We start from the raw sequence: 72,089 nt of genomic DNA on the forward strand, positions 1-72,089 counted from the left end.
AACTGACGCCAAGTCAATAGTAAGTAGTAGATACTTATTAAGAACTTGGAATTGAACGATGATAAAAAAAAAAGTACAGAATTGCAAAGGCACAGGCTCAGAGGTCCGTGACGTCACTAGTGAAATACGTATTTCTTGTTTGTAAAGTCTGAACTAACAGACAAAATTGCCACCAGCATGGAAAAACGCCAGCAACGATTAGCTATATTTTTTATGTCACAATGCAAAGGGTCCCACTAAAAAGTTCACATGGTCATTACCTAATAATTATTTAAATGGCCACCAACATTGAAAAACGGCCCCAAACAGCAACAATTAGCTATTTTTGTTTATGTCACAATGCCAATGGTCCCACTTAACAGTTAATTTACATGGGCATTACCTCATAATTATTAAAATACAACATTTTTACAAGGCCAAAGAGCATGTCCTGGAACTGTAACATGTATCAATAAAACAAATTTGTTCTCATTATGTCAAAGTGGAACATAACTTTAAGTGAGCTTCTGAGCTAATGTTTGAGCAGCTAACTGGTTAGCTCACTTACCTTTCTTTGTGCTTTTTATTTATTTATTGAAAACCGTTGTGATGTGTTGATGAGGTTCAACTGCAAATATTCCCCATGCCGCCGTTTTCTCATTCACCACCGTTGCAAACGAAATCAGAAAAAGCGGAATAAGTCCTGAAGTCCAGAAAGTTCGTCACAGTCACCTGTGCGCGGGCATCTCCTCGTCCGCTGGTAGGTTGCCAGGTTTGCAGGTATCACACTTAAAATCACCCAATCACAACATGAAAACATAACAAAAATGTACATTTCCATTTCATTTGTGTTGTGTAATCCCATAGTTGATCATCTAAGCACTTTGAGTGCTTTTTCTCTGAGTTGGAGCCCTAAATTGTTAATTGTTAATGACAAATTAATGACATTTTATTTGATGCATATTATTTCAACACTTAAAGTAAAATAAATTTAAACCTGAACATATTTCCCAAGCCAAATCTTCTTCCCGACTTAGTCTTTGGAAAAACTCCAAACTCAGGCATCCAACCTTCAGAATGGAAGATGACCTGCTCTATCACAGAGCCACAGTTCTTCTATACAAAAGTAGTGACATTTATTAACCAATTCATAATTATTAACATTCTAATTTGTTTCTAACAATGTGTTAAATGCAATATCAGGTAAAGGTTGACCCATGTAGTTGCAAGTAAAATGCCTGTAGGGGGCGCATATTCTCTTGCAGGAGGATGGCAACAGGAGGTAAAACAGTGCTGTCTATCCAGTAGGTGATGCAAGAGACACTCATCTTGATCCAATTGGCACAATTGCACTGTGCAACCAAACTCTAATCAGAACCAGATACTTTATTTGAAACGTTTGGATTGTTTTCAAAAATGCAAATAACTTGGTGTCAGTGAGAATTCCAATTAACCTTATATCAAATGATGTATTCACATGATGAAGCAACACCCTGAACATTTGGAACAAGCAGAACAATTAGATTTTTGCTTAGATAATTTTGAAGGAAAGTTTATTTTCCTACAAGTTAAATAAGCTCCTGTTTAGGTTTGGATGTAACTACATATTTTAAACAAAAAAGCTGAGGCCTTCCCCAGTTATTGGTCTAAATAGTGTCTAAGGGTTGTTTAAGAGCTGCAGCAATTAACAGAGATTTTATAGGAACAAAGTCATTTCTTCCTCGTTGAGTCCAGACTGAGTCATTCTTGTTTTAATATTTTCTGGCACTTCCACACGGAGGCCGCCCCTTGTTTCATACAATCTCCACATGAAAGGAAAGACAGACGAGCCTTTGTTCATTTCATGCACTTAGTTAATGATACAAACACAAACATCCAGAACTCACAGCACAGCACAGTTTACTTGCTAGTCATTTTATACAAAGAGTAGAAAGAGGGTTTGTATCTGAAGGAGACAAACTGCATCACATTTGCCAGATAGATGTCGATACACAGAGACAGATTTTTCAGAAAGGTTTTTGAAAAGAGAATCACAGAGTCCAATGTTTCAAACATCCCATTAAAAAAGCTTTCACTAACCTGTTGGTGTAAATAAAAAAAGTTGACAGAGCTGTTTTCAGTAATCACGTACAGTTATAGAAAGATATCTAGGGGGTAGGTAAAGTTGAAGTAAACATAAAATAAACAACTTAAAAACATTCCAATAATTAGGTGGCATCTAGTGGAAGGCATTTATTTTTTTCGGTCTCCACAAGCCATTTAACAGAAAGTCCCAAAAGAACCACAAAATATTTTTTATTCTCATTTTATGTATTTTTTTGTTTGTTTGTTTGTTTTGTACACATCAAAACCTGAAGACTTTTTTAGGTTGACCGGTTGTCCGTCAAGTCTCTGGGCTATCATCGCACTCGTCATCATCAATCACTATCATCCCTTTTGTATCATCTAAAAATAAAGCACAGACCCCTTCAACATGCTGCAACACCCCCTCGACAAAGCAATCACAACCCCTTTAATGGTTACACATCAACTCTGTGGTTTTTAATTTTCGCACTCTTACGGTGCCGTTCAAGAAAGGGGAGGGGGGGGGGGGAGGGGCATCAATCGCCGCGCCCTCCTACTAAAAGATTTCTACGTATTTTGAACGTCCGCGTTCAAAGTCCCACACCGAGCAGACTGCTGAAGGGCCATGTCGGGTTTACAGAATGGCACAGAAGAACTTCTTCTCCCTGAACGGGTTCTCTGACGCTGGGACCGGCGATAGCAGAGGGTCCTCTTTGGCATGAGCTTCGCAGTATGACATTAAGTCCGCTGCTGCTTTTGACACCTGGGTTTAAACCAAAAACACATTTATATGCACAAGGTTAAAGACACATTTTACATTTAAGAAAATATGCTTTTGCAAAATGGGGGAAAATAATGAAATAAACTGTAAAGTGTCAAATTACTGTCTCATGGGTGAGATTTTTTTGAAGATCGTCTGATTTTAGTCGGACTAAGACTAATAATTTGGTTTTCATGTAAACACGTTAGTCCGACTAAAATCGAGCTAGTCTTAGTCGGACTAACATACCTGGATAATGTGATTCATAGCTCAATACACTTAGTTCGGACTCTGTGTTCTGCGCATGTACCAAAATCTTAGCTCAATTACTACTACTACTGTGCATGTAAACGTACTGACTAGTGGAATTAGTGGCTAGCATTGTTGCCTCACAGCAGGAAGGGTTGCCGGCTCCGGAGTTTGCATGTTCTTTGTGGGTTTTCTCCGGGTAGTGAATGGTTGTTCATCTCAGTGTGTTTTCATTTAAATTTCACCCCATGTCAGCTGTGACCCTCACGTGGAGGATGAAGTGGGGCAGGTATTTTTGAAAACATGCACACACAAACTGTGGGTTACTGGTGTGTGTTTCTACGTAGATTGATATGTCTTTGAGAACTAAGTGTATAAGTGTAAACCAAATTTTTGAAAACCAGAATCGTAGTAGAAGGTAACGCTATGAGTGGAATTGGTTGGGAAATTGGGGTTCTTATATTAAAAACCAATTAAAGACAACAGCATGTGAACAATTTCATATTATAAGTTGGGTATTTGTCAGGCTTGAGATTCAGATCCCAGTCGGATATGTTCAATATTCCCACCCTTAAAAAGAAATGTGTCAACTCACCTTTATCCTGTCAATGTTGGCCTCCATCTTCAGCTGCTCCACCAGCTTCCTGGCTTGTGCAATACTGGCTGTGTTATTGCTCGCCATGGGCGCGATCAGTCAGTCAGCTCTCGTGTGTTCTCTCTACACGGAGGAGAAGAAGGAGGGTTACCCATCCAAAAACACTGTAATTCACACACAGTGTGTCGCTGATGAAGTCAAGCCCTATAATACTGCGGGCGTGCAAAAGCAGAGAGGAGTGCGACGAACAAGATACTCTGTTTATTATCACATGCCTGTGAACACACACACACACACACACACACACTGCACACACATGCGTACACACTCAGGCATATTATTTATGGTGTCAGTTGCTAGGGAGCCCATGACAGTGAGGGGAGGGGGCAGAGAAGGTGGGAGGAGAGCGAGGAGGCAGAGCTTTGTCAAGCACTATATTTACAACAGATAAACGGATAAGTTACATTACCGGTGTCAGAGATATAAACTCTTCATTTGCTCTCACAGTGTAACTAAACCTCAAACCACTTTTTGTTCCGGTGATATATATATGGGCATCTATTGATGTTATTGGTTGATCCAGTTTAGTATTTAGTAGTATTGGACTTAAAAATCAGTGCATCTACTGCCTCTCTGGTCAAACACCAGCTACTGCATTCAAATGTTGCCATTGGCTTCCTTCATCCACTCTTTATTACTGGTAAAAGGTTCCTATGCCACCTTGGATCCAAAGGAAAAAAGGAAGTCATCTTTTGGGAAGCAGATGTAAACACAAGTGCGGAGCCTTCTATGCCAGTAAAGGTTTCTCTGTGGTTGTTATGACTGCCGTCATCTTTGTTTGTGTGGGTCTGAATGAATGGATTGGTGTGACATGTGTGTAAATAGGTGACAAAATAATTGGTCGTTTTTATTACGGCTATTTTTCAGACAACTTTATTTAAACTGTATTGGGAACAAATGGCAGATTACGTCTCATTAGCAATCAGCATATTCCAGGGACAGCTCAGGTTGAACGGTTTGGAGACAAAGCAAGAGAGTCATGGTTGACATGGTTCGGTCACGTGCAGAGGATAGAGAAAGAGATTATATTGGACGAAGGATGATGAAGATGGAGCAAGAAAAAGAGAGGAAGACCACAGAGAAGGTTCATGGATGTTGTGAAGAGGACACTAGGACAGTTGACGTAACACAAGAGGACAAGATGGAGGGAGATGGCCTGCTGTGGCGACGCCTAAAGGGAGAAGCTGAATGAAGAATAATTGACTTTTGATGATTGACAACCTTGTGTCATCTGGATTTTTTTTGTGCTCTATAAATGAAATTAGTAATGAATTAATTAGTAATTTTTGTGGATTGAAGCATCATCCTTCATCTGTTGTTTGTCAAATTCGTCACCTGTCTGTTTTGGTAAGCAGTTTCAGTTTCATGTCCTCACTTGCTTCTCCGCCTCACTGACAGAATGGATGGAGCTGCGGGCGCTCTAACACACACCATCATCCTTGGCGTGTGATCCATCTTGCCTGTGCCACCCTTCTCCCTCCCGCATGCACTGTGGTACGACTCAGTGTGAGGTCAACACTGATCTCAGCAAGGTGCTGGAGCTGAGTATGAATATTGATGCTCCACGATGGCACATCTGCTCATCAGGCTTGCTAAACCGCCGCAAGGAATCTCTGGTGTCGCACGACCTGAACCCCGATGACCTGGTGCGCTTCATTAATCAAAAGCTCAGCGCAGGGTCGCCGGTTACAGTTTGTCTTTTTCACATGATACCTCGATTAATCAACGTTTGCCTACGAGCCTACCATTTCTTACTAAACTCAGAAAACCAAATGTGATTTGGACAGAGATGTTATTGTTTCCTTTAAAATCAAGTCATCTAAATATTTATTTTTTAAGCTGTATAAAACAAAAATGAACAAGTCGTCCTCCATCCATCATCTTTAGCAGTGGTCACAGCTGACATATGGAGAACGGGACGGTCCGTCCTGAACTAGTTTCCAATGAACCTAACCTTTATCTGCATGTCTTTGGACTGTGACAGGAGGTCGTAGAGAACGAAAACCTTCCCGAGAACCTTCTCGCACAATTGCTAACATCACACCACTACACCCCGAAGACAAACACACTCATTCTAAACAAGAAAAGCTGTAAAAATGTCACATTCACGAAGCTAGAACCAGTTGTTAATCTCAACAATGTGCTGGCTGACTAACAACTGCACGTCTGAACGTCTTCAGGTTTGAAGTTGACACAGTGGGTGGCACTGTAGTGTTTCTACACTCAGTATGAACATAAACAGACGTACATTTTAAGCCCTATCGCTCTGAAATAACTGGAAATAGTTTTGAAACACAAGATAAGGTGAACATTTACAGTATTTACAAGGCCGAAACCTCCTCCGAAACTGAACTGGAGTATCTCGAACTGATGTCAGGGTAAACCGAGTGACAGGGTGAGGAAGATTCATGAGCATAACCTGAAGCAGACTGAGCAGTTTGAATAAACACTGTTTCACATTCGGCGCGGCCGAGGGATCCTGTTTGCTCTCGCTCACAGGAGAGTTTCACCTTTTATGGTGATTGTGCCTAAATTCAAACTGAGGTCGGTGTCACGATCTCAATTCTAAATCTACTTTGCTCTCATTAAGGTGTTGGGTCAGTCACAGCTGGGTTAAATGAATTAAGTCATAAGTCAGAAGACATATTAAAGGAAGGACCATAAAATGGGATTTTTTTACGACTTCCTGTCAACAACCTCCATGTTGGTAGGGTTCAGATGCATTAATCTGGGCTCCCTGTGTGGAAGCCATATGCCTGTTTTCCTGCTTTACCTGACAAATGGCGTACCGTGTATCTCATGAAATCCGATTTTAGGTCGTTTTAAAGGAACTTTTAGGAAAAGTTTTGCACTCTTATCTTGTGACTCCCGCCTGAAAACCTTGGATTTGTCCCTCACCAAAAACAAAAATAGGCTGGTGACTTTTTCCAAGGGCATGACTGAGAACTCTGAGTAGAAATTAGTCTTTGTCGAGGTTTCGAGGCCATAATATTGTTTCAACACACAGGGGAGATGTCAAAACAGGCCAGCGTATCACCAGACTATTGATAGGGAGAGATGTCACGCTTTAAGGTTTCTGGGATGTCGACAAAAAAACTAGGTCTTTGGTTTTTACGGAACATGATCAGACCTAAGGACAATAGCCTATTTTTCTTTTTGTAAAACTGACACAGAGGCGTGATGAGTTTAGTAAACACTATAAAAGAAAATGTAAAGCATGTCTTCGGGGGCTGGACTACAAAGTAAAGAAACCCTTCTGCAGTTTATCCAATATTCAGAAACAAAAATAAACTGTCACCGCTGCTTAGGCTGAAGATTTATAATCAAAGTTCTAACCTGGAAAATATTAAAGAATATATCTAACTATAAGCTATTTAACAGAGCTGTCACTACATCCCAAACACATATTTTCCTGCTGATTATCGGTGGAGCATGCAAAAATGCCACTGTGACATTTGTACATCAAGAGAGGGAGGTTTGGCAAGCAGAGGAAGTAGCTGATGCCTGGGAGGCAAATTCAAGGGTTAAAAACGAAGAATAAACTGAATAAATATCGTGGCTTGTCCTTTTAGCTTCAGACGATGGCTTTTTAATTCTTTTAGGAGAGAATTCTTTTCCTGCTGTTACGCTTTATCACAAAACCTAATGCACTTCCTTCCTTCCTAATTTCCTATCCGCTGGCTACTCAAAATACCACTCCGAGATGTTACACAAGGTGTCAACATGCCGATAAGCGTTGGCATCCAAACAGGCGCTGATAAATAGTGGGTTCAGATGGACACAGGCCTCAGCTGCGTCAACTGTCAACAACTGTGTGGAAGCCATTGTGATTCATTCAACTGTTGTACAGTTTGTACCAGTTTCCGAGCAGAAAGAAGACACCGCCGTCGCCGTGTCCACTCGTACTATTCTGAAACAGGTCTCTGCGCGGCCTTTTCCCTCCCCCCCTCGCCTGGACTTCGTTTACCTTGTCTGCTCACTCCTCCGCGCTCAGCCCCGGTGTCTGCCTGCCCTTCAGTCAGCAGTTGGTGTCCGCCTCGCTCTCTGCAAACGGAGACACAGAGATAAAGACAGGGGGACAGTGACATTTAGAGGCCGATCAGAGAAAGAAGACGTCCACACTCTTAGTACCACATTCCAGGTAAATTATACAGTGTGTGTGTAGCCTCTGAGCACAGCTCACAAACACTGACGGAGAACCAAAAACAAACTACAGTCATAATCAATGGTTATAAACATTTAGGTAACATTGTTTGGTGAATTATTGACATCATTTAGTGTCTAAAATCCCATAAGAAGAGTCACATGTCAGTGGATTTGGTTTAGGTTAGTATATAAAGACAAGAAATGGCTTAACAGCTATAAAGAGACAGGTGATGTGTGTTCTTGCGTTGTGTTTTTTTGTTAATAGCAAGAATAATGACATAGTACATTCAACACAATCGAAAACGAGACTATGAAATACATCGCATTCAACACTCTCGAGACTCTTACACACTCACAAAATAAAAACAGTAAAATAGGAAACAGTCAAAAGAACAACGACGAAGATGCGACAGCTAGCTTTGCTAACTAGCAAGCTAATCTGGTCCACCTGTCAAAAACATTACACTGTATGTATTTATGTATATATATATATATATATATATATATATATGTATATATATAAAGCAACATGTTCACACACACCAGTAGGACAGTACTGAGTGTATAACTTATTTCACAAAACGACAAAAAATAAATGTATATCAGATCTAAACATGCTACATGGCATGGATGCTAAAGGTAGCCATCTTGAACTGTGAACATGAGGCATGAGGAGCTCAAATGAGTTAATGGCCTGAAATTACAACTTCAAAGGGCGCTTCATATTGAAATTCCCCTCTCATAAATAGGAAATGATGACTTCCACGTAAAGCTGCAGTGCAGTACAAGTCCAGCATTTAAATAATCCAAAATGTAGCTCTGAGCCTTGTTACCTTTGACCTTTTTTTTTTTTTAATCCCTTTACAATGCTAAGATAAGCTAAGCTATCTGGTAGCACTCTCTAGTCACTGAATGCACTGTACAGAGTAGTATCACTCGTCTCATCTTACTCTATGCAAGAAAGCGAATAATTGCATTTCCCAAAATGTCAAACGAATTGTGCTTCTGTTGACGCCGACCTCTTCACCTCTCTTCCTCTTCCTCCTCTCTATCTGTCCCCGTGTCTGTCTTCCTCTGGTTCAACAGATCCATTCTCGGTGCATCTGTGACTCTGTGAGCTCGGTTTTTCTGCTGCTTCTGACAAATGGGCCAATTACCCTGCATGAGCAGATCTGCCGAGGAAGGGAATTCCAGCCCTCGTAAATCACGGCGGCACGAAACATTAAAGCGACGTTACATTGAAGCATCCATTAACAAAACCTCGCCAACAGCGGCCAAACCTCTGAGCTTCCAGTATTTTAGAGACAGCGAAACTGCTTAGAGACTAAAAAGTAAATAAAAGAGAAGGCAACGGCTCTTACTGCAGTGCACTGTCACCAGTCCTGATCCAGTGCGGAGTCGTTAATCTCCACTTTGACACTGTGTTATGCAAGATGTATAATAATTTTAATCATTGCAAGGATTCTTGAAATATTTGCTGTTGCAGTTGTTTTAGTGTGGGGCAGGGTTGTCTTGCTGGGATGAAAACTACAGAGGTACCAATAACAAAACAATACTTTACTTTCAAACTGATATCTTAGCTTTTTCTATTCAATTTAACAAAAGTTTGTTTTTATCAATTTTTCAAATAATTTTTGTCTTTAAAATATCAAAAAATAAAAAAAGTGCCCAAAGTGACGAAAAAAAGCAGCTACAGTTTTATACACTGCACTTGGGCAAGTCATTTAACATGTCATTTCTGTTGAATCCATCATTTACAGTATTAAATGTTGACCTTTCCAGAAGGAAAACAAAGGCAATAATGATGTTAGTTACTCACAAGTGTTCCCCAGAGTCCTATATATGGAAAATACAGTATATTAAAGTAACGTGACTCATTTACAACTAATCACCATTGCTGACATTATCTTCCCTGCTGAAAGACAGGCTCAGATGACAAACAGTCACATGGGCCTGTCACTTGTTGCCAAGTTTTTATTTGCTCAGAGTATGTTCTCACCCAGAGACATCCTGCTCATCACTCAGCAGACTCACATTTGCAACCAGGAGATTTTAAATGAAAAGAAATATCCTACAGGATTTCTTGGTTCTTTGACAATTTGTACAGTATGTTTGACATCGGAAACATCATATTCTGAAGCAGCATATGAGCCACCGTCAGACTAACACAGTTATCGTGTTAGTCTGACTGGAACCAGACTTGTAAAAATACATGTAAACATGTTAAGTCTGAATAAAATTGTACTTAATTGGATTTCTCCGACTAACACACACAGATAATGTGATTGGGAGTTGAGCCATTACTGCATGTATACCTTCAGTCGGACTCAGGCTGGCCGAGGCGCCCCGGCTAATACCCGCAAATAACACAGAAGAATAAAAACAGCAACAAAAATGAGGCAAAATTCAAATTTTTTTTTTTAAATAAAAGATATTCTTTAGTCAATAAATGGTAATAAGACTTGGAAGTGGAGCGGAGGTGGCACACACTTCTTGAATACTGGACCACCTGAATGGCGTAGTCGAGCTATGACCACGACTCAACTTGACTGTGTATGGAAAAATACTGTGTGATAGGGAAACAATCCTGACTGCAATTTCCCATCTTTCTTTGTTTTTTTTTCTTTCCACTGTCGATTTCTGAGTGTTGTGGGAATAAGACAAAGAAAGCAAAGCAAAAAAAAAAATGCTGCTGAATCTGACCGTCTTCATACAGTGTTTGTGTCATCATATTTATGTTGCAGAGCATGCAAGATGCAGAAACAAGCTTTGGCAATATTGTTCTCTTCTTTATACCGGAGGAGAAAGAGGACACGAATATCCATTATGTGATGTGCCTGGTGATCCATTTCCATCCTGTGCCTTCTGCTTCCCATCCCTCCCTCTGTGGTCGACAGGTGTTCAATGATGGGACTAAAACACCCCCAACAAGCTCCGTCCTCCTGCCAACACCACCAAATCAATCCGACCCCCTCTGCCATCCGTACCCTGCCATTTGGAGCTGTTTTGAACCCCTTCCTCCTGACTTTTCAGGGGGCCTGTTTTCATGACGAGGCTCTCCACAGATGTGATTATAGCTGCTGCTCAGCTCGGGGTGTTGCTGACTTAAAGGGTGATTATGCGCAACAGGAAACATCCTGGTGAGGAAAATATAATTCCTGGCCTGTCGAGAGTGACGATCTCTCACGTACTCCCACGCACGCTGACTCTCAGCTTGGCTCACCCCTCCCTCTTTCACCCCCTTTCTCTTCCTGTAGCGCGCACCTTATTATCCTGTCCTTTTTTTCTTTTACACCATACAAAGAAAGAAATTACGGCAGCCAGGCAGGGAGTGTTTCGTCCTATGTGATGCCCAGAGTGTGGTAATTAAAAATCGGTCCCTGGCTCAGCCATCTGGACCCTGGAGAGTCATCCATTAACCTGTGAGGGTGTGCAGGGACGGAGAGGAGGCAGATTGGGCTAAGTTTGAAATATTCTATTTTGCTGACCATTTGCTAAACCCTCCCCTGTGGTTTATTGTTGCTGCATTTGCTAATCTTACCATTCATTCACAACACAAGACGGAGCTAGCTAGATATGCCGGTTTTCCACTACGTCTCAGCACAGATAATGCTACTAGAGAGTATTTGCCCCAAATCTATACAAAGCAGCAAAGATCTGATAATGTTTACTCACCAGTTCCCACACAGTACCACATAGGACACAGTTGGTGTGCTAACTGCTAATGACGTGCTATGTTGGCAAGCTAGACAGCATTTTGAATGATAGAAATTCACTGCATGTGTGATGGAATTATATATCATTTCATCCATACAGCCTGCTTTTCTATGTTTGAATACTCACTGTTCAAATTAGAGGTTAAATGAAAGGTCAGTGCAGTGAAATGAGAAACATCTCTTTTGGGTTGTGGGTTTTTCTAACTAATTCCTAAAAAGCTTCATCACAGCACTAGAAAAAACCCTGCTACTTTATTTATCACACAAATAAACCTCCTGACTCTAATGTTGTTGCCATTCAAGCTGAAGCTGAACTTTTCTGTGCTGAGTGAGTCTTTCTGTTTTGAACTCAAGTGTTTTCACTCCAAAACCCACAAAATAAATCCAGACCCTCCCTGTGGATTTTCAGAAATTCATTACTTAAAAGACAATTTTGCAGTTGAGCATGAGCAAGTAGCAGCGCTCGCACGCACGCATCCGAGCCCTCGCAGTGTGACCACACCATCCTCATCATGTCACGGGACAATGAACTACACTCTGCGATGTCACTGTGAAACAAGAGGCAGCGGAGGGCACGCTCGGCTGGACAAAGATTTACAGAGTCGTAAACTGATAGGAGAGTGCACAGAACGAGATAAAAAATGAAGAAAAACCGGAAAGTTTAGCAGGGAAGATAAAAGAGGTGGTAATATCCTCTTCCTGAGTCTTTTATGGCGACCGCAGCTAAGGAGAAGTAATATAAAACTGACCTCTGGTTTTATTAATGAGCACTATCGTGAGGATATTGACTATTGACTGTAATATAGCACGGATCCTTGCCCTTGAATAAGAGAAAGGACGCTGCTCCCTCTGTGCACGCAAACACAAAGTGAATGCGATGGGGGACACGCGGCGAGCAGAGCTGTCAGGCAATCATCGTCTGGGGACAATGACTTTAAATGTGACAGCTGAGCCTCTTTTTCCATCACTGTTTCTGAATGTAACGGGCACAGGACTCACATCAGCGCCCACTCCATGGGAATGTGGAACATTTAGAAAAGTTCTAATCACCTTATATTTATCATCTACAGCCTGTGAGGAAGAGTAGGGTGTATCTACTATGCTGACGGCAACTATAACAGCGTCACAGTGGTTTGGATCCACACCGTGTGTGGGAGGAAAGCTTTTGTCTCATTCATGATTTCACTTGAACATCATATTTATGAAATTATTGCCCATTATATAGCATCAAACCTCAGCATTTTCACATTACAGGTTACATATTGATGCCGACTTCAATATAATTTAATGGTAACATTTCAGCACACATGATGATCTGGTGACCTGTCAATCCTGCCTTTCCCCCTCTGCCAGCTGAGACCGGCCCCTGCTGACCTCCATGACCCTGAACAGGATAAATGGTATGTGCATAACGTCAATCAAGTCATCTGAGAGACAAAATTGACTGTGGCACCTCCCCGAAGACTCAGTTTACAGCCTTGGGGAATCTGGCCTGTGATGGGAGAATTCCACCAATCACAGGACAATCCAGAGAGAAATGAGGAAGCCTCTTGGGTGAGAGGTGAAGCCTCCTAGCTCAGGGAGAGACCACTCCTACTTTCTATTCTACGATATTTTCCACCTCTGCATTTATGTCGAGGCCCACTAGGGTCTGCATGATGTACATTTTGTAATCTGTCCAACACTTTCTAGTCCAGTTTCCTCTTGTTTTGGTCAAAGACAAAATGAAGAAGACGGGTGACAATGAGAACGTGCTTGAGATTATATGAGGAAGTCCATTGGTACCCACATGTACAACTTGGCCCTAAAAAGAATACACAATGTGGACCCTGATTTAAGAATGAATTTACACACGTGGAAAATACCCCATTGTGGAAAGATTATTATTCCAGCATTGTTAACAGCTGGCCACACGGCAAAGAAACCTAAAAAAGGTTCAATCTATCCGTGCTTAGGGGCCCAGATACAGTGTTTAGGCCCCGCCTACTACAGTTTTAAAGTCCTAAACATAAATTGTGGTTTAAACTGAATCAAAAGCTACATTCATGCCTTTAACTTGTCATACCGAATTTTAGAGATACTGGGAATTTCTGCCAGCTAACATGCATGAAGAGAGCTTCATTCTATGCAAATATTGTTGTTAAAATAACAGAAAAATGCACCATCACTGGTGCTTAAATCCAGAAAAAATCTAGTATTAACACCAATATAGTCAGTTCTTTTTCACAGAGCTATTTACAGTTTCTATTTGGTCTCACCTCGTGCTGCTGCTTCTCGGTCAGACCGCCGCCACCCGCAATCATTTGATTAGCCCGGACATCTGTGCCACCCCCAGCATGCCCTGCCCATCCTGTAGTGTCAGTGGTTGTGTTGTACGTGAGTGTGTATGCATATGAAATGTGTGTGTTTGCGTGCTGAGGGTTAATTTAGGTCCCAGAGGGGGGGGAGGGGAGAAGGCAGTGGCCCAGGAAATGATGCATCTCCTGGGAGTCAAGGAGGCAGCAGGGAGGATGCTGATTGCTCCAGGGAGGGCAAATGTCGTCTATTATGTTTATTAAATCAAACGATCAAGGATCAGCATGTTTCTTCTTTGTTGGATTAAAGCAAGTGACCAAGTGCGTTTTCTTTTCCTCAAACGTTTAAAGACTCGCGCTTGTGACCTTTGATATGTGTGTTATGTAACAGCAGTGGAGTCAGTGGGGTAGAAACAATGCATAGCAATGCTACCACAGGAGCAGCTATAGAGCTTTGGATGCACCCATAAAAAGCACAGGGTGGAAAAATTAACACCAGCTCAAGGCCAGATAATACTAGTGATGGTTGTTTTGAATTCCCCTGGCCACTTCGGCAAGAAATCAGCCACTGTGTGCAGCTTCCTTTCCACTGAGGAAATCAAATCTGGAAGTGGTCCATGTGGTCGTCAAATTAAAAAAGCTCGCTTCCTGCTCCACGTCACAAACGATGAGTTTGGCCATATTTGCATGCATTAATCGCACCTCTGTGAGCCATCGTGATGAGGAATCAGCAGGATTTTTCATTTGCATTTGAGTCAGGACCCATAAATGTACTCTTTCCTCTGGATTCAATCAGCATGCCAAGAATAACATAGTCAGAGTCCTGGGCTGTTAATAATATTACAAACATCCGGGCTTGTTTAGATTCTACCCAAGTGTGAGTGTGCCTCTGTGAGAGTTTCAGATCCGGATTTGCTTTAACTGGTTGACAAGAATTGAAAGTGGATCTGGTTTAGCCAGAATACAACAGATAGAGATCTGCATTAACAGACTTGCATTCAATGGAGTTTCTCACTCATCACTTATTTGTTGTCAATGACCTTTCTTGGGAATTGTTTGGACAGGACGTTAGACTTGGATAAGCATGAACAATAACACATTTTTGCATTTGGTCCTTGTGAGACTGACTTAAAGCTTATTTGGACAAAGACTCAGTACTTCGTTTGTATTTGTTGCAAAAGACATAAAACAGGTCAAGTGGACTTGAGTGTTGGACCACAGTTGTTCAGACTTAAGTCAGAAAAAAAGAGCTCTCCAGACCTCGCTTGGATTTCACAACTGATTCTTTAAAGACTTGGCTCAAAGGCTCCAAAGTAAAAATATTGAAGTGTCACATTTTGCCCTCACGGACTTCAGCCAAGAGACCCAGTTGGGTTAATGCCAAAAACAAACCAAAAAACAGATGAGGTACTTAAATTGGATTTAAATTAGAATTAGGACACAAAAATGAGGACTTGGAACTGACTGCTGTGAGACCAGACTTTCTGTGGTCTACATATGAGCAAGATCTTGGATAGTATTTGGTTTGGGGACTTGAGACGAGGACTCGAGGCACATTTGAGTCTCAAAAATCAGGATTTCAGACTTAATGTTGGCTTCTGTGTCAATTAACCTACTTGAGAGTTGGCTCACAAAGGATCAAATTCAGCTTTGAGATTATTGATTCATGTCTGACCAGAATAAAAATATGGCCATTGTAGACCTGAAATTTGTTATGATTGTACTTGTCTTTATTGCACACGACTTGAGGTTTGACTTGGACTTAAGATGTTTGGATTGAAGTCAGAAAAAAATATACATTTCTTTGGCACTTGACTACCTAGGAAAAGAGAATAGCTGAGACCTGATGGTTGTATCCTAAGATTTGACTTGAACTTGAGGCCTGTAAGACATGAATTGACATTTAACTTCCAAAACTTGAGGAGCATGCAAACATATCTCGGACAGAACATCCCAAAGAGTAGCTCTGGATGAATCTATCTTGACAAAACAAAAGCATGCTTGACTACATAACTAAACCCAAAAACAACACTGCTGGAAGCTAACAGGTGCATTAAGTACCAAGGGTGAGGCCAAAGAGCAACGACATCCTTCCTACCTCATCACTCAGCACTCCACTGTACATCTCTGTGACACACATTAGTTGTTTTAAAGGTCATGGAGACTTCACACAGAGAAGACTTCCGCCAAAAGATGCTTTTGGGAAGCCCAGCCCTGTGAAGAACTTCTTACAATTTGGCCTGAAATCGAATAACTCTTTCGGTTGAAGGCTGTGAAGGGAGTGGAGATGTCATGTGGTCAATAAAAACCTGGATGGATACGCGACAATTCCTCCCTTTCCCTCTCTCTGTTTTCCATCTGTAACACAAAATACTTTCTACTGTGCTCCAGAAAACTCTCAGGATTTCTGTCTCAAGGATGTTCCTTGTGCAACACTGGACACGTTGTAACCTCTCTTACAGTCTAAACACGGGCGTATACGAAACAATCCGTGGCCTTGGTGAAGCTCGTCTTCAAGATACAGTTCGAGCGGCCAGGACATGAGTTCTTGCGTAATTCTGACTTGCGGTGTGCATTTGTGCATGCACATAACCGCACACACACACACACACACACGATTGGATGATTTACTGTGAAGTGTGCATGACGATGCTTTTCACATGACGAGGTAAGAGTGGGGAACAACAGCACATCTTGTTCCTTCTCAGTTTTCTTGTGAATGCAACGCACAGTCAGGGACAGTATCTGTCTATCTGTGTCTGTCTGACATAACAACTACAACCTACCCTCCTCCACCACCTCTTCTACCTCCTTCACCTCCTCTCCTGGCCATCTGCCTGTTACAGCCAATACATGGAGCTTGTGTGTGGTCAACTGCTTTCTCCTCATGGTATTGGGGGGGGGGGGGGGGGTGAGAGGGTCGAGAATGGCTAGAACACCTCATAAGAGGCGTGTAGGTTTCCTCTCTGGTTCCTTTCTTTTGCATCCCTTCTGTATATGCCACATCCCCCCTTTTTTTTCATCCGTCTCTTTCTCATTCTCCTGCTTGTGCAAATATCCCTCTGAAACAGATGCCCTTAATTCCTCTGGCTCCACATTATAAGATCTGCCCAATCCTGAGGGAAGAAGAGGGAGGGTGGAAGAAGAAGAAGGAGAGAATGGAGCAAGGCAGCCCATTCTCTTATTCCCCTCACATGGACACATGAAGAGGGGCGAGGAAAATAAAGCAGCAGGCAGTTTTTAAAAGGTTTTTAGAGGTAGGAGGGGATTCCATGATGCAAAACCAGCCAGCGGCATCAATTTCGCCCCTCAAATAATGACAAAATGACAGTGTGGATATAAACCCCCACCCCTCCTCTTCTGGAACACACCCTGTTTTGGATGCAATTAACCCAGATGTCACAAAACCGGAAAATCATAAATAATATCTGAGTGCAAAAATGAAAAATTAAATATCTTACCTTTATTTGATTTTGTGTGTGTGTGTGCCTCTTTGACTCCTGGGATGCCGAGCGTATCCAGTCCTGCAGAGTAGTATCCACGCAATTTCCTCTCTATCTGTCACACACAAACACACACACACAGTCTGTCAGTCAGTCAGCAAAGCAAGCGCATACATCCAGCACACACTCCTCTCTCTGTGTGCCTCTACGTCTCTCTCTCTCTCAGCTGAGGTCCTCCCTGCCTCCCTCCTTACTGCTGCTCTGAGTCTCCACCCTTCAGCCAAATGCTCTGGCTGCTAGAAACTACCCACCCCCTCCTCTCCTTTTTTTTTCCCTCCTCCCTCTTGCTTTCTGTCTTCTTTTTTCTGTTATAAGGACACACTCCCTCCATCTCCCAAAGGTCCACAGCAAAAGCCTCAACTGTCTCTTAAACACCTACAGTAAACAAATGCATACCAGGACAGCTGACAGTGTGGATGAGCTGGATTTCCCACTTGATAAATATTCATACTGGCTTCCGCGTCGCCTTCAGCTGCTCGTTCTCCTCTTTCTTGACTCACGTTTTTGCTTCTGTATATGGTTCCAGACATTGCACGAAAAAGGGGGGGGGGAAGCACTCAACCCTAAACCAGAACAGCAGCGACCTCCTGCATCGCACTCCCAGCATTTGCTCCTGCTGTTTACTGTGAACCTTCAAAGATTAAAACAGGAAAAAAACAAAACCCGCAGTGTCCCAGCAACTTCACATCAAAGCTGCAACAACAACAACACACAAAGCAGGTCGCTATTTCACATTTGAGTCATAACAAAGAAGGTTTTCTGCATGTCCAGGATCAATCAGTTTTGGTGCGATCAATTATATGGGCATGAGAATGAATATCACTCTGAACAGAATGAAATAAAACCTTATTAAAAAAAAAAAGATCTATACAGGCAATGACCCTTTTTTGCCCCTCGTCCATTTTGAATCTATTACTTAATTCCAGTGGTGGAACCACCAGAATCTCAACAACTATCAGACATTTACACAAGTGGACCCCAGAGAATAAAGTATACTGGTGATTTTAGGTGGAGTATTACCATATTACAGTGTGCGTGTTGATCATGTCACTGTATGTAATTTGGTCCACATGTTAATAAAAAAATGCAAACAAAGTCCTTTATACTCCTCTACTACAAAGCCCGTAGAGAAAATCTGCTACCTCAATCGCTAAGTTAAAATGTTGTTTTGTAACTTGTAAGTGTTTGAAATCCTTTATTAAGATTTACCCATAATGACACAAACTTGCCAACGAAAGCAGCAGTAAAACAGCAACTCCCTTGATCCTGCACGTAAAAATCATAAATTTTCTCAAAGGAATTTGTGAGGGGGGGAGTGAGTAAACTTTTCTCGTGGCTGCCTCGTGGTAAGATGAAACAGTAAACATATTCATAAGATTGCATACACGTAAACTGGTGCAATTAAAATAAGCTTTTGTTCAGTGACAAAAACTTTTCACCTGCAGGTAAACGGAGCTCATGCTACGTGTCTTCACCCAGCTGCCTGAACCAAAACATCACTTTTTCTATGAATCACACTTTCCCCGGCTCCATTCATGCAGATGTAATTCTCCATGAGCCAGTACTGTAACAGTAACAGTCGACTCCAGGGAGCGATGGAGCGATGAGGAGGAGGAGGAGGATGAACATGGAGAAATTAGTGAGTCACGGTTCCTGCGGAGGTGGACGTGAAGCCGCTGTCACTAGGACACCGCGGTGATGTTTCCTGTTTCCACTATTCAAGTGTTTCCCAACCTATGTTGCCTTGCCGTCTCCTCAGCAGCCTGATCGGCTCAAATACTGTTCATTTGGCAACAAAACTCATGTTTCACATGTTTAAAAGAATGTAATGCTCTTACTGTTGGTATATTTAACATTAAAACGTGTTCCACTTCAAACTCAGAGGTGGAAAGAGGAATGGAATATTGAACTCTATCATATCTATCAGTCAAAATGGGTCAAAGGTCACAAATGCTTTAACTTTCTCACTCAGTCAGGGACTTTAATTAGCGCCAATTTACCTGTCCTCATCATTAAATTCAGATCAACATTTTTTTACTCCGTAATGGCTGTGATTTTAATACAAAGATAATTGCATTAGTGTTTATATCTATAACCATTTACTTGAGCTAAATATTTGTAGGATTGGCCAGCATGTTTGGCCTGGTCCTGCTCACTGTGACTGCACAGTGCCAACTGTGAAACACGGAGGAGGGAGTGTAGGAGCAGGAGAGCCAAAGGATGCAGGGGAGGTGACGTTTAAGGACGCGGCTATGAATTCACTTCACACTAACGCACTAAACTATGAAATCTGTGTTCCCAAACATGGAACGAAAAGATGACTCCCAGTCTGAAGAAGCTTGGCACGGGGAGGAACTTTCCAAAACTATGAACATGAATTCAAGAAATGGCAAAAAAAAAAAAAAAAAAAAAAAAGCTTGTATAGCAGGAGGGAAAAAAAGTGACCTGGCCATGTCCACTGACAGGGATTTAAAAGAAAACCTGGAAGTATTTTAACCTCCTGAGACCCGAGCGCTTGTTTGTTATGCATTTCTCATTGCTATTTATCCTTATTGGGATCTGAAAAGTATAAAAACTATTTGACATGATGTAGTTTTTGAGGAAAAATTATGTTTTTTAGTTTAATGCATATACATTGTTTACATATATTAACATTATTATATTCCTGTTTTGGCCTTGTTGCTCAGTAGTGACAGTTAACAGTGAGATCACTCCCTCCCTCCATCACTGGAGAGGAAATAAACCCAGAGATTTGTAATCTGATTATTGTGTTTTATTATCGGCTCTGGGGATCATCTCTGACCCTTGTGGTTGTCAGTGCAGCTGTTTTGGTTAATAGGCTGGTTTATTAAGGGCTCTTAATCCACCTCTAAGAGGACATGTGGTGACTTCAGACTTGCACTATGACTTAAATTGCCTCCTTTGTTGCAGATTTGGCTCTTAGATGCGGTCAGTTTTTTTTCCGGTAATGGGTATAAACTACCTTGGATTCCGATTAGCAGCATTTTTTTAGGGGCAGTGAAGAGTGTAAATCATTAGTGGAGGTCAATACATGACCATGAGGTCAATACATGACCACATTAAACACGGTTTTCGCACAAGTGTTGGTGATTCTGGCTGAGGATGAGGAGGAAGGATGCTTGAATGATCCTGTGCTCTCATTGTTTCTATGTGTGTGTGTGTGTGTGCACCAGGGGTGGTGTTATCACGACGACGGGCGGGGGGAAGGGCCAGGATTTCATTTCTGATTTGTGACCATCTGGCTCCTCCAGGCTGCTGCTGGCCCGAGCCGAGCAGAGCAGAGCCGCCCCGCCTGTCCTGCCCCAATGCCCCACGGGATTTACAGAGAGGTCATCACTGCTGCTGGCACCTAACACTCAAATGATCATGGATACACATACATTATGCTACATGAACGCATAAGAAAAGACACAATGGAAGACACTTGTAGAGACAGGACTGTATGATGACAAAGAATAAACACATCTTCCTAAATGAGTAGATTAACTCATATTTTTTCAGTATTTAAAACCTAGAAGTGCCACTGAGGTTATCAGGAAAATATTTTAAAATAAGTAGCAGTGAAAAATAGTCTAAGGAGAGCTAAGACGGGAGAGGGAGGAGGGGGGTGGTGACAGAAAGAGAGAATGGATTTCCCCTTCTGTGTTACCATGGCGACAGCAGTGGATGGTGGATGACTGATTTCCTGTACAGCTGTGGAGCTCGGAGGGAGAAGAGAGAGAGGGAGAGAGACGTTATCTGTGTCGCAGGAAGGAGGTGGAGCTCGCTGAGAGAAGCGTCCATGTTTTCTATTGGATTCCACACAATCAGTATATTCTGTGTCATTTTGACTGTTTTATTTGGAATTGACGCAAGAAACTAAAAGAACAACAGGGCTTTCACAACAGGAGACTTAATACAGTAGATCAGAGTATTGTTGTTTCTTCAGTAATTATCAACAGCTGCCCAACTCCATTTCCCATAAGGCCTAGATGTTTGGAGGTCTTTGATAAAGGTGGGAGTCTATAAGCAACTCAGAGAGGGGAATTAATTATTTAGATGGTTAGGGGAATGTTAACATGTTGTGATAACATTCAGATATTTAATGCTCAAGAAATGTATTGTTTATTTTTTTTTAATTTGGTAAAATTGTTAAGGATTCAGTTATTAATAGCACCAATAAAGGATGCTCCCCCTTTCTTGGCAAAATAAAGGATAAACAGTTTATCCTGTTTATCCTTCCGGTCCTCCAGGAATAAACTATTCCTGGAGAGAAAACCTGTTTGAGCTAACTGCACAGGCAAGTTAAGAGTTGAGACATTGACAAAGTAAAATAATATGCTCTCAATTTAAGACTGGGTCTGTTTAAGGACATGAACACGTGTACAAAATAAAAATTCAATTATACAGAAATCTCACCTTTGAGCCCAGGTATTTGTTGGTCCAACTTGTGTTTTCAACCATTCATTCTTCATTAGACACAGCTGATGATTTACTCTGAAAGAGTAAAACACGTTTTTTTTCATTATTATTTTAAATGTAAGATTGCCACCTTAAAATACAGGATATAGAATAGTTTATGTTTTATGTAACACACACTTTCCTTATGAATGTGTCTCTGCAATTCTTCTGTATGTTTGATAATGTTATATCTGAATACAACTATCACCAACTAAACTAAGTTTCTCAATAAATGGAAAGTAGGAAAAGATTGTTGGGGTAAAAATGCTCAGAATCACGTCCAAGCACACATGATGACCGCAGCTAATCTTAGTAGGCTATGGCTAACCAAAACAATCAAACAATTGTCAATTAAATTGACAAAGATGAATTGTTGCAACCTTTAATCTGTGATAATCTAATATGTATATTTATGTGTTAATTAATAAATGTGAAATACAAACACAAATCATAATGTACTTACTTTGGAGTTAGCATGCTAACATCAGCAGCCAGGGTAGAAGCAAGCTAGTTAGCTTTAGTAGCATTTTCACTTTCATTATTGACTCCATCATGACTGCATTTAAACAACTACCTCATTTAGTATCACGAAACATATAAGTAAGTTAAAAAGATGTGCGTTCTCCAAAATGGACTCTGTTTAGTGCCCCGAAGTAATAATAGAAAATGAAGTTAGCATTAGCTATGGATAACTCTTAGCTCTTTTCCTCTTGGTATTCAAACTTACAACTACAAAGTAGTCGCCGTTCACTATGTTGTATGGACTTCATAACAACAAAAACTAACAAAAAACATTAAATCCCATTGATTCGAAGGCAAGTTTGTTTGCTTTTATGTGTCAGTGTGTTCATTCATACCTTATATGAAATAAATTCACATTCATTATTACAAGCGGTAAAGTGACTTTTACCGTGACTACTGATGTACTTTTACACCATGTTTAAATGAAAACGTATGGAAACACTTTCAAATAACTCCTCAATATTTAACAAAAAAAAAACGTATTTAACGCTATTTATTCATTATTTAAGTCAATAAAATTTGAATGCACAAATTTAGTCAGTTGTATATGAAGTGCACTGCAGGTGTCTCATATGAGAGACAATACTGCCGCCTTCAGGTTAAAAATGATAAACACATGAAGGTAAAACAAAAATCATGTTCCACTAGAGGGAAGCAAAAGCTCAAAATTCAAAGAATTATTTTGTCTAATAATTATATGAATCATATATTCATGGTGGTTTTACTATGGTTTGTATGTAAACATAAACTACATTCATTTTAAAGAGTGAAATAGTGACAGATAAAGAGAAAATAAATACATTTATTGTGAAATGTGTGTTTTTCATTACCGCAACTTCACCAACAAATACACTGTACATTTAACTGGTCATTTTCCCTTAATGTAAGGATGTTTTTGCTTGCGTATTGTGCATATTTTAACGTTATCCTAATCATACTGTATATTGTTATTCTTAGTTACCCGCCTGTGGACTGCTGATGTAAATTATCATTCCTGCTATACTGTGTTTACATCTTGTACTCACTCGAGATGATTATCGACATGCTCTGCCCCTTTGAAATAAAGTCAGTTAGTCGGCAAACTAACAGTAAACACACAACCTACAACTTGGCACAGTTTGGAAATCAGCACAAAACCAACAAAACTCCGGTAGATAAATGTACCTTTTTATTGGATATTGAGGGTGTTAGTACCAGGAAGGCACGGACCAGACTTCATTATAACAAATCTTTTTTTTTCTTTTCAAACTTTAGCGTGACAAATAAACTTTCGTTTTTTTTTTTTCCCCCGGAAGGAGATCCTTTCACAGAAAGGATTATGGACACAGACATACAGCCTCGTACTGTACAAAGTGTAAGTATGATGACCATACATTAAAGTCAATGAAGAGAGAGTTAAGCGTTAGAACAAATTATGAAGACCGTGGGTTATGAATGCACTGTATGTATGGCTGTGTACCTCAACACAAACTGCTCCGTTTCAATATAAGAAATATCATTGTCCATCGAAAAATATGACTTAAGACATTTTGCCATTAATGAGTAGAAATACATATAACATCTAAAACAGTGAAAGAAACAAACTGTAAGAAATATAGTTGCTTTTAATTACATAGCAGTATCAAATTCATGTGTTTGTTATGTAATACATATGACGTCTTTAAAAAAAGAAAAGGAAAAAAATTGTTCGGATGCTGTATTGCTGACCTGTGATGACAGAAAGACAATATTAAATACATCGTACATGACTTTGGAAACTCACAGCCACCAGCTTTTAGGCTGTGACACATACGGTTCACCTCTGTGTAGGGCTGCAACGATTCTTTTCAATACTAAACTAATCGCAACTATTTGACTGTTTTTGCAATAATTAAAACAAGCTTCCTGAATGTTTTTGAGCTTCTTAAAGGTGGTTTCTTTGCTCCATATAACAAAGAAATCTTTGAAAATTTTGGTTTCATTTCCAGGTTTGGATCAACATTTTCTGACATTTTACAGAGCAAATACGTAAAAAAATAATGGAATATGAAAATAACTGTTGCAGCCCTACAGCTGCTACGTTAGTGACACGAACACTTTTTTTTTTGTGGGCTTAATAACACTTTCAAGAAATGATTTGAAGTGTTTTGTGAAATGCACTCACTTGCTTCTCTGTCTGTAAATTCATGTGACGATACTCGTCAAAAGAACCGGATATCGGTCGAAAATAACTTAAAAGCATCATATTGTCGACAATCAATCTTTAAAGTTATTCTGTTTTCGTGATGTTATGGTGCAAATTCAACAGTTTTTTAAAACAAATCTTTAGTGTCTTCACCCCAGAGAAGGTTAAAAAAAAACATTATGGCTGCATTTTAAAGCTATAATTGTGGCACGTTGAGCCAGAGCTGCATAATTTATGAGTTAAAAACAGTTTGTTTGCTGTTTTAACCTCCAACAACCTCAGTCACACCAGCTGAGTGGTGAAATTTGAGCTGGGATTTATGAGCAAATAGGAGTTTGAAACAGCCTGTGAGGGACCACAGGCTACTGTACTCCCTTTTTAATCTCACTGTAAGATAAAAAACATAATGAAACCAGTCTGTCTTGTTCAGAGCCACGAACCTCGTAATACTGTCACGTGGATTTGAATGTAATACTGAATGACATCAACCAACCGTTCAGTTCATACAAAAATACAACATGGAAAGGATTTCAGGTTTAAAAATAACAACAAAAGAGAGAGAGAAAGAGGGAAGAAAATGTAACAAATTCCAGTTTGAAATGGAACTGAGACGTAACAAGACTCTGATAAAGACAAACGCATGCATCAAAATAAACGGTTTGCTTTGGCTGGCGGCCAGAACAGGTCGGGCTCCATCTTGAGTCTGGATTACAGACGGCCGCAAACTCCTCTCGAGTCTGGACACGTAGGAACTAACCCGACCTCATTCCTCCCCGAAGGAACTCAGTGGGATTTTCGTAGAACGTGAAACTTGCTTTTTTTTCTTGCTGGAAAACGATGCGTCGACAATGTTCTGAGATCTTTTAGGTTGAAGTGGGGGCGACTGATTGTCGAGGCGAGGGGGGTGGAGGTGGGGGTGGGGCTTGACACCTGCATAGAGGGATGAAGGCACGTCGAGTGTGTCTTCACATTATTAGGTCCAATCTCATTTTTTACCCCTTACCCCTCGGAACTGAGCCACAAGGGGTCGTAGTTAAAATCCCTACGAAATGGGACTCTCCCACAAGAACGCGACAAGTAAGCAAGCGTGACACATTGCTATCATGGACTTGTCTGAAGCATATACCGCACATAAAAAAAAATGGACGTGGTCCTCTAGTTTCCTCACCGAAGCCAACACAAAAGTAGCAATATACTGAATAGCCACCAGGGGGCTGTTTGAATCTCACTTCTCCCTTCTTTTACCACATCAGTAAACAAGTTTTATCACACCCTAGTTTCACGTCTTCTTAGATATAGCATGTCGTCAATTTCGTAAAAATTGGTCCCATTTAACAGAAAAAGTACGAGTGGACACTTGTAGCAGGTGGTGCCTCTGAACTGCCCCTGGTTGCAGAACCTCGACACGACACTAGGAAGGCTTCAAAGCGAGAATTCCGATTCTTGTGCCACTCGGTCTTAAAGCAATGAAGACACATGTCCAAAAAAAACACTTCCTCAACGTATGTACAAGAGGCCACAAACACGATTCGTTGGGGGTTAGCTTAGCTATACAATCGGGAAACTGGCGTTAGCGCTTCTGGGTGCGTTCCATTCACAATCGGACGCTCTACATGGTTTCACGTCAAACAATTAAGAAAACGTAACCTCAACTGGGAAATTCCGACGGGAACGCACCATTAGCTTCCTTGGATTTGGTTATTCTAGGGAAAAATGGCATAGCCCTGCGTTGGAACTTTGAAGGGTTAGTTAGCCGTTGCAATCAGGACGTGTGGGAAATGTGAGGGGCGGTGCTGAGTGGTCGGGGCGAGGGTGGAAACGGGACTCAGCCTAAGATTTCACTCGGAGAGAAGGGAGGGGCTGGCACACTGCACTTCCTATTGAGATCAAATGAAGTGGCATCGGAGAGAAGCGCTCCCTCCCCTCAAAGGATTATGGGTCCAACTTCCCTCGCACCGTGAAATGTCTTCCTCACGGCCGCACATCTCAAGAACAACATGGACTTCGAGACACGTCATTTCTTGTCTTTGGTTCGTAGCTCGGGAGTGATTTTTTTTGTCCTTTGTGTCCTCTACACAAAAATCCTTGATGTGCTCATCATGTGTCTGCTCATGAGTCTTTTTTTTTCTTTTTTTTTAAAGCTGACATAGCAGTTTTTGGAGGAGACAAATCTGAATAAAAACGTTTTTCATAAGCACATGACGAGATCCCTTTTTAATGTTTCCTTTGACACAGGAGGAGCAGCGTTTGGTTTTAGTTTAAAGTCGACACAGGTTCCTCTGGAGCCCATGTTCAAATGACTAATTTTTGTTAGTCATTTGTGTGTCATTCGGCCAAAGTGGCAACTGAAGATGTTGCCAGTTCACTCATCTCCCCCCCATCCATCGCTCCCCTGCAGTCTCGTTCCCTGAGGGCTGAAAAAACCTCCACATCTGACACAGAGGTGACAAAAGGTCACCGTAAGGTTGCCGCGTCTGCGTCTCCGTCACACCACAAACTCGGGGACCTCGTCGTTGGTCAGGTCCAGGGAGAAGTACTTGTTGGTTCTCTTGATGGGGAACGGGTGCTGGTCGCCGAGCATGCCGCCGCGCTGGTCGGCCAGGCCCTGGTAGCTGCTGCCGTCGCTCAGCTCCTGAGCGCAGCCGAACGTGTAGCTGTGGGCGGTGTCCTGGCACAGCTCCGCCCACTGCAGGCAGTCCTTCTGGTAGAGACGGATGTCGTCGAGAGACTGGCTGTGCCGGTCGGTGGAGGAGTCGGGCTTCCTGCATGCAGACGTCTGTAGACGGAGAGAAGCTAATTATTACAAGAGAAAATCCGATGCTGGAAAGTTTGATATCTAAAACACAAAAAAATGATTAAAGGCAGGAGGAAGTGGTATAAAGGATCTGAAAATACAAAAAACACAACACGGAAGAGGAACCAGGACACATGAAAACAGAAACAAGAACAAAGACACTGGGGATCACAGAGACTAAACACACGAGGGAGGCGGGGATAAATAACTGACCACAGGTGAATCACATCAGGGGAGGGGAGACAATCGGGGGGGAAAATAGGACAGGAAGTAAAACATAACAAGGTAAACACACAGAATAAAACAAAAAAAACGGAAAAACAGGAGCAAAGAAATAAAACCCCAAGAAAACAAAGATGTTTTTTTTTAAACTTCTGCTTTAAAATATATATATATTTTTTTTTACAGCTTTACAAAGATTTAAGCAAAGATGTTATAAGAGAATATCAGAGTGTGTAACACAGGAGACGAAAGTGACACGACGCATATCCTGCTTCTCCGCCCCGCAAACCAAGCGTATACTTAAAAACAGCCTAACTGGGGAAACATCAAGCCCTACTGTATTGTTGCTGTGATGAAAACACACAGATAAGATTCAGCTGAGACAGATCTTTTCATCTGATACGGAGGCAGGAAGCGGCAGGTGCAGGTGGACATTGAATAAACACGAACATGTACTCCCGTTGCTGGGAATACGGCACTGGCGTTGGATCTGAATTACCTGCGGCAGAGACTCGATGCTCTGTCCTCTCATCTTGACCACGGTCTCGGAGGAGCTGGATGTGGAGGAGCTGACGTCTTTCACTATCAGTCCTGGGAAAACGAGCACAGTTACGTTTCAGTGAGTGTGTTTTACAAAGGTTCGCTTGCCGTGGGTTTAAATCTAGATCACGAGGATCCAGTCACGGCAGAAAAACAACAGTGTTTTTTGCTTCCAACTGGTTCACATCAAACCAATCAGATTGCAACAAAATGACATCATACTACATACAAATACTCAAACTCTCACGCTGACACAACAGGAACGTCTACAAATCTTTCATCCTCAAGGCAGAGTTCATGTTCCCAAACAAAGAAAGCACTCTTCTCTTCTCAAGTGTTGACATTTCTTTTCATTTCCTTGAGTAAAAATGATTGCGTGCCAGCTAATAATCGCTGGATGTTTCTTCCCTGGGAAGTGATTTGCTTTCTGCCACCGAATAATTTATCCCCTCAATCATCTAAAACTTGACGGTGCGTCAGAGAAAATCTCAGTTAATCGCAAATTTCGTAACACACAGTCACAATTCTACCTCTCAACTCAAGGAGAACAAATTCATTATAAAACTACGTGTACCAGAGTATCCATTTGTCTGATCAGGAGACTTTGTCAGCATGTCCTCAGTGATGTGGATACACAGCTCCTGGTCCAGAGCCATCTCATGCAGCTCTTCATAATCTTTGGGGTCGTCCACCAGCATCTCAATCTCTGCAGGAACAAACGCCATCTTAATGAATTTCCTTCACAACAAAAATCACCGCTGTTTTTTCTTCTTCTTCGCGCTCACCGTCATCGTCCAGTATTCGCTCCTTGCCGCTGCTCTCGATGCCGGACGTGTGCGAGCTCCCGTGGCTGGTCGTGGACGAGCTGCAGGTTCGCAGCGGCCTGTGCGGCGCCTGACCCGGGGCCCTGAAGCTGTCCGTCTCAATGCCCGAGGTGTGCGAGCTGCCGTGGCTGGTGGTGGAGTGACGGGACAGGCGCTTGTGATGGGACATGCTCCCCGCGCTGCTGCCGCTGGCCCGGGAACGCTTGTCCAGGTGGTCCATGTCCAGTTCCAGAGCATCGCTGATGTACGACTCCCTGTACTGTTTCTTCTCTGAAATCACATGAGCACGCACACATTTTTATTACTTATTACAGCCTGATTACCTTACATGCAAATAAGGTAATTATATGTAAAATATGCAAAACAGCAACCGTTTATATTGAAAATGGTTACTGCAACTTCCAATTATAAAATCATTGGCATGGTTACCCTGCACTTACACCCAATGTGACAAGCTTGTGATAAGCTTGTTTGGTGTTTCAATTACAGTTATTATTTCCTATATTTTCGATTTCCTTCCCCTCTGTTTGTGTATTGTGACGTATACATCACTCCATATCAAAACGGGCACTTTTACTTTGAAATTCTGTGAAATATCATCATGAATGTCTTTATTGTGTTATCATTTCTGTCATTTGAGTTTGTTGAGTCTAGAGCTGAAACAATGAATCGATTATTAATCAATTACTAAATGAATCGACAACTATTTTGATGATGGATTAATCGCTTTGAAGCGTTTTTCGTGATTAAAACAAGATTTCCGATGGTTTAAGCTTCTAAAATGTGAGCGTTTTCCTCATTTCTTTGCTCTGGATAACAAAGAAATCATTAAAAGTAGAGCTGCAACTAACGATTATTTTCATAATCGATTAATCTGTCGATTATTTTCTCGATTAATCGTTTGGTCAATAAGATATCAGAAAACCTTAAAAAATGTTGAACGGTGTTCGTCAAACCTGGAAATGATGATACAAAGAAATGAAGAAAATACTCACATTTAAGAAGCTTAAACAATTGGAAATCGTATTTTAATCATGAAAAAAAGCTTCAAACCGATTACTCGATTATCAAAATAGTTATTGATTAATCGATTAATTGTTTCAGCTCTAATTAAAAGTGAATCATTTGGTGTGTCGATAAAACAAGACATTTGAGAACCTCATCATTTCCAGGTTTGACGAACAGTTTTTAAGGTTTTCTGATATTATGGACCAAACAATTAATCGAGCAAATACTTGGCAGATTTAATCGATTATGAAAATAATCGTTAGTTGCAGCTCCAGTTGAGTCACTTATTAGGTTTGGTAACATTCGGCATTTCCAACCGTTTGTTATCAATGAAGGCTGTATTTCAGTTTTTTATCTCTGGTGTTTTGATGTCTGGATGTTTCATATGTCATGACTTGGAGCAGCACAAACCTTTTCCTGGAACATTTAAACGCTGTTCTTACATTACACATCCACGATTATTTTGAATATTCTGGGACTGACGCTAAGAGGCGATATTTAAAACGCTGGCAGTCACCTTCGTTTTCTTCCAGGCGACGGACTTGTTTGAGAACAGGCTGCAGGTTCATGTAGAGCCGGTGGCTGTTACTGAGCAGCTGCAGGAGGTGGCGGGAGCGTATCGGACAACCCGTGTAGTAGATGAGTTTGCGGGCCGAGGGGAGTCCGTCTGGGAGGATTTCGAACTTCTTCCCCTGAGAGAACGGAAAGGAGAGAAATAAGAAGTGACATGAACGCTGATTACAGGACCTCAGGATGAGTTACAGCAGTTAATAAAACAAGTTTATGAAACAGGAATGTGCATGTGAAACTGTGCCAGACAGAGGAACTGTCTTGCAGCCAAACACAAAGCAGAAAGTGGCCACTTCGTGTGTCTGTTTCTCATTTCTTCGCACTGAAACAAAGCCTTTTTTTTCCAAAGTATTTCAGGGAGAGGACATGTTGGCTGAATACACGGAAAAACTAAAATGGCGGGTTTGTGCTTTTCTCTGCGTTGAATAACAGCTGTCTTTAGTGTCAGCGGGGTTGTTTTCAATCAATTTCTGTAAGGGTTTGGACTTTCAAAAGCGACGGGTGGGTTTGAAGGCTGTGAGAATGCTAAGAGTTGCACATTTCTGACCACGGGACGGAGGATTCCTTTCATTTATCCAGACGTTTTTTTTAGATTAGTTTTAAAGTAAAGAAAAGTGGAGGTATTCCAAGTTTTACGGTAGGGAAACGAGTTCATAAAAATGAGCTGACATTCTTTGACAGTGGCTTTCCCATAAACATGAAAGATCGTTCTCTCTGGGCACAAGTCTGAACGATTTCCTGTTCTAAACTGTGGACTGGCAGGAAAAAGTCTGGGTGGGAAAGTGAAGGAGAAATATTCTCTTCTTTCAACGGCTCCTCTGCAGCTCCTAGTGGCCACACGGTGAAACACGCACGTCGCACTGGGCAGCAGCCAGGTGTGAGCGAGCCAAAGTGAGTGAGTCAACACCGGGAACAGCTGCATCACATGTCTATTTTATAACCCCTGAGCTATTCACTCTGGGTTCTTTTTCTTTTTATGTGAACCACTTGAAACTTATTCTCGATCTGCTTCATATTTACTCCCTTCATTTAGAAGTAGCACGTCGTCGCTTTAAAACGGATGGTTCACTGTGACAATGTGGCTGCCAGCAGGGACAGGAAAAGGCAAATTCTGATATTAACCACTTGCCAAAGGGCTGTCCTGAACAATCTATACCCACTTTACTCTACTTATGTTTAGACAGTGTTTTTTCCGAGTGGAAATCAAAGTTTTTGTCCTTTGTAAACTGCTCTCCAGCCACACCAAATTCCTTAGAGAAAATCAGTGAATTTTACATCATGGCACAAAGGAGTTGTTGATGCTCTGCCGCCTCGATCAGTAGCAGCTCCACTAAAATGCTGATTTTCTCTATGAACTTTGGTGCAGGAGTGTGCGCACTTGCCAAACTTCATCCAAATTGTATATACCGTAGATTTCGGCCTATAAGCCGCTACTTTTTTCCCACGCTTTGAACCCTGCGGCCTATACAACGGTGCGGCTAATTTATAGGTGCGGCCACCGGGGGGCACTCTCTAGCAGTAAACGCAAAAGTGAGACAGACGCGGGGAAAGATTATGCTGAAGATGAAGACTTCAGTGGCTTTAGTGCGCAAGAAGAAGATGAAGATAGCGAGCAACGACTTTTCTGGTAGGCTAAAGTATTTTCTTTTCTAACCAGGCGTGTTACTGTCGTGTTGGTGAAGTGTTTATTTTCTAACCAGGCATGTTGATGCCGTGTCGGTGCTGTTTTATTTTCTAAACATGCAGGCATGTTCACCCCGTGTTTAAATTACGTCGTTTTAATAAAAACAACAACGGAAAAACGCCCGTGTAGCGTCTTTCTATGTAAATATCTCATGTTACAACCATACGCGGCGTTACAGGTGGGCCCACTTTTGTCCGTGGCCCACTCATTCAGTGCTAGTCACGCGCACTCACTCGCCATTCATAAAGTTGAATATTCATTAACAAACTCCTTTGATAAGAGATTGAATCCTGGCCCCGCTACTGCTTACAACATGAAAACCTGCGGCTTATATTCAAGTGTACAAAATTTTTAAATTTAGCTGGTGCAGCTTGTAGTCAGGTGCGCTCAATAGGCCGGAATTTACGGTACCTTAAAGTGGTTAATCAAGAAAATAATAAACTGATTGGAATGAACATTAGCTGCAGCCCTAAAAAGGAGTAGCTTTTAAAAAAGGAATCTGTGGATGTTTGTTATTAATAGCCACAAGTTAGGATGCTCTGTTTCTACTCATGAGTGTTTTACGTCTGTGTGTTCCAAGATTCTTATTTATGGCAGAGGAGAAGAAGAAGATAACCACACTCCAAAAAAACCACACATACTGATTCAGCTGCTTCCCTGCTGACAGTAACTCTATTCCAGAGGAAATACAAACAGAGAGCAGACTAGTGTCGAGCAGGTTATTAAATGGTGTTCAGAAACCACTTTGAAAAGTTTCCTCTTACATGCACAACACATGATCAGTCCGTCTGATGTCTCCGCACGAGACAGCTGGACAACTTTCTCAACCCTTTTGAAACAGATCTCCCCGACGGGCCACACACATGGAAACGCTCCCTGCATCACCGCTGAAGGTGATGACTTCAGCCTTCAGTGGGCGCACATCAAACTCTCCCAAGCTCACGCGAAGCATAGACGTGACTTTGTTTTCCTCTTATTGCGTCAGAACACTGAATTCCAAACTTCTATAACACTGAGCAGACAACGTGCCCCTCCTCCCCCTTCAACCAATGACACCAAACGCAAGCTCAAGTCGTCCAGGCCAACAGCCTGTATCCAAAATACCCCCAAACATTTGCAACATCTGGTGTTTATTGACCCACGCGTCCACTACGCCCTCTCCGGCGCACTGGGCCGTGTTGGATGACGTGACTCAAGGGTGGGGCGGAGGAAGGGAGCCTGTTATTCGGGAGAAGGGTGGGACGTGGCCACGAGAGGCCCTTCGTGTCCACAATCGAGACCACAGCCACGCCATCGCTGGTGCACTGTCACGACGCGGCGCGTAGCAGATGCAGGGAAAACCACCGTTAAAAAGAGCGAGTGATGAGGAAAACAGGATGTCTTCACCGTGAAGCCAAAACCGGCTCTTGGGTCCAAACACTGAGGTGACAAAGTTTCTAAGTCGGGAAAACCCGCCTGTAAAGATCATCCATGTTTATAAAGAAGTAAGGAGCTAAGAAGCAGTAATTATTAGCCCGACTGGGAAAGAAAGTGAAAGTGTCCAAGAGAACTACGTGGAATTGATTTATTGAATAAACTCCACTGCAAGCATCATTCCGTGTCTTTCTACCTTTCATTTACTTCAAAGTGTGTCCTTCTTAAAGGTAACAGAGCATAAAATCTGTCGTCACTCCAAAGACTAGTCTGATTGGACGTAAACATACAATATAAATTCAACTTCCAACTGCATTATCTACGTGTATTTATTCCAATTTTAAGACACCTCAGTTGGACTACCAAACTATTTTAAAAGTCTGACGAACACAATAATTCAAATAACAATTCTTTGAATGCGTCATGTGAACATACTGAGTGAATCTGAGCTTCTCTGCCTCCCTGTGATAACAGAAAACGCCGCGTGAGCAAAAATAGGAGAAACGTCTGTGCTCAAATTAATGACAGGCCGACTCGGAACAGCATTTCCGTTAAAACGGCACGAGCAATTATTAATGAAACGGAAAAAAAACCAAGAGGCTTGTGCGTGTACAGTACATCATCGGAGGGAAAATACTGCTGCTGACAGCAGGGAAATACAGTATGTGTGTGTGTGTGTGTGTGCACATGCAAAGAAAGTCTTTCTAAATCCCTGATTTGTTCCAGAGAACTTGCAAGTGGAGAGAAGAGGGCTGGCGTCAAAATTTCCACAACCATGAGCATGAGCTAAGCGTTCACAAACGCCGCCATAAGCCGGGGGAATGCTCGGATTTCATCATCACTCGATGAAATGAGTTCCTTTCAAGCATAGCGTGTGTTTGTGTGTGTGTGTGTGTGAAGAAAAAAAGGTCCTGATGATGCACGGGACTCACCACGAATACCAGTTTGCCCACGTTGGTCCAGGGGAAGTCGTACAACAGCTGCCTCACTGAGCCGACGTTCTGCAACACAGAGGAGAGTCAAACCACGACACCTGTACGTCGGTGAGCTCGAAAGAGGAGTTTCCAACTTGATCGTCGCAGTAACGGAGTCGTCTTACAAGTCATATATCATGTCTACTGTCCATGGAGTTCGGACCGTTTTCTGTAACGTCTCAAAAGGGACTGATATTGTTTTAAAAAAGGTATAACAAAAGGTTATAACAGTCCAACAGCTTTGTATTTACACAGCAAAATAAGCAAAACGATAAAAAAAATAAAAAAAGCTGTTGGTTGAGCCATGTTGTTTCAGTAACGCCTGCGATATTCAAACCCCGAAACATAAACACCGCAGATTGATTTGTGATACCGTGAAGATTTCCACTGCTGGGGGAAAGTTAGAACTTGGACCAGTATTTGAAATATCAGGCAGATGGATGGAAACTCTTCATTCGAGATGTTTGTTTTTCTATGACTATTAGAACTCAACCATTAACAACAATAATCACATTTCGGTTTAGCAAAGGGACATATAATGGAGGAAGACAGTAAAAAGCCACATTAAACTGTACCTGGAATATTTGAATTCCACGTAAAGTCAGTCCCAACGTGAGAGACGCCTCTACTTCTTTCTTGTCCTGTTGAAAGCAAATGAAATGAGATTGAGTCAGTATTAATTATTGGTGTAAAATGCAAAACTGTGCACCGTCAAATCAAATCAATAACTAATGTAAACAACATTCAAACTGGCCATGAAGTTATTTTTTATTGAAATAAACCCCGAACTGTACGCTTCACACTTTCTTTCTGTCACAAACCGAGCGCCTCTTTACTCGCCGCATTCAAGAGGAAAAATCGAAATCTGAGCGTCCGGAAAATGAACAGGTCGTGAAAGTGACGGAGGAGCACACAAACAGGCTCGTCGTGAGTAGTAAATACTGCAAACAATTTGATTTGAACGCATCAAGGTTCCTGCAAACCAGCGACAAAAACACAGACATCACTCTCTGCTCAAGAGCTCAGTACTAGTATAAATATTGACATAGATAAGTTGTAATAATGTCGTGAGATATTCTGCCACAACGAAACACAAAACTATAAATCATCGTCTAAATGTACATATTTCCTGTAGATATTTTGAATAATTTCTTGCATACTTATGTAAGGCTGCAACTATTTTCATAATCGATTAATCTGTAGATCATTTTCTCGATTCGGGTCAGAAAAAGTTGTCTGAAATTTCCATCTGTGTTTACCAAATGTGGAAAATGATGATGCTCTCGAACGTCTCGTTTTGTCCAATCACCAAATTGTCTTTGTTTTGATGATTTCTCTGTTATATGGGGCGAAGAAACCAGAAATATATTCACATTTAAGCAGCTGAAAAATCAGAAAGCTCGTTTTAAAATGGATTATCAAAATAGTCGACGATTAATTTAGTAATCAATTAATAATCGATTAATCATTCTATTTCTTAGCCTTATTTTTATATACTATGGTATTTCATTTTGTATTTGGCACGTGTCTACGTCTAAACATCAAGTGTGTCAGTGGTCGAGTGGAAGGCAATGATTTTCACACTGTACAAAATAACGAAAACTAAAATAAAAAAACACTATAAACTATAAAACTATAAAAATAAAAACTAGAGTATGATAACGAACTGAAACTGAATTGTGTGTTTACAAAACTAACCAAAATTGTAGCAGAAAATGTGCTTAGTTTTTTGTCTGCCTTTTGGGTTCATATGAAGTCTATTTTTTTTTCTGCCGGCAATTTTGGAAGATTGTATTTTCATTCATAATAAATATGTTTTCAATTTGTTTTTGTTCACAACGTGGGACATAAGGCTATGAAAGTTAAACATAACATTGGTTATTGGGTTGAGTTGGTTAATCTAAGTCAGGGGTGTCAAACATACGGCCCGTCGGCCGAGAACCGGCCCCCCTGAGGGTCCAATCCAGCCCGCGGGATGAACATGTTAAAATTTCCCATTACATTTAGAATCTGATCGTAATGTAAAATACTATATTTTTCACTTCCAGATACCTGTGACCTAATGTTTGTGCCTTTATAGATCCAGTGTGATGTGTATATGGTAAATTTAGGCATAATATTGTTGAAATTGCACTTGTTTTTCTCAAGAAATTTCACGTCTTGTAAAAAAGTTACTTCCTTAAATGTAAAACAAAGAAAAAGTTATTGTTGTTCATGGGTTATTACGCTATTATTTTACTGGTCCGGTCCACTTGAGATCAAATTGTGTTGTATGTGGCCCCTGAACAAAAGGAGTTTGACACCCCTGATCTAAGTGAATCAAACCACTCGTCTTTTATTGGGTTTGTTGTTGAGATTGAGCTGTGTGTGATGTGTCTGATGAGGGTTATTTATTATTAGTTATGTTATGTTCACGTGTGTCTTTAGTCTGTTGGCTATTTGATTTTTACCTGACACACAAACTGCATCCAACCTCAGCACTATGATGCACATTTTAATTTCTTGTAGACTAATTCAGAAATAGTTGTTTATCTGTCCTAATACATTTTAAAATTGGCATCTTTTGTTGGGTTTTTATGACACACTATACGTACTATGACCTTTTTGCATCACTAAACGCAAAAGCTAATCGAAACTAACTCATTTTAAAAAAGAAAAAGGCAAAGTCAACTAAATGAAAACTAAAACTAATGAAAAATCCAAAAACTATTATAACCTTGGTGTGCAGGGTATAAAACAAAGCCCTCGATCTCTCACCTTGTAGAGTCTGTAGTAGTGGACAGTGACATCATCGAGCTGTGCACACTCCTTGATGTATTTGAGGTGAGCCTCTGAAGCTGTGAGAGCAAACTGGTCCTTGTGCATGTTTGGGATGTGCCTCAGGATGTACTCACGACCACGTTTAGTGATCACCTGAGTGGGATGAGAGAGAAAGAGAGAGACAGAGGAGAGATATGTCAAAATGTTGAAATTGTACAGACACGTTTACAGCAGATTGGTATCGCAAGTTGCCAGTGAGGATAATGAGGTCGCCTGCTGCAGGGCGAACAGATGTCAGCCTGCAGAGATTCAATGAGAAACACACTTTCTCCGCTTTAAATGTGACTTTGTGAAGATCTTTCCGAGTGAGTTTTCTAAGCGCCTAAATCTGCGAGGGATTTACTGTGGAGTAGCGCTCATCGTCAAAGCGGCTTCCCGTCGACGCCGGCGTCAAGCGGTGATAAGGAGGCAGGGGGCTAATCGCAGGAAGTGGAGGGCAATCAGACGGGTGTGGCAGCCACGGCCGTGACGGATGATGACGGTGGAGATTGATGGAGGAAAGAATAGCAGCTTCTGCCAGAAGCATTTTTCAAGCTTAAAAAAAAATAAAATAAAAAAAGCGCGTGTGCTACGACCATGGACAAAAATAAACGCGGCGTCCCAGTTCTCATTATCGCACATGCTCAGATGTGGAGCTGTCCCAACTCACATTTGGTCAGTGTGATTAATAGCAGGTGGCTACAGACCCACATACTGTGGCCTACACACCGCAGGGCAGGACACTGAGCACTGTCTGCCTCACACACCACTTTTACTGTAGGTTTCAGCTCCAGTGATACAGCAGTTCACATCTGCTCTCTTTCAGCTTGGATTTATTGAAGTGCTGGATGTTTTTCAGAGACGCTCATTGCGTGACTCAGTGAAATATCAGACGAGCTTACCGCAGAGGGATTTTACCATTCTAATACATTAATGTGTTTACTACATTACTAACATTTAACATCAAGTCTTTTTTTTTTCTCTTCTCTCTGCCGCAGTGTTTCAACAATCCAATTAAAATGAAAATCAGTGGTGCACAATCCTGTTATTGCATAACAAAACTGTCTATGGCATCATCAGTTTATATTTAGTGTTACTGCTCTGCATAGGCACAAAAAAAAAGAAGAATAGATTAATTGTGTTAATTATTAATTTGGGTCCATTTTTAAAAAGAGAAGAGTGTGCAAACCATCAAAATTCTGTTAAAACAAGCTTTTTACAGACATCACCTTCAGCTCTATAATATACTTTTCATTATCTGACATTTCAGAAAACAAGTTAATTGTGTTCAAATCAAAATGATGCAACAATAAGAAATGATTCATGCGAAGTGTTTGCGGGCGCACACGCGAGCTAAAAACAAACAAAGTGTCTGCTCTTTAAATAAGAGCAGGAGAGAAAAGTGTGTCAGGTTGTGTTTGTAATGTTACAGGATGTGGTCAGGTGAGGAGAGGAAAGAGCCAGAGGGATCTGGAGTAGACAGAAAGGAAAACACGGGTGTCCTCTGTAAGAAGGTCAGTCCATCTTAAATCATCTCTGCCTCTGATAAGTTTCAGGACAGATGTGAGACCAACTCACCCACGGAGGGAAGTAGGCTTCCGGTTCAAAGTACTTCCCAAAGTGCTTGTTGCGTTTGAAGTTGCCGAGGTCGGCCTGCAGGGCGAACGCTGCCAGGAGGAAGTAGGCCTCCTCTCTCTGAATACACTGAGAGAGCAGCACCTGTTTCCTCAGGTGCCAGTAGTAGTAGTACCTGGCTACACGGTCACTGCGGGGCAGAAAGAGAGCAGGATTACCCAGATTATATGTTAAATGCTGCTTAAAATGACTCATGGACTTCTGGAGGCAGAGACCAGAACTTTACCTATACTTTTCCTTTGTCGTAGTCCAATAGTACTAACTAACTCTACAGATAATGACATGTCTGTGATTTCACCTGCCAAACAAACACATTTGAGGGACGTTGGAGCGCCACTTGCCTGATTAATCTTCCGTTCTCCACGTAATACTGGGCTCTGAAGTGAATGATCATAGGAGGACCAAACTGGTCGATTCCCTGAAAAACAAAGTGAAAGTCCATATTATCGACAACCGCGGGGAGCTAACGACATAACGACAGCTAACGACATAAGCAAACACAACACTTTAACATGTTCAACACGTTTATCAACTGACACTAATCTGCTGTGAGTTTATGTACACAGAGGTACCAAAGTTAAAAAGCAGAAGGAGCTCTTGGTGTGAGGTGAGGTGGTTTACTTCAGTGTATGAGCGGGTCTGGGAAGATTAGCCTAGCCTAGCATAATGAACTGAAGTGGATGGAAATAGAGACCCTTGCTGGTTTTTTAGAAAAAGCTAAACAAAAAAAAAAAACAACAGAAAAAAAGTCTCATTTCAAGAGTTCACCGACTCCTGACCCAGACACAAATAAAACTATAAAAACAACAATTTGTGGTTTGTGGAGGAGTGAAGGACGCTAACTGTCGTCTGGAGAACAACAACCAGACACAGTGACTTCCTGGCTTGTTGTTGTGGCTCCAGTGAGGTTGCCAGATTTGCTACCATCATCCTTCCAAACAAGCTAAAACCTGTGCTCAACAATCGCATCTTATTATCAGCATTTTTTTTTTTTAAATCATTTGTAATTGATTTGTGCATTTAGGAGTGATTGTTACCCAGACACATCAGTGTACACTCACATATATAACTATTAAAATAAAACAGAAAAAAAATATGTTTTTTGTAGCCCCAGAATAAGCAATTTATCTGTACTTTAGTCAAGGACCCTACTTTGTGGAAACTGGCATCTTGTGCCATCATGTTTCTACAGCAGCCTGAATAAGCAAACCAGCCTGAGTGTCCATTCTGCTCTTTGAAGTGGAAGTTTACTCCACAAACAAAGAAGAACAAATTCCTTTCTGGTATGCGAAGGCCACCATAGTTCCCTGATGTGGTTAGAAAGGGGGATGGGTGGGTGGAGGAGTCTCACCATGAGATGTCACCGATTTGTACACACTAGACTTTTAAATTAATACAAAAAGAGGAGACGAGATATTTCCACTTCCTGTGCGATGCAAATATTTGGACAAATCTTGTAAAATCCCACAGAGAAGAAGCTCCAAATCCAGGAAATCTTACAGTTCTTACTGGAAAAACCCTGCATGTTATTTCTTACCTTGCTGGCTTCTCGCTTCCATTCTTTGGGACAGTATTTGGACAGTTTCTGATCCAGCTCCATATAGATGTGTTCATTATCTGTCAGGAGGAGGAGAGAGACAGGATCAGCTCTACGTACAGGTGTGTTCATGTTGATGTGCACTCAGAGAGAAATCCCCTGCTGAATGTGCCTTGTTCAAAAGGCCGAGTCAGAGCAATCACATCAGACAGCGTCTGCACTTCCCTTTTGTGCTCCGAGCCTCTGGTGTTCCATCTCATTTCTTCACCTCACTCTTAATCTGCTCCCGAAAGTGACGCCGTTCATGAGCTGCAGCGTGACGATCTGACAACTCAACAGTTTCTATGATATGAAAAGCTTAAGTAAAGGACGAGCCGCAGCCGAGCGTCTCATGACAGAAATATTTTCCATCAAAGGAATCTGGAAAAAGTCAACAGCACGAGCTTTGTATGCATTCTATGAAATCATATATGATCGTGGATTTGTGGATTTGCCTCGTTTTCACTTAAACGTGCAACACTTTATCGGAAATGTTCGTGTTTTGTTTGGTAATGATTTGACATCCCCGCAGCTGAGACTTCTGCCGCCATCTCATTACAGCTGAGGGCAATGGCTTTCAGTTTGTGGTGCTGCAGGAATCCAAAAATTACACTTTAAAAAACTCAACAGAGACGACTGTTTCCAGGAACAATATCCCTGCTGCCGAGCACCACAGACCTCATTGTGAGAGGGGTTTTATTTTTGCAGTTGTACCCTGGTAAAAATCTAAGTGGAACGTATGTTTTTGAAGATTATGGTGAGCCATAATGACGCTTAATTTTTGTCTGTTATTCTGTCAGTTTTCATAGACGGGAGCGTAATTGTCAGATTATGTGTACGCGAGACGTTAACTACAGAGGTAATGTGCGTCCGTGCATGTGCGTGCGTGTGCTGAGAAGTGTCACAAGATCTTTTAGGGGAAATATCAGATTGATGGAGAAATGAAACCGAACTGGAATGCTGTGGGGCAACTCGTTTCATGATCAAACAGGTTCCAAGAACCATGGGTGATGGATGGAAATGTTTCTCTCTGTCTAGTCAAAAGTCTATCAACACAATATTCACAGTCGACAGGCTGAAACCGGAAAAAAACCCTCGAAAAAAATCTTGCTTTTTCAGCAAAATTTTCATCTTTTTAGCCCTGCACTGCCAAATCCAAAGCAGCTGTAGCGTTTCCGCTCCCTTGTGATCAGAGTTCTTGCAGTTGGGGGTAAAACCCAACAGCTACATCCACATTACTCCACTTTCACTTAAAAACTCATATTCTTCTACAGATACACTTTAAAAATGGAGGTCTTAGAAAATATTGAGGCCACATTCACTTCCTGATTCCTGATCAACAAGTCAGTTTTCAGCGATTTACGCTAAAATGGTATTTTCAAATTAAAACACAGGAGCTAGCCTGAGCTACCAACTACTATATCTTCTCGTCACAAAAATACAGAAGTGGGGAATGATTTGCAAAACCAATTTAGCACCGTCTCATGGGACAATTGGAGAACTGTAATTGAAGCTGATCTCTCTTGCATTTTCATGCTCGCTCTTCTTCTGCGGTCCGGGGTGACACACAGGGAGTGGGTGGCCTCTGTTTGCCTTGGGGATTTCACGCCGTTCAGACAAGCACTCCTGGAATGTCCCCACCATCAGACCCACTGGCTCCTGCTCAACTGACCTGCTGTGCTGCCATTGGCTCATGTGGAGGCCAGCTGTCTGAAAAACACTGCCTTTGCAATTTACTCTCCATTTACAGTCGCCTGCGAGTGTCACAGGCTGTCTGCTCGGCCAACGGGACAGACGCAGTGACTCAATCCAGGCGTGCGCCCCTCGCTGAGTCTTATCACAGTAAAAACAACCTCAGACTGAATGCACAAAGGAAGCCAGTCAGGACGAAGGAGCCCTGGTTCCCTGGAGACCGACATGACAGATAGGTGAGAGATGCTACGTTGAGGACCGATTCCTGGTTCTCAGCCAAGTTATTTGTCTGAGGAAAGTAACTGTCTGGTTCCTCAGTTTTATGTGAATGGATTCACTCCACCGTTGTATCTACATGTTGTCCAATCACTGGGAAACTCACACATTTCATAACAGAAAATAAGCTTTGGGCTCACATCTGACTAATAAACCCTGGTTTATACTTTATTGCTCAACACTTTTGATAACTGTCACTCAACAAATGATACTCCGGCCTCTTGTGTTTGCTTGTTTATTAATAGGAGGAAGAAATAGTGAATACACTAATGGCGAGAGTATGATGGGAGCACAAAAACAGAAATGGAGAAGATGTTTTGGTCTGACAGCAACATAAGTGTAGAAAGGCGAGCTTTAGTCTCCTTTGGTTCTGGAATGGAGAGGTGAAGAGGACAAGGAAGCTAAGAGTGATCTGTTCAGCTGATGGGTAAACTACAGAGACAAAGGGTACACAGCTCACGACAACACATCAGACCACACACAAACACACACCATAGGTGGGGAGCAATATCTGAAATCTTACTCTGAATGACGCTGAGACCAAACAGGTGACAATCCTTCAGCCTCAGAAGGTCACACACCTGGACCAACAGTTCCTGGCACAAAGTCTTCACCTGTGGAGGACACAAGAGGAGGATCTAAATTTTGCTTTGCTTTTTTTGCATCTGTTACACAAAGACAAACATAAACACACATGAGATACCAGAATGCTGATGTCTGACATCTTATAAACCACACTGACAGTTGGTGCATTTGTATGAGTGTTTCTGCAGTGTTAGGTAAAGTAGCTGGCAGACCTCTTGGAGACACAATATAATTTCTTGCCTGGGGTCAGATGAGAGGATCAATACCTCATTGGCATAAAGACTGGAGAAGCGGACACAGATGTCCTGGTCAAAAGCAGCTCTCGATTTTACAAAATAACATGTTTTTATGGTGTTCCTTGTCTTTATGATCGCATAAACTTCATATTTACACAGACATGAGAGTGTTGTTAAGCTTCTCATTTCCCAAAATTGGCTGGTTGGTTGGTATTTTACGACAGTTAGTGTCCATAATACAATACTGCCTACTTCTGGATTTAAAAAGGAGTCAAAAATCCAATATATCAATATATCTTTTTTGAAACAGAACTGGATATTTCTTCTTCAATTATCCTCCTGAATGTTTTGAGGTCTTCTTCATGCATTTAAAATCAGCTCTACTTCACGTGAAATGACTCCATGTCTACTCACATTGACTATGACATTGAGTGTGTCATCATTGGGCAGAAAAACACAGACACAGCGACGGTCCTGCATGGTTTTGTTGTTGTGGAAGTTCAGTTTGTTCATCTTCGTGTGGCTGCGACAGGACAGGCCCCTCCGCCTGCTTCCGGGGCTCTGGGCCCTCTCACCACCCGCCTCCACCGGCACCAGCAGGGGCCGACACCAGCGCTCAGTCGCTGCAGCCCAGAACAGACACACAAGCACCTATGATGGGCTCAGCAGGCCAAGCAGGAGTCACAGGGCAGGGCATGAGGACGTCAGCTGCTGCCTGACACTGTGGAGACACAACAAAGAAGGCTTAATGTTGGTACATTCATATGTATAGATGATAAACATCCTGGTCCGCAGAATGAAATAGGCCGAAAGTTGATTAACTGACTTTTAAAAATAAAGGACAGATGAACACAAAAGGAGGACAGCATTCCTGTTTATAACCATGATTCTGTGACTTCAGTGCAGGGGAATGTCGGTGACTCCAGAGGAACATGTGAACATCTGTCTGGACAGGAACCGATGGAACTTAATGATGCTACGAATGCACACACAGTCTGCAGAGTGACTCATGTAGTGAAAACCCAACAATTTCTATCACTTTCTCACTTAGAACAGCTGCAGAACCTTCATTTCAAGGCGTTTTGCAGACAAAAATGAGGACATAGCTGCATAAAAACCAAGATGTTAATACATTGGACAAGGGCTGCAACAACTAATCAACTAATGATATCAGTGTCAGTTAAGAAAAAAGGGATATTGAGCCTATTAAAGATACCCCAACACGTTACTTTATCTTTACCACTGTCGTTGTTTTGAATTAAAAGATGAATTTGTTATTTTTAAAGGCAGAAGGTAAGCAATGCTGCATGGACGTTACATAAAATCAGCACGGTGAATTTTAAACTGAAGTGTTTTCACACTAGGTTGACGAATGTGTCTTTATTCTGCTCCTGAGCTCAAATGTTCACACTTCACACACCTACAGTTGCAGCGAGAGTGGCGAGTATCTGTCAGCATGAACTGTGCCCGAGGGCGAGTGAGACCAGCAGGGGGTGTGAAAAGTCTCAGACCAGACAAAAGAATGTTTAAGAACAATCACTGGAGATTATCACTTCATCCTGTCGATAATGTCCCTCACCTGGAAGCCACGTTGTCATTAAAAACAGACAGGACAAATAGTGGGGTGGGGTCAAAACACAAAGAGGAAATGGATTTGAATTGTAAAAGATGAGGAAACTGAGGATTTGGGGTAAATTCCCACCACAGAGAGGGTTTTCTGCAGAGCGAAGTTCAGGCGGTCACACAATATATTATCTTTAAGAGGAAAAGCCCTAAAACGAGTATTTCCACATCGAGAAAGAACATGTTAGACAGGAAATAATGATTGAATGATGATTTTTTTAAGTAGCTTTGTTGTCAATGATCTCTGCCATTTCTGTTTTATGTTGTTATGTTGTCACGTACGCTGCATCGTCTACAGATAATGTAGTTGTATTTGCATCCAAATTAAAAAAAGGGAAGTTATGGAAGACGGTTGATGTATATCAGCAACTTTTTGTGTGTCCTTTTGGCATAGCGTTGTACGTCAGCCGACAGTACCACACACACACTGGCCCCCAGCTGATACCCGGAGATAATAAAAGTCGGTAAACAGAATATTTTGTGCTCTATCTCTGCTAAAAGACTTGAATATGACAAATTCATGGTTCATAGGACGACTCAACGTGCTAAAACCGAGCTAATGGAGCAGACTCGCACTCACTTCATTCAATAAATCGATTCCCCACTAGTGCTTGTATACTGGGAGATGGACAGAAGTCCAATCAAATTACATAGTGACATACAATACGTGTCACTTAGTCTTTCTAATTGGAAGAATTCACACATGGTGATAGAGCAACTGCCAACTGAACACCTATGAGGAGCTTTTATTGGCAAGTTAGTAAACTCGTCAGTTGCTGGAAAACCAGGGAGAGAATCCTGTGCTGTGAATTGTGCTAATGTTCATTATGGTTTCACTGTAGTGTAAGGCCAAAGGCCATATTAAAGACATGACAGTGTGGTCTTCCACCACAAAGATTAAGATTTGTGGAAAACTTTTAAATCAGTGAATAAGATAATAATAAAAAAAACGGAAAAAAACGAGCAGCAGGTCAGCAGTGGAAACATCACTGAGCGAGGCCAATAAACAACAGCTTCAGCTGCAGTATTGGTCCTTCTGCCGCAGAGTAAGAGAGTGCTTTTTCGGATAAGTGCCCATTCAATGCGACTGCCGTCCACACATAACACCACTTTGGTGCTGCACAGACAGCGAGCATTGTGGGCAGAGCAGCAGTAAATCCACATGCTGTTGACATCCAGCATCAGCTCTCATTAAAGCTGGTCATTGGATGTGCAGTGTGGCGGCCCGAACAGCCACTCAGCAGAGTCTGCTGATGAGCCATGACAGGGATGGTTCCCTGCACTGCTGCTGACATGGGCCTAACCCATGACTACTCCACTGCACTGCACAACACACATGTTTTACAGGTAGACGGGTAAAGAGAGACATGTGTACATCAGGTAAACACATGAACTCATTGGGTAAATCTCCCGCTCTGTTACTAAAGCCACATGTCAGGAGCTGCTACGGAAGAGTCGAGCTGCAGGATGGCAGGGAGGTTAATTAGTACTAAGATCTTTCTAATTGGATTACTTCCGTCCATCACTCACTTCTCCACCAGTGATTCCAGTAAACAAGGGTCAATTGCTTTCAGAAAATACATTGCTTACAGGTGCAACCTTGTTGTACACAGTTCCGTTTGCCGGGTTGGTGCAGTTTCCAGCTCCAGCTGTTTGTTTGCTCACTGAAATTATAGAATAGTTTGAAAACCAAATCGAAATATTCCAATCTCAATATCATCAGGTGATGGCGTTTGTTCTTTGCTGACTGACAGAAGGCGAGGAAGGCGAGGAAAATCAATCATTTAGTAATTGATTAGGCATTTCATTGATGACCAAGACGTTGTGTTCATGACTATAAATGACTACTCTGTACAGTTAATAAGAGACAACTTTGTCTTGGGTCTTCAAGCTAAAATACGTATTAATTAGCTTCACATTCTGAGCTATCACTGATAAAAGTTCTTGCTAAGTGACATCGGTATCTCTCGTTTTCAGACATGAACTCTGACTAATGACCAGAGATTTGGGTCTGGACTTTCTCCAGAGTGTGTCACTCATACATGACAAACACAGCAGTTGATTTTCTGAGTGCAACAAAAGCACAAGAAACTGAGCTGAGAGGATCTCAGACTTCTACGGACATTCGAGTTCACACAAACACCCCTCCAAGAACAATCTATGGAGACTCTTCAGAGTCAGGAGATCCTGTGTGTCTGTGAATAAATGTCACCCGCCCTAATCAAATGTGTTCATGAGGTAACGTAGTGGAACACCAACCACAGCAATGGACAAGGTAGAAGTCGAAAGGTATCCAAAAGTGGACATAGCAGTTGTAATTGTCCCAGGTGTGAAATCTGAGAACAAGGCGTAAACAACCATTGAAACAGAGCCACATTGATTACCGTTTATATTTGCAACCAGAAAAAAGATTACGGACTTACATTAATGTCCTATAAAGGACGTACATTGACGTCAATATAGGACGTGCATTGGCGAGTACAGTCATTATTGATGGGTTTAAGAGCCAGTTGCGTCATGTCTGCTCTCTGCATGAGACATCACCACATGGAGAATATCCACTGTGAAATTAAAGGGTGGCTTCTCTTACACACTGCACGGGGACCAGTGTGTACTAGTGTGAGTGACGAGAGTGCCGGGTAATGAAATGACTGCTGCTTTCCATCACCCCATCGCACCGCCATACGAAGTGTGACGCAATGCTGGAGTCCATCTACATCAACACGCACAAACAAAGAGCAGCCAACCGAGCTTCCTCCTGCCCTTTCAGCCTGACACAGGGATTGTGTCAACGTGGCAAACCTCAGAGTCAGGCTGGACACCAAATTCCACACCGGGAAACAGAAAGAGAGGCCCTCTGTCACAGCTAAACCTCTCTCTTTCTCATTCTTTCCCTCCTCCATTGACATCAGATGGGTGGAGAGACTCCGCGTCCAGCCATTGGAAGGTGAGGCCAAAGAAAACCTCCCTTTGCTCGGAGAAAGAGGAACGGACCCAATAAAGGAGGCTGTCATCATGTTGATTTAAGAATAGCTTCAGGTGTAGTGTGTGTCAAACTATAGGAGACAGGGGGGAAGAAGAGGAAGAGGCTGCATACATACACAACAGAGGGGGAAAGAGAGAATGCAGAGGGGAGGGAGATTGGACTGAGGGAGCTCTTAAAGCTCAGGCATGAAAAAGGAAAAAACTGCTGCAGTCAGGAGAATTCCTCTCTAACATCTGCTTCTCATTCCAACAATGGTGGTCTTTGATTCCTGATGTCCACAACGAGCAGCACCGCCACCGGCTCCATGTGCCTACAAACGGCATCCAACAACCTGGAGCGCCACACATAAACTATAATTCCTCCACTGCAGCTAAACAACATAAGTCTTATTTTAACTAGCTGACCCTCTTTGGCTTTACCAGCTTTGAAAACTCCATGGATGCATGGATCAGGCATAATCGTATAGGTTTTGTAGGTGCACGAAAAGTCAAGTCAACTCACTTTCCAATACTTACAAAGGCTTGTTTGAATGTTTTGGCACAGATTTACATTTCAATTTATTGTGTAAGACATTTTTCAAGTAATAGGACAAACATAATTTAGCTCAAGCTGCTCTAATTTTGGCATAAGCTGCTTTTTTTTGCCTTATGCAACAACAAACTGAGTATCTTTGGGTTTCTTTTAGAAAAGAAGATATGGGCAGATGACACTTTAGACTACGTAAAGAAAATGTGATGTAATACTTTTATATTAGTCTTTCAACATCAAACTTTTTTAAACAGTCCAATGTCACTTTATACTAATCGACCTGCAGCTGACATACATTTCTAAACACAATCTGAAGTATGAATCCTTGAGTTATAGCCTAAAATGCATTTAGTGAAGTTGACCATACCTCAATAATCACATTTTATGCAGTTTTCCTCGATAAAACTGCAAGAAAAGAACCATTAGCTGCAGTCCCAGGTGTGTTTACATTGCAATATTAATATGCTACGAAGAGCTAAAGCATTGAAACTTAAGTAAAACTAATCAAACTTCAAATGAAACTGTAAAGCTTTTATCTACAGATCTTAAATATCCTGTTGCAAAAACTTTTTTTTTTATTCTCAGAAGAACTTACTAGCTACAAAGAATCATAAAAACGTTGCATAAATATTCCCCGGTCCTCTGAACGCCTGTAGCCATTTCAAATTTGCATAAAACTCCCATTTAGAGAAAGAAACAAAGAAACGAATGAAGTTATGTTACAAATAAAAGGAAGCAAACGATAACTTTGGTGACAGTGCCAGAAAAAAAGAAAGAAGCAAATCCTAAGTTTGTGCAACCAGTCATGTGGGAGGGAGCGAGTTTCATGAGCTGCAGATGCTGACACAAACTGCCCTCACTGAAATATTTAAAGGCCCTCCATTTAAAAAGGGCACAGCTTTTATAAATCGTGTCAAGGACTAAATCCGAGAGGGAATTGGTCTTTTTTTCCTTTCCTCGGTTCGCTGCCAAAAGATCTGTTTATTCAGCTAATGAGAAATGTTGCTGAGCTGACGAGTGGCCCTTAATCACATTGGTCACAAGAAGGTATAAGCTTTTTAGAGCAAGGCTTTCCCTCGTCTTCCCCAGTTTAACCTTCTGAGTGTTGTAGATGAGGAAGAAGTCAAGATCTACCAGTGCTTCTAAAACTGTGGGCTTTGGCGTTACTACAGGTGGGCCGCTAGGGGTCATTGGCACATTCCCAAAGTCTAAATCGGGACCCACAGGTGGGATTGTGGGAGATATTTCCTGGGTGGTCAAATAAATTAGCAAAATATTGTCCAGAATCTAACTAAAGATTTGTTTAACAACTTTCATAAAAGTAACATGGAGGATGGATGGATAACTTGTATATGTCTGGTTTACCCATTCAAGAGGACATTAGGTGTATCCATTCGCACACATTTGTGATCTATACATATGAATTGGGTCGTTTAGCAGTAGTTTATCTTCTTTAAAAAGAGCATTCGCCATATAAAATGTTTGGGAATCACTGGCATTTCAAATGTAGAGAGCTTTTTGAGTTTTCTGTTTGCAATTTCAAAAACCTTGCTCTGCCATTTGTTACATTTATGTGAATGGACAGTTAGATGGATAATCTATGCACTTTTATAATGTACAATCAGAGTAAAATTAACAAGTGGGTCTAAAATAACTAGTGCTTAAGACCAATTAAAAGGTGACTTATCTTTTTCAAGGCAGTTCCCTAAGCTTACAAGTGAAATTACCACGTCACATTCTACAGTATGGATATGCAAAGACCTGATTCAAAGTTCAAATGTTATTTTCTTCCTCTTGATGAAATAAATAATACATAATTGAAAGTTCTGTTTGGCTGCAGAACATTCCCAGAATCTAAAACGGGCCACAACATTCTTAGGTTTGGGAAAGATTGGTCTAAGCATCTATTTTGGTTTGGTTTGGATTGGTTTTGGTCAGGAAGGTGCAATCGCTGCATAGAGGAAAAATACGACCCTGAGAAGCTACCCCGACTCTGATGATGCTGTCTTACACACACACACACATATATATATATATATATATATATATATTAGTCTATCTCTGCTGTCAACAGACTGTTGACAGTGCAACCTTTGCTGATATTATAAGAGTCTGAAAGCATGTTGAGCTGCTCCCCCATAAATACCTGGATGGCCAGAGTGTGTTTTTTAGCCTTTAAGCCTAATCGCAGAGAGAGGGAAAACACTGAGCACTCTGTGAGACCTTGATTCCCATGATCCCCAGCCCACAAAGATCATCTTGCAGATATTTTGTTGGTGGCTGTCAGAATTCCCCCTTCTATTTCCATCCAGCTTGCAGCAAAACAACAAAGTCAAATATAAGGTCTGGGAACATAAACTTGATTTTAAAGACACGCTGATGATATGTAGCAGCTGAATTATAGTAACTACTGCACTACCCGCATCTCAGGCTTCAGCTTACTCATCATCACTGTCTTGTGTATCTTCCCTCTATTGGCGTGACTGTCTTTAGGCATGCAGAAGCAGTTTGTTTAGCGATATATCTCTTGCATTTCTTATCCAAACACAAGCAAGGTCAGCACTGCACACACCAGCCAAGTTTGAAGCCTGACCACTCAACAGATATGTGAATGAAAAACGTGAAACGCTTGATCTGGTCGGTTTGTTTGTCTGGACTGCTGAAGAAAATGGTGGCGCGAGAGTTACGAAGAAGGGACTACTGTGATTTAATATGCCAATGTTGTTCGATATTAAGTTATTATTACACAATGATATGAAGTAGCAGCATTACAATGATAATGACGATGATATCTAGCTGGCAAATTGCAATATGAATCCTAATTGGTAAAGCTTTTTCCACTAAAACAGTTTAGTATAAAATTAGCACTAAAGAAATCTGTTGTTAAAACAAAAATGACTTAAGAGTTTTGCAAAGTGGGATGGATTATAGTATCAGCTACTAGTTAGTTATACTGTGAATATAATATCATTAAAATATGCAAACTTGAAGCCACAAAGTAAAGTTCAAATTTCTGTGTACAACTTAAAAGTTCTATTACCTTCATGGAAAATATTGGTCAATGTTCTGGACATCTGGCTTCCATGTTGCTCTGAACAAGGAGTGACACACAGGTCCGTGCAGCTATCCTTTTAGTGAGTCCCACTGAGTTCCATTCCACCGGACATCATGACCAAAGCCATAGCCCTAACTTTAATCATTACCAGTAAATGCCTAATCCAAACATTAACCTAACCACAACACAAAATCTAAGACCTATAGTTTACCAGTTCCTCAGGAATGAGGTTCTGCCTCATTAGGACCAGGGTTTGGTCTCCATGAGGACTACTGGGACTGACAAAGGTCAGTGTTTATGCCAGGAAAGGTCTTTAAGCGGTAACAAACACAAGTACACACACACTTCAAATTGCCTGCACTTCCAGACGTGTTAGAACAGAGTCAGCAGTCGCTCCCTTCCCTCCCCGCCCAGCATTTAGTCTTGGACTGTGCATGAGTAACACCACAGAACTAGCAATCGCAGCGCTGCGCGCCACAAAAACGGCAACCTGACTATTACATATGCTCGAAATAGAGCAAGCAGCATTAAAGGAGAGGGGTTAAAAGTGAGCTTCAATTATAAAAACCTTAAGTGAACCATGTTTCTTTTTCTTAACCAAAGATCTTCTGCACTGACAGAATGAAAGGTCCTGCTGCAGTGATCTGATCCGTTTCCTGTGTGCAGTTTTTGTAACAGGGATTGTCTCCTCTATTGTTTACACTGTCACACCTGAGGGAATTCATGAGACTGAAACGTGGCAAGGCTTTTTACTCAAGAGAAGAACTGAGTTGATGGGCGGCATTTTATGACAACAAAAGAATAAATGCCAAACAGAGTGTGTAACAAAGAACTACTTTCATCTCAGCCCTTTTCTTTCGCTGTCAAGCAACTTCAGGTAAACAGTAAGTAAGTAAAGACAATCTAAGTCCATAATTTGGCTTCATCCACCACAAACACGAACAAGTTACTTACATAAACTTTGGTACAACACTAAACCTAGGGCTCGGAAACTCCTCCACCAACAGAAAACTACAAAAATCAGCAAAACATCACACACAAAGCTCTGAAAGCTGGAGTGAGATGTGGGTGAGATAAGTTGATGATATCCTCAGGGGGCGCTGGCAGGTTAAATCTCCGTGGTCCACTTCCTTGGAAGGACTAAAATGAGGAAGCCAAACAAGCAGAGGAAAAGACAGAGAGCGAGACACAAATGCAGGAAGAACTGACTCCACTTTCTTCCCCCCTTTGGTGTAATTGAGATATAATGGATATTAGAGAATCAGGCTCATTAAGGTTCATTTAAATTAATGTGTCTTGAGGTGGTCAGGACTGTCCAGTAACAAAACGCAACGATTATTTTTAAAAATACAATAAATCCGTAGGGGTATTAATCATCAGATGCTTTACAATATGATATTATCGTGCCATGATAAGATATTACTGCAAATTATATTCCCAAAGGAAAGCGTTGTCAACAGCTTTTTAATCCCAAATCAAATATTTAATGCCTCGATTGATGATTGTCAAAAAGTTGGTGTTGGTGTGTAACCTTTATGTGCAAGGTACACGTCTTCTTCTCTGTCTTTGGTATATTTGTGCGGCTCCGTAGAGGCTTGGCATATTGTCAGCAGGGGGTTTCATCTTGAAAGGATGTGTTTAAAAAGGCTTTTTAAGAGCAAAAGAGAAAAAAGATCGTAAAGGGAAAGTTCTGTTTCCTGATGGATAAGGCCTAGAACTCTCCTGAGATACAACATGTGCATCCAAAAGCAGCCACATGAGATAGATAACATACCAAAACAGAGAGCCCAGGGCACCTGTATAACTTACAAGTGAGACATTTAACTGCATACACACCCACTGTAAACACAGAGGAGATAACACATGAAATAGGATGGTAAGATAGGGTTTCTGCTTCTTTATTGCAACAACAGTAATCGCATACTTCTTGGTGGACCGGTGGCACCCGCGTCCTCCCCTACATTGTCCTCACACAAATTATTCCTCTTCCACCCAATCGCAGAGCAATCAGGTCAGATGCTGGTGCAAAAATGCAGAAAGATTCAAACAAAAGCATTTATGTACAAGCGCCTTTTCTTAGATCTGTTGAAAGGTGCATTACACTTCTCTGACAGAATTCCAAGAGCCAACGATGTAAAAAGTGTGTAACAGGCCACACTAGATATCTCTCAGCACCAGACACTTTCCTTTTTCAACTTTGTGTCTTACTGTTTTTCGTATTCACAGCAGAGTTTTTTTGCATCAGCAGCAGAGAAAGCGAGTCCCGAAGGCAGTGATTCAGCTCGGCTTCTGATGCTGACTTTCATGCGGCGGGAAATCAATAATTTCAGGAAAACAACACGTCCTCCAATTCAGTAAAGGATCTGTGTTACAAACAATGCCACGTGTGATGTGTGGATTCTACTCAACTGCAGCGTAGAATGAAGGTAGAACCTCCAGGGTAAGAAATCAAAACACAGATTAGTAAGGTTATAGTGGAGGGGAAGGATTGCCTTGTGCAATTTCAGGCAGCCCCATCACACATTCCTACACTGATTCAAGGGAATGAGTCACCGACAAACGTACACTCACACACGCTAACCACCTTTGTTCATACATTTCCTTTTTGTTTCCTACTCAAGCAGTGCTCTTCCTGTCCAGCCGGCACCTGCACTATCTCTCTTTCATTGACTCGAGCCGAGCCAAGACTGTGTCACCATCACAATAACACCACTCTGTTTTTCTTCCAGTTTTTCCCCGTCCACAGCTGGAGCACAGACACAGTATGACGGAGAATGAGCCACAGAACGAGGCAGCTGATTAGCCTACCATGTGTCATGGTCGAGTTTCAAGCGCTAAACGCTCCTCACAGGCAATCCCCAAACGGACTGTGCTCATGTGCAGAATAAGGATAACTTTTAAACGTATACATTTTGCAACTGCGTTAATTACATTAGCACAATGACCTCATTATGACTTAGCAAAAGGACATATGAGTAATGGATTAGTTGAAACAACCAACCACAAACATCCTCCCAGCTCAGGTGCCCTTGAGCGAAAAAATATCAAGCCAAAAGCTCCAAGGGATTACGGCTGCGACTAACGATTATTGTCATTATCAACTGATTTGTTGATTATAAGAAGAAAAGGGTGAAGAATGTTAATCTGTGTTTCCCAACCCCTCAAAATGACGGCACCCTCACATATTTTGTTTTGTCCACAAATCAAATGTATTCATTTTACTGCCAAGGAGGAGAGAAGACATGGGAAAATATTCACATTTATGAAGATTAATTCACTCTTGTAAAGCTAACAACTCAATTGGCGATTGTTGCATGAATGCCCGCATGATTGCTGTCAGAGATGTAGAAAATTTGACTTAAGAAAGTTAAACAGAGCTGGTAAGGTCAAGTTAAGTGTTAATGGGAATTCAACAAGGGAATTCCCATCTCATTCCTGTTCCTGTTGCCCCCTGGTCTAATATTAAACTGAGGAGGAATTGTTGGCATTCCTGGGTGCTAAGAAAACAACTTTTCAGTTCACACATAGAAAATTAAAGGGGGCTGATCAGCGTGGGTTACTGTGGCATTTTCAAGTTCTGACATCAACAACGTTGGCGCAGAGGAATTGCTGGCATGTTAATTACACAGCAATAACAAAGGAGGGATTCTGCCCTTTACAGTAGCAATGGTTGGATAATAACATAAACTCTACACACCATCACCACTAGGGATAGGATGATGTAGTGAAGCGCATCATGATTTTCCAGGATTTGGATAATCGTAAATGGGAAAAATATACACTGAGTGACACTGCCAACATACAGTGTCAGTGATTTCTTCTGAAGTGGAGCCTGCTGATTGGTCGCATGGAAAAAGCCCTGTTTTCGTACATTATTTTCGGTACATAATTTTAACATCGTCTGAAAGCTCGTAGATACAGAGAGAGGTGTGCTAATGTTATATAAACACAACTTAGAATAGCAAAATACTTAACTTATATTACGAAAATATGTTACATGCGTACAAGCTCATTTACGAATGTACGAAAAAATTTACCAAAATTTAAAGTAACTTTTTAAAGAGTTCAAAGCTTATTTTATTCACTAATATCATGAATTGCAATTGTTTTATTCAGGATAATCATGACAGGATATTTTCATAATGCTATAATTCCATGGTAGTGGAGGGTGTACGCCAAAAAGTATGTGAAGAGGTTAGAATTACTGATAAATAATAATAACGTAATAATACATTTATTGAGTACAGCACTATTTACAGACTTAAAACTCAAAACGTGCTTCACGAGTAAAAAAAAAGGATAATTCGTGCATTTAAACGGTAATAACAACATAAAACCACGAACCTACGGGAATAGGAACAAAGTAAGTAAATTAAAGTTGTCCCAACGTCACAAATTAAATAATTCTGCGTTATAAAAAGCGAACTTAGCATAAAATGAACCCACATCAATATTTTTTATGGCACCAACATCATCACAGTAGTGAAGCAAAAAGCAACACAAATCAAAACTGAGCCTCGCAAACAGCTTAAAAGCTTTCGAAACCCAATTACACCAACTCAAATATGTTAAATTAAATTTAAAAAAAATCGAGTTCGTTTTAAAAACTCAACATAATTTGATTTACTGAGATGGCGTAACGGAGAAGAGTAACAGTTAACATGTCCAGAGGGAAAAGGGAGAGAAGCATCCAGCATGGCAAAGAAAACTCACCATTTAACGACAAAACAAATTATTCCTTGACACGTTTTTAATCCAACCGGGCGGTGTTTGTCTTCCTTGAAACGAGAACAAGAACACTGGGATAAAAGAAATCCACGCAGTTTGGGGGAAAGACTTCAGGAAGTTTGGGAGAAGAGTCGTGGAACTGCCGCGTTCTCCGAGAACCACATTCTGTCCCCGCTGGATCTGTTGGGACTGGATAGGAATACATGTGCGGCGGCTGGAAGAGGAAACGCGGGGGGGGGACAGAGTTAACAAGACGAACCTATGTTTTTCAATATCAACAATGTCATAGCTAAATAGTTACAGTCACTAACTTTCAGTGTACTATTCATGAAACCTGGCGCATAGTTTGTCGCATTAGAGAGTGTTTTATGACTTTTACTGCCGCAGTGCTCCCTGCATATCTCTCTCTCCACCCCCCCACTGAAACCCAGATTTGGTATCGCCCACGGCTGCCTCTCATTCCATTCCTACAGACTGGAATTGTGCCGCATATTAATTTTGGAAGTTGAGTCTGGGAGAAATAGGCACGGCGTCGTCTATGTGTATTAAAATCGCTTTCAGTATTTAAAAAGAAACACTTGAGTTAGTTATTTTCGTCGCCATCGCTCTGCAGATGGCTTTATATAACCTGTATTCTCTAACCAGGACTGTAAGAAAAGAAATGTGGGGCTGACCCACTCCCAAACATAACCATATGTACAGTATGACATCATAGAATTGTCATACTAAGTGCAGTAGTGATTTTAGGGAGCGTTGCTGAAACTAAACAAGTCCTAGTGTCATTCAGATTAAATGATATTAATGAGGAAGAAACAAATTAGACAATTCTCCACACCTATCATCATCTGGGATTATTGGTGGACTAGAATAAACAAGTAATAAGAGAAGTCTTGTTGTAGAGTCATGGAATAGACAACTTTCTTACCTTAAACTTGTTATTAACATATTTAAAAAATATTATACAGTGCAGAGATGTAGAGTGACCGATATATACAAGTTGAATAATTATAAATAAATAAAATAAATACATTTATATAAACAACTTGTCTGCACTGCACTGATATATTTTGTATAAAAATAATGTATAAAGTAAATCATAAAACTCAAGTGCCAAGACAATAACTGATGGCAGTTATTAAAAATTGGCCCAGTTAATCTGGTATTTCAGCGAGGTGCTTTTATTATTTTATTATTGGGGTCAACTGATATCTTTAAGTTCTGGCTATAGAATATGGTCTTTGTGTTTTGATGGTATCACACAGTGAAGGTGTAACTTGATCAAATTCCTAATTCAATATTTGGAAGAAAAACTGAAGATATTGTCCCCCTAAAAGCTTCATCTCCATGTTTATTAAGACAAACTACTTGCACACTGCGCCTTAATGCCTCTTTTATAAAGCCTCGTCCTCCCCCATCATGATGTCAGCTACTGGTTTTAAAAGTGGGGAGAGCGCCTCTTAGTTGACATGGTGACCTGTAATTAGTGCTCCGGGGGCCCCGGACTCCACTCCGACTGCCTGTCAGGGAGAGAAATGGAGTGCCAAACATGAAACGGGGCACGGAAGTGTGTGTCTGGTCAAGCCAAGCTAAACCCCCTCTGGCCCAGACTGCACACAGCTTTGAAGTGACATCAGAAAGAGACCTGCCAACAACAAAGCTACCTGGAGACTATTATCTTCAAAAAAAAAAAAAGCAGACCACAAATCCATAATCTCTTGATCCGACAATGTACTGATCAGGTTACTGTAACGTTTGAAGCTGCAAAAAGGGTCAGAATGAAGTACCATTTAGAGGATGATTGGAGTGGCAATGATGCCAAGAATACAATCCCAACATTACCTTTGATCACTAAGTGATTTAAGCAGACATCGTTTTGGATATCCAAGCAGTTTTTTTCTCCTTGTGTGGTGCTCAATTCATAATTCATATACAGACTCTTAGTGGTAAACATGGGACAATCTAAACATGTTCTTCCAGACATGTTCGACCACTTACATCATCGCTCTGCCTCCCTTCCCCAGACCACAGAGTAGCTTCCACTCTTTGTCTGCATCATCCCTGCATTGATTTGATTAGCTTTCTCTGGCCAGGCTGCAGATACCGCTGGGAGCAGGTTGGAGCTTTTTTTTTGTTGAGGCAGTGTCTGACTAATTGAAATAACTCCCCCTGCGTTTCTGTGGTCCCCGGGGAAAGATGAGAAGCCGCCCACCACACTTCAGTCCCTGTGAAGAGTCCTTGCCATCAGCACTTCACTTGGATTAACGATGCATGTGCAGCAAGCATCACCCCCGAAGCGAGGAATATGGGCAGATGTTGCAACAACTTACAATTTGCAGATTGAAACAACCGGATGTTGCTTTCAGACATGCACTGAAGGCAAAAATCCAATATACTACCCATAAGTAACATTGTATAACTGTATTATAACTTTAAAATAAAGTTGCCACACTTTTTAACCCTCTTATGACCATCATGATAATAGATTTTTATTTTATGGCATTATAATTGTCCAAAGATGTTCAATGAGTAAGTGCTTCTGCCCTTCTTTCTAAGATAACGTTCACTTTCAACGGTCATTCCGCAGGAGTCCTGAGGGCTACCGTAATGATAAGTGTATGGGCGCAAAGCTTTTAATTTTTGAATTTTCTAGATATCACAAACCGCCTATAGGACAAGGGGTCTCAAACTCCCAGCCCGAGGTGGCCCATGGCCCCCCTACATCCAGCCCTTTACTTGACAAAAAAAATGAAATGCAACTTGGCTCTTCAAGTTTATTTTTAATTATTTGTTTTCCACAATTAGGACAGTCATTTCGAGTGCAAATTAAATTATAAAAACAACTCTATTAAAGAAGGGCCACACGGTGTTGTAGTGGTTAGCACTCTCGCCGCAGCGAGAAGACCCGGGTTCGAGCCCCGGTTGGAACAAGGGCCTTTCTGCATGGAGTTTGCATGTTCTCCCCGTGTGTGCGTGGGTTCTCTCCGGGTTCTCCGGCTGTCTCCCACAGTCCAAAAACATGCAATGTGGGGATTAGGTAAATTGGACACTCTAAATTGACCATAGGAGTGTCTCTATCTGTGTGTGGCCCTGTGAAGGACTGGCGAACTGTCCAGGGTGTACCCCGCCTATCGCCCGATGTAGCTGAGATTGGCACAGCACCCCCCGCGACCCTCTGGTGGAGGATAAAGCGGTAGATGATGACTGACTGACTCTAATAATGAATAAATAAATAAATCCAAAATGATAACCTTTCTTCTGAACACTGAAGTGGCCCCCCACTGAGATGACAGTGCCAGCAGTGGCCCCCGGCTCATTTTAGTTTGAGACCCCTGATCTAGGAGTTATGGTAATGAAAAGTACGCATGCCAAATCCTGTTGGCCACGACAGGATGATAACAGAAGGGTTAATCTATTTTTAAAAAAGGGTCTTTCTTCATGGACACAGCCATCTTGCACCACCACATCGGCAGTCTCACTATTAGATGTCACTAATTCTTACACACTGGACCTTCAAGAAGGTGCAGTGTTAAGAAGACAATCAGTGATAAAGTGGTGTCCACATATGAGTGGACACCGGCGTGAGTGACAAATGGTATTGTCCAGTAGGAGACGTCTACGAACATCCAGTTGCAAAACCTCAACATAGTGGGTTTTTTTTGCCGTGAGACAGTGTTGTGTGGAAACAGAGAACATTTTTTTTGGGCATTAGTGCATATTTGAACTAAACTTGACGACTGTTTTGTTGTTGTTTTTCCGCCCCTTTACTTTAAGTTCACGTCTAATAACAAGCATGTGTCTTCTAAACTCAATAGGCGCTTGGACACGAGCTCTAAAAGTTGTGTGTTTAATTAAAGCAAAGCAGATGTTGTCTAATTGTGTGTGCTCTGTGATGTAAGGATACATACCAGTCCTGCAGAACAATGCTGGATCAGGAGAAGTGGAAAATGCGCCCTGCTTTGATCACACAGCACCGTGTCTGTGGTGTGATTTTTATTGTTCATATTTATTTAATGTGAATTCTTATTGGAATGACTCTGGATGTGAATCAGAGGCACAGCTTTCTCTAAAATGCTGTCAAATATGTGCCATGTACAATGCTAAACATGCGCTAGAACATGATTAGGACTATTTCACTCAGAATCAGCTGTTTATCATGGATGACGGATCATCTTACGTGATTTTTGTATTCCCGTAGTAGCCTCCGCATTAAAACCAAAAAACAAAAACGTTTTTTTCATTCAACTATGATTGGACAAATGCGGCAACATCTTCACTTCCAGGGGAGCTCAGCTTCCATGACAGTGTGTGGGGGTGCAATGAATGTGCTTTCTAGCTGTCCACACAAATGCCGAGTTAAAAGTCAAAAGAAATAAACAGTTATTAGTTAGTTATAGTTATTAAAGTAATACACAATAAGGGCAGTATAACTAGAAATGCAATACAAATAGACATCTGTTATATACAATGAATTATAAGTATATGATATGTACATATAATAGAAAAAAATAAACACTGTTGAAATATCATGTGCAGATGAAGAAAGGACATTAGCTGTGCATCTTGTGCAAGTAGATGTGCAAAAGAAAAAAGAACATTTTCGTTTGTACATATACACTGTAAAAAAAGACACTATTATAGCATTTCAGTTTTATCGCTTTTCCTTGTTCTAGTTGTTCATCTGCAGAATTCACGCATCAATAACTGGGCCTGAAAATGAGCTTCCCCTGCTTCAAAGACCAGCAACCGCCATTGTTGTAGATCACTTCTGAAGCAATAAAGGCAGGTGTTGGCTCAGTTGCATGGGATTTTTTGAGGCGGTAATTTCACTCCTTGGGGAAATATTATGAAGACAGTGGAAGGGAATCTACATGGAAGATAAATTAGAAAGTGTTACGGTCAGAGGAAGGCTACGGTGCACTCTGGAGTACAGTAACTCTGTGCTGGAGTGCAATATTGAAACAGAACACTAAAAGTTTTAAGAATGAACTTCCTCATCCTGCAATATTGGAAGGAGAGTGCGGCTGTAATTCTCAAGCCCCGGTGGGCTATAAAGTTAGCGGGAGAGCAGGAGCATAAGAAGGAGGCGCGGTCACTGCAGGGAGACGTATAGATGTGGGTATTGATCTAAGTTATTGTGCCCTAACCTTCTTCAGATGCTATCAAAGGACCTGTTAGTTTCTTCCTAGTACCAGCAATGGCATTGTAAGCAGACAAAATGGTGCAAGGATCAGACAGCTATTGATAATGTCTAATTATCACACACACACACAAACTTGTTGTGGTGCAGCTTTTCAAACCAAATGCCAGAAAGTCCCACTCCATTCCCCCTCAATATTTGAACCTTGTTTGTTCACATTGTTCATAAAAAGGACAGCGTTTGTTTTCCCTTTCTCTCTCTGTGGTCATTGTCTGACGGAGACAATCGCCGTTGTTGTACTGCTGCCACAAAAGGACCAAGCATTCGCCGCTGGAATAGTTCAAGTCGTCCACGCTCGCATCTGCCTCGTCACCAGCCCGTTTTCCTCAATGCCCTGTTTCACTGCAGGAGGAACGGTGCTGCAGAACAAGAGGAGCGAGAGTGAGAGAGAGGAAAATATAAACAAAGACAGAAAGTGAGGGAGCAAAGGATGGGGGTGGGGGGGGGGGGGGGGGGGAAGTCTGAGTCACCAGATGGTACAGTGAAAAGAATACACAATGGTAACACTACACTCGTTTCTTTCAGTGTGCTTATCTCAGCGTTGACCGCAATACGACATGCAGCTCAGATGCTGAATGGAGCATTATGTTGGCATCATTACATTTTTATTATGATGTGAGGAACTCATTATTATTATGATTACAATATTACTAATTTGGGATATCATATCAAAACTATCCCAGTGATACTGTTTTTATGCGTACATATACAGTACATATGTAATGATAGCAGTATAATGGCAAACAATTACGACTCTAGCACCATCTGACCAACTTTGCTATGGAGAATATTCTTCAGTTCTGGCAAAACCAAGGTTCATATGTCATCAGGCTGGTTGGAAACTAGATAAATATTAAGCTTAGCCCAGCACAACATCCCTGAAAACTTGCACTGAAACTGCCCTGCTAAAAGTTTTTAATAATTTGATCTTAGGTGCTGACTCCGACACTGTGGACCATGTGTCTCAAGCAGTATGTAGGCATCTCAGGCTCTTTCCCCTGCTGGTTCAGGTCCTACCTGACAGATCAGAGCTTTTCTGTGCGGTCACTTTTCCTCTTGAATTGAATTGAATTGAATATACTTTATTAATCCCTTGCGGGAAATTCCTTCGTCACAGCGCTCCAGTGTACAAAGGTAACGAATGTTATAGCAGAAACGGATCTTATAGCAGCAATTTTGAAAATTACAAAGTCAAAAACTATAAGAATAAGTAAGAATAAAACAAAGAATAAAAGTACAAAGTTACAAGAATACGAATAAAATAAGAATAAATTTACACAGTTAAAAATTTCCAGAATATACCTTTAAAGCTTGTACCTCCCCCTCCCCCCATATTACAATATATACAGATGAAATATAAGCTTATTTATCAAACAGAAGAGTTGTACAACTTAATGGCCACAGGCAGGAATGATTTCCTGTGAACTTATGTGGCCCCACTGACCTGTGGAGTCCCTCAAGGCTCCCCCCTGGGCCCTATTCTTTAGAAATAAAGTTTTAGTTGAGTTGAGAATTAAGTTACATTGTTTAAACCAGTGGTTCTCAATCTTTCTATACCAGCTATTTATATTGAGCTCTCGAAGTAACACCATTATCGCCAGCGTTAGCGTACAGTGGTGTAAATAGGCCAAGCAAAGTCAGCTATGGACATTTCGGTAAAATGAAATTAGATTCAAAATTCATCAGCTTCACTCCGATCACATACCCTGGTGTATAAAGTAGAACAGTATTTCTGATTTTCATCCAAGTACCAACAGAGGAAACTTGCGTACACATACCACAGTTTGAGAGCCATGGATATTCTAAACCATGTTATTCGAAAGTAACACCAAAAAGCATCAGATTCACTCAAATATTAGTGTGAAATAATTCAAAATTGGCCCTTTGATGGCCTGTGTTACAGTTTTCAGTGAGGGTTGAAAATATATGTATGTGAACGGCAAAAAGTTGATAAGCTACTTCAGCATATCAACTTAAATCTGGTCATTTTTTGTAGATTTGTCTGGTGGGGCTGTACATGTGAAGCAAAACCACTTTGGGAATTCTTCCTTCTGTAATTTACTTAGATTAATGATTCCCAAGGAATGGGTCGGGACCCGAAGATGTGTCGCAAGAGACTTTTTTTGGGTCCCCTCCAAGAACTTCCCCAACCTTTTATTCTCATGATGTATTTGTATATGTTTTAAAAAAAAAAAACATGCAGAAAGAGAAGTTTTAATCATTTTTCCGAAACATATCTTGGAAATCATTTGTTTACCAAATTCAAAATGATACTAGATGTTACAGAACTATAAATAAGTCACTACATTATGCACCAATTTAGTTTTTGTCATGAAATGACAATATTGTGACTTTGGTGGGTCCCCACACAGAAAGTTTGGCAAACGCTGGCCTTGAACACTGATACAGCAGAGGAACGGAAATAAAAAGGTACTATATTTTTGTTTTCTTAGAAAAATACTATTGCTTGTACAATTTAACTCAGTCAGTACTCTTTTTACCTCGATCATAATGTTGTTTCATCTTACTGTGAAGCTCTCTTTGGCTACAGAATTGAATATGTGTCTGAGTCTGAGGGACACTGTTATGCTTTTATATAGCATCCACAAGGCTAATGTCGCAACATGGGGTTGTGCTACTGGCTGCAAGTCAATACAGGCTCGATCTAAGCACCAGCTGTCATACATGGCCTTGTTCCTGTCTAATCACTGGCATTTTGTCAGTTCCTCTGTGCCCCCAGCCCACACTACATTCTCCCTTTAGTTGGGCTCATTTGGCAGAAAATCAGTACCATACCAACATGGATAACTATCTTTTTTCCCCCCAGACACCTTTGGTAAAATACAGCAAACAACAGTGTTTGATGCTAATCATTTTTGGCACCTGTGTTGAAAACAACCCATGCAGCCATGAATTAAATATAAACTGAAGGTGTTAATAAAACATTTTTATGTAAACTGTTTCATCAAAAAAAACCAAAAAACTATGCATCCTTTGGAAACAAATAAATGTATAGGATTTGTAGAGCAAATATAAATGATCGTTCAAATCATGCATTGTTTATACACACATTTCTGAGCTCTTCTTGGGATTTGGGGGCGCACCAACAACTCTTAATCAATGGAACTGGCAATGTAAGTGTAACTGTTACAAGTGATAGCGTAATATAAGTCATTTTATGCACATTTTATGTCCTATTTTATTATTTATCATACCAAAAAAAAACACTTTTAAAAGTAGTCATCCCTAGCTCTCCAGCCAAAATACCATATGGTAAGTTGAAATTTCGTTTTGTTGCAAAGGTGTTCTCACGACATTAGCACAATTCAGATACTCAAAATTTAGACATTTCATGACACAAATTAAACGTTTGGAAATCGACATGAAGGGGACATTAAAATGGACTCAACTCATAAACACAGTATTTGCAACCCAATGTGAAGGCACCGTCACACTCGACAGTAAGTATCTCAACAGTCAACATTCTCACAACAGGTACCTTTTTAAATGATGGACATGGCAGCGCTGAGCCTTTCTTTCATAAACACCCCTGACGGGTATGTGCTAAATTATTCATTGAATGCAATTCTGAGCATTGTGCGATGCAAAGTTTATCTGCGCTTTGCCCATGTGTGGCCTTTCTGAACACTAAAAGATCAGGACAGGAGAGTATTGACGGCCGATATATGGCTAATGGGCATTTTTATAACAATCGTAAACAATTATTGATTTCCTTCATCTGCCACTGCTGGTCCGACTTTGCAGTGAAAGGCTCGAGCCACGGATCAGGAGATGTGAGTAACTGGATGTTGGTCAGTCATAGCTGGTCTTTGTGCCTTTGAGCAAGGTTAGAGAGAAGGGACGGGTGGATGGCTTGGTTGTCCTCAGGCTACATTCAAGCTGGGTTAATCACAGGCTTTGGCCTTAACTGTCACAGTCAGATTAGTCTGTGCTTCACTGATGGATAGACAATAAATGTCTTTCATTCCAGTGCGAGTTCCTGCAGCATGAAGTCGTTGTAAGCATGTATTGACCAAGCGGATAAAAATAGCACAAAATTGCACCGTGCGATCCTGCCACCTGGACCTGGTGTAGAGGTTGCTCTATATATATCTGTTTTATATTAATACTGTGTGTTGTCTGGGAGCCAAGGTTAAAGAGGACCAGTGAAAAGCTCCTGAGCAAGCGATTGCCGAGTGAATGATGTTGTGCACGAACACAGGACACCTTGAAAACCTCATTCACCCCCAGCTACCGTCAGCCAACCAAGATACAGGCAATTAGCCACACTCTGAAAGAGCCGGGTTTATTGTTGTTGCTTCCCAGCACATCCGAACTCCATTAACATGAATTAGGATGTTTACCTTGTGGTGAAATCTGAACAGCGGCTCTCAGTCAGCAGGTTATTGTGTGGCCCGCCACGGGTCATCGGTTGTTCCTGACTCATAAATCACCTGACACTAACCTTGTCCAACATCTCGCATCAGGTTTATGGAGGATTGTGACAGCGTGGATAAGAATATGTGTTGTTAGGATTAGGGGTTGATTGTAATCGCTGATCCTTCCCGTCCGCAGAGGTCACAGAGCTGGAGGCCATGGAAACAAACAACCCCGCTCACCTCCTTCAGCTGCTCCCCACCCCCCCCCATTACATGGAATGTTCATGAAGGTCCATGCTCCAGTCCTCGTTGTTAGCGCTCAACACCCGCAACACAAACACACTTTTGCAAAGCAAAGTGTCCATTTCAGCGTGAACATTTGACGGGCACGCAAGCTGCACATGGACAGGTCTTCATGGCACTGGACACTGAACCATGACCCTCCCCTCCTGTTACGACTCCCTCCCCCTTTACTGCAATAAAAACATTCTCTGAATATGTGAGTTGGGGGTTGAGTGCAAAGTAATACAAACAGAAAGGGAGAATGATTTCACAGGACAATACTTTTTGGTGGAATCTTGACCAATTTAGAAATCCAGCCTCTGTTATGATGATCTTCTACGACTTAGGCCTTGTTTAGATTTGTAAACACGGATTTGTAAGCGGAATCTGATCCTCCTGACCAACTGTTTACATCATATATTTGCAAGTGATCAGATCCCACCGGTGTGTCCATATTGACATATTCTAGTCTAGTCTTCCACATGGATTTCCATAGTTACAGGCCACGCCCCAGGAAAACAAGTAGTCTAAACGGAATAAACAAAATGGAATTCTTTCTTCTTTCTTCAAGGAAGCAACAGAAATGGAGGAGGCTGCTGAGTTACGTCGGCTTTCATGCTGCCATCATCGCTGGAGCAGGGCGTGAGGTGCACATTATCCTGTTTTTTAAAACTATCGTCTTTGTTGACACTTACTTTGAAATCTTATCTGAGCGACAGAGATGTTCACATTAAAACGGATCGCATTCCAAACCACCTCCACGTGGTTTGAATCAGCTTTGGAAAAATCTGAGCTGTGCTTTTTAGCTGTCCAGAGTGCCAGAAAAAAATCAATATGCTGGATATGCTAAAAAAAAAAATCAGATTTTGGCTGCAGTCTCAACAAGGCCTTAGAAACAAAGAAAACAAAGTGTAAAATTGTTCTTGTTCACATAAATTTGATATTTTTCAACAAATGTCTTGTAGGTTAATTCATGATGCATGATGTTAAGACAACTGGACAACTTCAAAGTTAATTGTACATCTAAGTAGAAACTACTTTAAAAAGAAAGGTCAGCTGTTGAGGGCATAACATGTATGTGCTACAAATGATGGCTATTAAACCTTTGGTACAACTATATTTTATTAATATTGCAGAAGCCATTTTGGACGATTTATTGATTTAAATGAATGTTTTTCGGGTGAAGTGTTCAGATCAGAGGTCAGACAAGCAGATGATGTGCCGTCAATATTCACGTAACCACCAGATCAGACCTAACACCTCGGGCTCTTGGTGTGAATGCGTCTCCTTCTGTTTCTCTTTGCATCCATCTGTTCTGTTATTTTCCACCGTACGGCACAAAATACAGCAGACGTGACGGATGAAAACCGAGGGATAATCCTGCCATGTCATCTCTGTATCAAACCATTTATGCCAAGCTGAGAGGGCAAGGTCATGGCCGGGATACAGTGAGAGAAAATGGCGTCTGAAAGTGTGTCCGAAATCCTTGAGTAACCTTGGTTTAAGTGTCTGTTGTGAGTCTAAATCAGAGTCTTAGGACAAAACAGGATCAAACACAGGACATGATGCTCCGGTAAACAGGCAAAAGCAGCTGCAGGGAGAATGCCATGTTATGCAGAGACAGGAAAGCGGGCAAAAGCAAATATTTGCCCTCACCGGAGAGGTGTTTGGGTTTCAGGCGCCATGTTCAAAGTTCAAAAAATTGTTCAGTGCACTTTCCAATCGTTCCCAGCCGAAACCGAAACAGGCAACATCAGTGAGTGCAAACATGAATCTCATGCCATCACGTTTGATTCCACAGGTGTTGTTGTTGTTGTTGGACCTTGGATTCTTACACGAGTGCCATTTTTTTTTTGCTGCTGGGATAAAGAAAGATATGATGCTCTCCGAGTCTGCACGGAGGATTATAAATCCTGTTGACGCATGCCGTCAAGGCTGGGAAAGCTTCCCCGTGATTCGCCGTCAGAAATAATACACACGTCGATAAAGACAAACCAACTGTTCTCCCACATGCCTGACTCCCTGTGTGTTGTGTCTCCACAGGCAGAGATAGCACCGGTGCCAGGGATTGAAGGGGAAGGAGGAGGAGGACGCTGGATTAAAATTTTACTGAGACGGGTGGGGGTTTGTGTGTGGGTCTGTGAAGTTTTCAAGGATTACACAGTGAATCATCACAATTACTGATAAGAGACGGCTCCTAAATCCTAGCGTTAATACTGCAGCAGCATATTTATAATAACAGTGCTCGTCGTGTTTATGTGACACCTGAAGTGGAGATATTTGTGCTTTCAATCATCCGCCCACAGCAGAAAAAAACATTCACAATTATATAATATAAACCCTTTGTATTCTTTAATGTGTGTACATACCACGTTTAAAGTGGTAAATTGGCCCGCTACCAATGCTATAGTTACTTTTAACATTGGCAGATTTATTACTTAAAAGTCACGTTTTTAACAACGGTTAAGCTAGCTGGCTATAAGCTAATGTTAGCTTAATACTCAAATTAGCTTAGTTGAAAAGTGTGTTTTTGGCTAAAAATCTATATATTTTTTATACTTACTCGACACAAAGCCAAAAAACTTACAAAGTGGCACACAGTTTTCGATTTTAAAATAACTATTCTCAGGTTAGCTCTTTTAGTACTTTAATTTGAGCTACATTTTCTTTGTTTTGATAATGGATGGATTTAATTTAGACAGAAGGGATTTGGAGGTTTTCAACTGAACAGGAGCACAAGAAAACAAGTGGTACCATGAACTCAAGGGGAATACCCTTTGGCCTAAATCTGACATTTAAAGGTAAAATGTCTGTATGGAGAAAGTGCTTACTCATCCCATTGCATAACGAACATGAACAAGTCTTGACGCAGGCAAATTGCAAGCACAGAGCCTTATATTTATGTAAATGCTGTAAGTAAGACTATTAGCAGGGTATTTCAATCCTGGTTCTGGGGGACCCGCTGCCCCGCATGTTGTAAGCCTGCCCCAAACTACAGAATTTTCAAATCTGCCTCAAAACACTTATAAAAAGCAAATGCACCTCTAACTCTAAACCACGAGTGGACGGTTTGTGGAAGAGTTTAACAAATGGTCAATAGTCTTATTGTGTGGTTATTGTTCATGTTTTTACGCCTTGCTGCAAAAGAGTCTTTGTGGGACACGACAAATACGACCTAACTCAGAGTTTCTCAATCCTGGTCTTGGGGACCCACTGCCCTGCATGTTTTAGACGTTTCCCCACTCTAACACACCTGATTCAAACAAGCAGCTCAACAGAAAGTGCTGCAGAAGCCTGATAACAACCCATTCATTTGACCCAGGTGTGTTGGAGCGGGGAAACATGCAGGACAATGGGGTCCACAGGACCAGGATTAAGAAACACTGACCTAACTGAACTTAAAAATCCTTGCACAGATACATTATATATCATAATGTATAATGCGCAACAACAGAACTTTTGATAGCATGCATGTTTCTACTGTGATTTTGTAATATCTTTGTGCATGTCTCATGGAAAGTATAAAACTGCTTTCCATCAGTTCATGTGGAACAAAAACAGAGAGTGTGTGCTCTACTGAGACATTGATTTAGCGCTGGGGGGACAGGATCTGAGAGGCCATGCTCTTTTATTTTTTTTGTCTCAGAGGGACATATTGAGTGAAGGGACCGTCCTGTTCAATCTGCTCTCCGGAGCGCATGGAATCACGGGCACACACAAAGGCTCAATGTGTGCGTCTTATGTATCCTTTTAATGTGTCCCACACTGTCGGACGCGGGGCTTAAAATAGGCAGCATGAAAAGTTTCGAGGCCCTCGAGGTGTGTTAGAGAGAGACACGCTGGTCCTGCAGTGCAATCGCTTTTAAAGGTTTGAACTATTTCTCCCATATAACATGAATCATGTAAAGAACATTGTGCAGGACATGAAAAGGGGATAGCTTTGAGCACAAGCAATTGTGGCCCCCATTTTTCACAAGGAAACGAGGTTTTCAAATTAGTTTTACAAGACAGCTATAAAGTGGTATGAAATTAATGTTGAAACATCATTAAGTTCATCAATTGATATAATTATTCAACTTGTAATCAGGGGACACCTTTTAGTAGAGCTCCCATATCCATTGACTTCAACCTCAACTTAATGGTCATGTGCACTAGAGACATCAAGTAAATGGGAATAGGTGTATGCAATTAGACAAATAATATATAATATAATAACTTAAAGAAATTGCTTATTAATCACAAAGAATGGCCTCTGAACGCGTCATAGCAGCAACAACGTTACATTAATCATAAATTGGATTCCCATTAGACACATGGTGACTAAATGGACTAGTCCACTTTAACCAGGTTAGAGCAGACATCTGTCTCAGGACCCACATCGCAAAGAGACACCAGGTCCCACGTGTATCCATTAAGTTTTGGATTAGTCAGTTATGTTAAAATGTGTTATTTTAATCACTAACATACTCAGCCAGCTGGGTGTTGCATTCAGGGCGACAATAAATGATTCTTTTCATTATCAAATCATGTTGTTTGTTTTATTGTTAGTTATTTTGTCCATCAAATGTGGAAAACACCTTTTTTAGCCGTATATTACTATGTAATACACTCACATAAATGTAATAAATGAAATGTACAGTGTACATAACGTACAGTATATAAACATATATGTAGTATATCACCATATAGGGCAATATGGACTTGTTTTTGATGTTTTTGTTTGTTTTATCCCACTTAATTTAAAGTAGGGGAAGTGTAGATAATCCTTTATTAGTTCCACAACGTGGGGAAATTTATATATATAATTTTAAGATGGTGTTGGAGAATGTGGGTACTGGTCCCACTACAATTTGAGCTAATTCCCCTTTGACTTTAGGAGTTGTGTGTCATCAAAGTACAGTTAATGACTCTGACAGAGAAAAACACAGTGGAGGAAAGATGGGATACATCATTATGGCCACCAGTGAAATGCATGCATAAACTGAGCGATAACAACAAGCAAATGAAGGTCCATTGTTTTGCCGAAGACGAGAGAAACACATGACTCTGATGGACAACCACTGCCTGTCCCAGACACCCGCTCGTCCTTCTGAGCACACTGAACTCTCAGTGAGGCAAAGACGGAAAGGATTCGCTGCAGTCAGTAACGTGGGGAGACGTGACATTCACAGAGTGGTAGGGGCACGTCTGACAGCAGGGAGCAGGGGATGGAGGGCCGGGGTTTGGGTGGTGTCAGTGTTCACACCCCACCTCCCACCACTTTCCATCAATTACATCTCCATCGGATTACATCATCCTCCACTGGGACTGGCGAGACGCCCCAGTGACAGTAGCATACTGTCCACATCACCAAGCCAAAATGATGCAAGACATTAAAATAAAATAAAAAAACCCTGGAGCCATTGTGGAAGAAAACACAGATCTCGTCCTATAAGCTGCCACCTCTCTCTCTATCTGTTTCTGTTTTTACATCCCTTTCTGTCTCCCTTATGATTCAACACAACTGCAAAGAGAGTTCAGTCAAAGGTAAAAGACTTGCTTGCTTCGTGGCTGCCTGCCCTGCCTTGAAAGCGCACAGTAATCTCAAGATTGACTGAGCTGAAGCAATAAAGAAAAAAGTGAAGCCAAAGCAGCTCAGCTTTGATCGTGTATCCCACATGGTTTTCTGCCTGTTTTCACCCTTCAGGGAAGGTTTCACTCACTTAAGCAGAATGTTACATAAGCTCAAATCATTCCCCTTAGTGTTTTTTAAATGGGACGCACGGGTCATCTCAGCACCTCTGATAATATCACTGCTAGTGCTGTTCTGAAAGGCTGTCTGACATATACCCTTGGAATGACAAGGTCAAGCATTAAGGACGGCGATCGTCACATTCATTTCTAAGAAGTCTGTCAGCGTGTTTGTATGCACAGTTATGCCGAGCTATGATTGTAGCTCGACTACGCCATATAATTGGACGACTGTCCTTG

At 41.3% G+C, this 72,089-nt stretch overlaps 3 protein-coding genes across 3 annotated transcripts in view; all 3 read right to left on the minus strand.

Annotated features, from left to right (window-relative positions):
• The window catches only part of dusp23b (dual specificity phosphatase 23b), a 7,833-nt gene extending 7,214 nt beyond the window's left edge, over positions 1-619 (minus strand). Inside the window, exon 1 of the mRNA XM_058616166.1 lies at positions 548-619. The gene's annotated coding sequence lies outside the window, so the exon portion shown is untranslated. The remainder of the gene's footprint in view (positions 1-547) is intronic.
• A 1,084-nt stretch (positions 620-1,703) lies between these two features.
• LOC131445038 (guanine nucleotide-binding protein G(I)/G(S)/G(O) subunit gamma-2) lies at positions 1,704-17,572 on the minus strand. The gene is made up of 4 exons (XM_058615816.1): positions 17,325-17,572; positions 7,675-7,751; positions 3,648-3,770; positions 1,704-2,806 (listed from the first exon to the last, which is right to left on the minus strand). The coding sequence occupies exons 3-4, from the start codon at positions 3,732-3,734 to the stop codon at positions 2,678-2,680; spliced, it is 216 nt and encodes a 71-aa protein (XP_058471799.1). The 5' UTR covers positions 3,735-3,770; positions 7,675-7,751; positions 17,325-17,572; the 3' UTR covers positions 1,704-2,677.
• Positions 17,573-26,833: 9,261 nt separating this feature from the next.
• frmd6 (FERM domain containing 6) lies at positions 26,834-56,461 on the minus strand. The gene is made up of 14 exons (XM_058615268.1): positions 56,247-56,461; positions 43,756-44,062; positions 43,044-43,134; positions 40,514-40,593; positions 39,318-39,394; positions 38,920-39,106; positions 37,300-37,455; positions 35,118-35,183; positions 34,501-34,569; positions 30,419-30,593; positions 28,855-29,163; positions 28,644-28,775; positions 28,029-28,120; positions 26,834-27,289 (listed from the first exon to the last, which is right to left on the minus strand). The coding sequence occupies exons 2-14, from the start codon at positions 43,852-43,854 to the stop codon at positions 26,999-27,001; spliced, it is 1,824 nt and encodes a 607-aa protein (XP_058471251.1). The 5' UTR covers positions 43,855-44,062; positions 56,247-56,461; the 3' UTR covers positions 26,834-26,998.
• Positions 56,462-72,089: the final 15,628 nt, after the last annotated feature.

The sequence above is a fragment of the Solea solea genome, chromosome 18 (genome assembly GCF_958295425.1).
Source record: "Solea solea chromosome 18, fSolSol10.1, whole genome shotgun sequence".
Taxonomy (NCBI): Eukaryota; Metazoa; Chordata; class Actinopteri; order Pleuronectiformes; family Soleidae; genus Solea; species Solea solea.

Bases quoted from the DNA above. Each gene is read 5' to 3' on its own strand.
- LOC131445038 (XM_058615816.1), bottom strand. From the start codon at position 3,734: ATGGCGAGCAATAACACAGCCAGTATTGCACAAGCCAGGAAGCTGGTG. The intron at 2,807-3,647 runs GTGAGTTGACAC...GTTTAAACCCAG, and splicing joins CCAACATTGACAGGATAAAG to GTGTCAAAAGCAGCAGCGGA.
- frmd6 (XM_058615268.1), bottom strand. From the start codon at position 43,854: ATGAACAAACTGAACTTCCACAACAACAAAACCATGCAGGACCGTCGC. The intron at 37,456-38,919 runs GTGAGTTGGTCT...CATCCCACTCAG, and splicing joins AAGCCTACTTCCCTCCGTGG to GTGATCACTAAACGTGGTCG. The intron at 29,164-30,418 runs GTGACTGCCAGC...ATGTGATTTCAG, and splicing joins TCGCCTGGAAGAAAACGAAG to AGAAGAAACAGTACAGGGAG.